At 40.8% G+C, this 58,783-nt stretch overlaps 8 protein-coding genes and 1 non-coding gene across 15 annotated transcripts in view; 5 read left to right on the forward strand and 4 right to left on the reverse strand.

Annotated features, from left to right (window-relative positions):
* LOC115749788 (exocyst complex component EXO70H1-like) overlaps positions 1-185 on the reverse strand; it is a 2,258-nt gene extending 2,073 nt beyond the window's left edge. The window contains exon 1 of the mRNA XM_030686759.2: positions 1-185. This exon is cut by the window's left edge and continues 2,073 nt beyond it. The gene's annotated coding sequence lies outside the window, so the exon portion shown is untranslated.
* Positions 186-4,233: 4,048 nt separating this feature from the next.
* On the forward strand, positions 4,234-4,336 carry LOC115749796. The gene has a single exon (XR_004016388.1). It is a non-coding gene; the product is annotated as a U6 spliceosomal RNA (small nuclear RNA).
* Positions 4,337-5,466: 1,130 nt separating this feature from the next.
* On the forward strand, positions 5,467-7,341 carry LOC115749746 (protein SODIUM POTASSIUM ROOT DEFECTIVE 3-like). The gene is made up of 3 exons (XM_030686707.2): positions 5,467-6,323; positions 6,610-6,685; positions 6,797-7,341. The coding sequence occupies exons 1-3, from the start codon at positions 5,769-5,771 to the stop codon at positions 6,958-6,960; spliced, it is 795 nt and encodes a 264-aa protein (XP_030542567.1). The 5' UTR covers positions 5,467-5,768; the 3' UTR covers positions 6,961-7,341.
* Positions 7,342-7,592: 251 nt separating this feature from the next.
* On the reverse strand, positions 7,593-13,134 carry LOC115749742. Its single transcript, XM_030686695.2, has 5 exons — positions 12,740-13,134; positions 11,772-11,860; positions 9,615-11,570; positions 8,837-9,023; positions 7,593-8,305 (listed from the first exon to the last, which is right to left on the reverse strand). Exons 1-5 carry the CDS (start codon positions 12,819-12,821, stop codon positions 7,692-7,694), a joined length of 2,928 nt encoding a protein of 975 aa, XP_030542555.1. The 5' UTR covers positions 12,822-13,134; the 3' UTR covers positions 7,593-7,691.
* Positions 13,135-27,026: 13,892 nt separating this feature from the next.
* Positions 27,027-28,083, reverse strand: LOC115749748. Its single transcript, XM_030686712.2, has 3 exons — positions 27,848-28,083; positions 27,654-27,759; positions 27,027-27,490 (listed from the first exon to the last, which is right to left on the reverse strand). The coding sequence occupies exons 1-3, from the start codon at positions 27,878-27,880 to the stop codon at positions 27,351-27,353; spliced, it is 279 nt and encodes a 92-aa protein (XP_030542572.1). The 5' UTR covers positions 27,881-28,083; the 3' UTR covers positions 27,027-27,350.
* An 8,075-nt stretch (positions 28,084-36,158) lies between these two features.
* LOC115749745 (diaminopimelate epimerase, chloroplastic-like) lies at positions 36,159-40,034 on the forward strand. The gene is made up of 9 exons (XM_030686705.2): positions 36,159-36,584; positions 36,918-37,085; positions 37,169-37,239; positions 37,551-37,608; positions 37,845-38,024; positions 38,199-38,283; positions 38,933-38,992; positions 39,134-39,207; positions 39,692-40,034. Exons 1-9 carry the CDS (start codon positions 36,285-36,287, stop codon positions 39,806-39,808), a joined length of 1,113 nt encoding a protein of 370 aa, XP_030542565.1. The 5' UTR covers positions 36,159-36,284; the 3' UTR covers positions 39,809-40,034.
* A 1,263-nt stretch (positions 40,035-41,297) lies between these two features.
* LOC115749741 (kinesin-like protein KIN-5B) lies at positions 41,298-48,738 on the forward strand. Of its 2 annotated transcripts, none has more exons than XM_030686693.2 (24): positions 41,298-41,479; positions 41,810-42,005; positions 42,408-42,537; positions 42,622-42,777; positions 42,846-43,183; positions 43,307-43,445; positions 44,056-44,153; positions 44,250-44,406; positions 44,487-44,556; positions 44,638-44,714; positions 44,823-44,876; positions 44,954-45,034; positions 45,122-45,233; positions 45,331-45,417; positions 45,704-45,879; positions 45,959-46,120; positions 46,200-46,307; positions 46,431-46,589; positions 46,668-46,751; positions 46,888-47,093; positions 47,497-47,598; positions 47,682-47,791; positions 47,875-48,026; positions 48,239-48,738. In XM_030686693.2, the coding sequence occupies exons 2-24, from the start codon at positions 41,827-41,829 to the stop codon at positions 48,446-48,448; spliced, it is 3,147 nt and encodes a 1,048-aa protein (XP_030542553.1). In that variant the 5' UTR covers positions 41,298-41,479; positions 41,810-41,826; the 3' UTR covers positions 48,449-48,738. The 2 variants fall into 2 exon arrangements, with proteins under 2 accessions (XP_030542553.1, XP_030542554.1); XM_030686694.2 differs by having other exon boundaries at positions 41,298-41,477; positions 41,807-42,005.
* Positions 48,739-49,446: 708 nt separating this feature from the next.
* LOC115749743 lies at positions 49,447-53,476 on the forward strand. 6 transcript variants are annotated; one of them, XM_030686698.2, is made up of 7 exons: positions 49,447-49,625; positions 49,958-50,162; positions 51,023-52,276; positions 52,354-52,422; positions 52,511-52,709; positions 52,849-52,945; positions 53,035-53,476. In XM_030686698.2, the coding sequence occupies exons 2-6, from the start codon at positions 50,160-50,162 to the stop codon at positions 52,899-52,901; spliced, it is 1,578 nt and encodes a 525-aa protein (XP_030542558.1). In that variant the 5' UTR covers positions 49,447-49,625; positions 49,958-50,159; the 3' UTR covers positions 52,902-52,945; positions 53,035-53,476. The 6 variants fall into 6 exon arrangements, with proteins under 6 accessions (XP_030542558.1, XP_030542556.1, XP_030542559.1 ...); XM_030686696.2 differs by having other exon boundaries at positions 52,849-52,941; XM_030686699.2 differs by having other exon boundaries at positions 52,849-52,941; positions 53,055-53,476.
* Positions 53,477-55,681: 2,205 nt separating this feature from the next.
* On the reverse strand, positions 55,682-58,416 carry LOC115749744 (WAT1-related protein At2g37460-like). Its single transcript, XM_030686704.2, has 7 exons — positions 58,171-58,416; positions 57,818-57,880; positions 57,588-57,704; positions 56,997-57,255; positions 56,625-56,786; positions 56,239-56,390; positions 55,682-56,162 (listed from the first exon to the last, which is right to left on the reverse strand). Exons 1-7 carry the CDS (start codon positions 58,377-58,379, stop codon positions 55,946-55,948), a joined length of 1,179 nt encoding a protein of 392 aa, XP_030542564.1. The 5' UTR covers positions 58,380-58,416; the 3' UTR covers positions 55,682-55,945.
* Positions 58,417-58,783: the final 367 nt, after the last annotated feature.

The following is a 58,783-nucleotide window of genomic DNA, read 5'->3' on the forward strand; positions in this document are numbered from 1 at the left end:
TCGCCCCGGAGAGAAACCACTGCCGGGCATGGTGGACTTTTCTTGGACCTGGAAAAATCATCGGATTCATATCGACGAACCAAGAAGAACGGCATTGCCCGGGAAAATTCATGTTCTTTTTGTCGTCTCGTCTGGTGGGCACGCCTTGATTTTTTTTTAAGTCTTGTGGACTTGGCGTCAACGTATGTATGAGAACGATGTCTCACGCGTTTACCCAAGAGGGCACGCCAGATTGATGTTCAAACTCCAATCGAGAAGGACGAAAACAATTTTGACCAAAACAAAACAGAAGGACGAAAGCAACACCGGGCGTCACTTTGAACACAGAATACGTTTCGAGAACCGAACTGAAAAATGAACCGAATCAAAATAACAATATTTTGTTTTTTCTGATTCGGGTTATCTGCAACTGAAATTCTCGACAAAAACCAACATCCAACTTAAAATCTTTCATCTTTTTCACGCCGCTTTTGATCTTCGTCTTGCTTCTCTGTTCCCAAAAATCGAAAAACCCGAACTTTTGATTCAGTTCGATTCAACTGTTCGCCCTATTGGTTCGGTTTGGATTTCCCGAGAACTCGAACCAAACAAAATCGTTGACATCCCTACAAAATAGTAAGAATTAGATGAGCCATCATGCCCTTCGAAAACTATTCTAGATTGCATTTTCATCCCAGTTCAACGTTGTAAAGTAAGATTGACAATCTTTTCAATTAATGAAAGAAATGAACTTTCAGTCTACAATAAACACAAATGATTCATGAACTTTAGCCCAATATACAATATGATCCATAAACTTTAAATTTATTCAATATAATCCACAAACTTTAGCCCAATGTGTAATATCACCCCTAAACTTTCAATGGATTTAATACGGTCCTTGAAAATTTGGTACATGTTCAATTTAATTCCCAAACTCTATAAAAATTTTCAATGCTGTCATCAAATTAAAAGTTTGGGGACGGCATTGCACATTGAACTAAAGTTCATGAATCGCATTGAGCAAATTTAAAGTTTAAGGGCCACATTGCTCAATGAGCCAAAGTTCATGAATCATTTGTGTTATTTACCCTTTATCTTTATATGGCTAAATTGATTTAAAAGAATAATAATAATTGAGATTTATTCGCCCTACTCCTCCCACAAACGCATAAATAATTGTAACAAAATCACCTAAACATGTTAATCGAAGTGCTTAGAGATCGTGGGGAAAAAACATCTAAAATAACAGTCGATTCAAATCAAAAGTAGTGGATAAAAGATTGCATTTCGGATCGTTTTGGTATTCGGTTCCCTCTAGAGAAATACATATTAAAGCAGCATGGGAGATGACGAACGACTTTTGAATATCCCGGAATTAGTGTTAGGAACTCTAAACATCTATCATGGACTCCATGTAATAGTAATGAAACGCAAAAAAAAAAAAGAGAGGATACTTTTAAGATATAGGGCATGTTTGGTTCAGCATTTCTAAAGGACTTTTGGGCTCTAAAGTCTCTTGACCAAATGCAAATAGCATTTGGTTCGTTTTTTGCTCAACTTTAAGAAAATGCAATTGCATTTTCAAAAGCCCCTAAAGGCCTTTTAGCCCAAAGTAGCTTTGAAGATACTTTAAAAAGTTGCATTTTTGGAATGTAATTAATTTTTTTTTCTTTTAACTTTGTCACCTCCACCCGTCGTCACCTGCCGCCACCCATGGCTGCCTGTCGACCTTTGCTCGCCGTTGCCCCTCGACTGCCACCCGCCGCTCACCACCACTGCCTATCGATTGCCGCTCACTACCATTGCTGCCCATCGGTTGCTGCTCACTACCATCGCCGCCGGTCATTCACCATCGCCAACCGTCGACCGCCGCTCGTCAACCGCCACCCGCCTCTCACACCCCCTGCCGCCGCCCGTCGTGGCTCGTCGACCGTTGATCGCCGCTCGTCGATCGCCACTTACCGCTCACCATCGCCGCCCAACACTATTGCCCACCACCCTCCAACCACCATGGCCCATCGATCTTCGCCCACCGGGAGCGGCAACATGTGGTGCTCGTCAACCGCCAACCGCGGTAGCCCACCGCCGCCCGTCGACCGTCGGCAATTGACTAGCACAAATAGTTTAATTTTTTTAAAATAATAATTTTTTTCAAAAAGTAAAAATATTTTACAATGTGTATTTTTCGTCAAACGGCATGTACGTCAAAGTTATTTTACAATGTGTTTTTAAAATACACTTTATCAAACACTACTTGCATTTTAGAAATCCCCTTTAGTCCAAAGATATTTGCATTTTTTCAAAGACATTTCCCCAAAACTAAACCAAACTGACCCATAATGCAATACATGTCTAGATTGAGGCCACTCTTATAAGGATGTACGTTTGGCCAAAAACGGTCGTCGACAAAATACCTTTTACCAAGCATTGTTTCTTCAGTTTTCTTAAGAAGAGATGAGTTCGTTAGTGATTTCGGATATGAGTCTCAATGAATCACAAGAAACAGAGTTACTTCGTGGAAATTTAATCGATGTTAAAGTGGGAGATCCAATACCGAAATTCAATCGATGACGAAGATATGAAAACTACAACTAAAGTATGGCAATTGAAAGTTGCGGAAAAGTAAAGATAAAGATGAATTTGGTAGAAAGTTGAGTTCTTCAATTGATTGAGATCAAAGCCTACAATCGATAGTTACAAACGGAGGCTACGAAATTCAAATAAATAAATAAATTCCCAATCTCCTATTTTCTAGCAACACGTGAGCTCGAAAATATTGCTAATCATTAGTTACTCGTTGATATGATGTGATGACTTCATCTTCAAATAACTCATATCTACTCTCGTCAGTTGCATGTCAATATCGATATGGATTATTTCATACCGGATAACCGATATCTAACAACACTTGAAAAATATCGCTACTCGTTAGTTGCGGGTCGATATCGATGTCGATAACTTCATCCTAGATAATTCATATCTAGGAACACTTGAGCTTGAAAATATTGCTACTCATCGACTAAATCTATTACTGATCGGTCATAACAAATAAGTTGGTCATTTTAAAGAGGCTCATTGAGCAATACACAATTCTAGGTAGCAAGTTTCGAGGCCGGACTTAGACATAGTGGTGTTGATCTACATGTCACTAATCCAAAGGTGAATGTATAACTTAATTACGGCCGCGACATTCGCAGCAGCCCGGCGCAACATTCTTCCGGCCATAACCTCCGTCATGGCTTGCATCATGCGGTAACGAACGTTTGCTGACGCCGGTCTTGACACGAGCAGATCACTCCATCTTGAGCACGATACGACAGTTCAGCTGTTGAACACAATTAATGGCTTTTCAATCAATATTGGCATGATCACGACACTAATCAGGCCCGGTTCTCGAACTATTTTGGACAAGAGAGGGGGGACAACCTCCAACAACATTCGAAAATGCTGAGTGCTAATGGTGGTATCAGCCTCCAGAATTCCATCAAGGGTTCAGTCATGATCACAGTTGGATGCTTCAGCTGGCCTTTGCTTCGTTATTCTCCAAGTAATGAATCCATTTATGACTCATCTGTTTTAGCCTTTTTTCAAATTTTTAAACCCATTATGGCCGGCCCACGAAATTTGACGCGACCCATCTAATTAATCTTAAGTCATTAAATAGGTTTTAAACCCATTTGGACACACCTAAAATTGCTTGCAATTCTCCCTCTTCCCACGTAAAAACAATCTCTGGTATGCCCAATACAAAGAGAGATCGAAAAAGGCAGATTGATCAAGTCAAAAATGCTCGAACTCGACACCAACCACGAGATCTTATGTACAAAAAACCACGACCATCTCATTCTTACAGTTGTGTCGGAGATGGAGTTCCCTGTACAATTCAGTAACAAACTCATCTTCTTGGCTTGGACAACATGGATGATAGGCTGGGTCGACCTGTAGATAAGCTACAAAAACCACGACCATCTCATTCTTACAGTTCGTCCGCATCCATATCGTCGTCATCCTTCTCTTCGAACAATGACGCCACTTCTCGTAAAAGCCGAGGAGGCTTCTCTTCCTCCCTTTTCTAGTGGATTATTTCGTTGGGCTAAGCCCAGCCCATTTGTCCCCATTAATGTGGGCCAATAGAAAAAGTTTCAGCCAAGGAAGCTTCGAGGGCGGAGTAGAAGGCTGCGACGAGTCCCAGATCGGCCGTGAACGCACACGCACCTCAGTTTATGTAGTCCAACCGAGATGAGAGGGCTTATCTCTTCGGAGACATCCGATAAAATTGGAACGATATAGAGAAGATTAGCATGGCCCCAGCGCAAGGATGACACGCACAAATCGAGAAATGGTCCAAATTTTTTTTTTGTTATTTTTTTAGTGCTTTCACCGCCCATATTTTGGGATGATTGCGAAATTTGTTACAAATTTTTCATGATCAATCCCCGGTATACTCTCTATTATAATTGTGAAAATCCTAGGAATCATGCTAGATCTTACTTTAAAAGAACAGTAATACCAATTTCCCAAAGTGTTGTACATTAGGGTGGATCCTCTGTCCCTAACAAGAAGAGTTGACCTGGACCTCAGGTAGCGTTACCCCCATGGAGCCACTGGTGCTAGTTTCTCAAGGACCATCCATCACCTCTAACAAGCACAGTATAAGAAGAAGTCAATTAACCCAAAATACCCAACCTTTTTGCCTCGCATTATTGTTCGCGCGGATCGACCCGTCCATCCACTTGCATCGAGTACAGCTCCATCGGCGGCAAATTGAGTGGTGGGATTGAACACGAGATCTAATCATGTGTATAGCGCGCGCCTAAACACGCATTAGATATTAAAAGATGATTGAGTATTCTCTTTCATTCTCAAAATATAAAGGCTTGATTCGATATCACATCAATCGATATAAGCCTGCGTCGCCGGTTTTCAACCTTGGCGGGTTATTCTTTCTGGAGCAAAAAGATTATTCAGAAGGCCTCCAAAAGAGAACCCAATTTATGTAAACAATATTTCTTCATCGTGTGGTGCAAGCAATCTCTTTGTACTGCAACCCTTTTTTAAGTGTGCAGCTAGGATGCCATAAAGATCACATTCATAAAGGAACAGGCAAAAAAAAAAAATGAAAAAGAAGAGAGAAGAAAGCCATGGAAGCATCTGATTCCATAAGCTTGTGAAGGAGATGTATTTGGAGCTTAGCTTATTGGGAGGAAAAGAAGAAGAAGAAAGAAAAAAGGAAGTGGGCTCTGTATCTTTTGCCAATCCATTGAAAAGAAAATTCTGCAGATGGCTCACTATCGGGCCGAATATGTTCCATAAGAATATATCCATGTCCTTGTCAAATCCACTTTCTTTTGCCCTTCTCAGAATTGGGTAGTTCTTCCTTTGGCCAAAAAAGAAAATTTTACAGTCCTATCTTTCCTGTGATTCTCCCATCAATGCTTTTAGACTTCTGCCCTATGATCTTCCCCTTTCTGTCTCCCTTCGGCTTCTTTAGTGTAATGAGAGAACAAGGTAGTTCCTAGACTTATAATGGATAATCGCTTGGGGGTCTAGGAGACTACGGCTAATCGCTGTTCGACCAAAAAGTAAGACTCGCACCGAATCACGCGACCTTTTTACCGCGCTAACCGTGGCTCGGGTCCTACCTAGGTAGTTTTATCAGGATGAGCAATAGGATTTTCGAAATACCCACATGAGGAAAGAGATAAATAGAAGCCTTAAGCTTTGAAGCAGAAGGCCAAATCTTCATTTTAGTTCACTAGCTATCCCTTTCCTCAATCCCTCAAGACATGAAGGAAATACACAGCCTCCATGCATCCCAAGCTTCGACTTCCACAGCCACCCTAATGGACAAATCCTCCTCTGTCGGACTCGGAGGCCGAGCCATCGACCGCCACAACCCAATCATCACTGATTCAAGGAGACTGACCACCAAACAGTCGCCCACTTCCGCACTACATGTGCCTTCGCGTGATCCACCAAGTCAACTAAAACCGCACCACCATCAACTTCAGAGCACCAGCAAGAAAGGCTCTTCCAAGCCAACTCCTCGTGATGAAAGCAAGATCTCTCCCAAATCGAGTGAAGGCCGAAAGGATTCTGTCAAGGACTCATCTTTGAAAAAGAAGGATGTTATGCAAAAGACAATTGCCCTTCCCGGTGACCTTTGCACCCCTCCTAGTTCCTCCAGATATCTGTTAAGTGACACCGTTTTAATCAACGACGACTCAGCTTTAACTTCAGTTTTGGATGAGCACAAGAAGAGCCAGTCTTCGGATCGGTTTGAGCGATTTGGCAATTCCAATCCCTCGGCCTCTTCTCGCTCAAAACCCACTTCAGACCAGGTAATCTCTCTCTCCCTCTCTCTCTCTGGACATACATTTCCTAGAGATATGAAGTATCTTAAATAGACAAAAATGCAGTGGAAACAAGCGTTAAGCATATTTGATGAGCAAGAAGATGGTTCCACCTTGTCATACTATCCTAAGACAATCTCGACCAGCCATAATCCATCGCAGTCACACATTAGATGGATTGTTAAGGTTCTCTTAAGAGCATAGCTTAGAAACTTACGAATTGGATTCCCTTTTACAAAGTACCAACGAAAGGCCTGATGATCTACCTTTGTAGGTTGTCGTATTGAGGGTCTCGCTGCACTGTCGAGGGTGCGAAGGAAAAGTTCGAAAACATCTGTCGAAGATGGCCGGTAAGAGCACACATGATTACTCCTTTTGCAATTTTTGACTCATAGTTCTATTATCAACTCATTCTAATGAAATTGATTGAAAGCTCCTCTTTGTATGATGGAATTTTGCAGGAGTGACATCCTTCAACATAGATTCTGCAGCAAAGAAAGTGACGGTGGTAGGAGATGTGACGCCTTTGAGTGTCCTGGCAAGTGTTTCCAAGGTGAAAACCGCCAGGTTCTGGCCATTTGCCCCGGCAGTTTCCTCGACCAATGGATCAGACAGCAAAATCTGAAACCCGGACGGAACAACAGTGTTCCTACGTTGTAAAGTGCACAAAGCATGATGAAACGCACACCATATATTGTGCTAAGCATAATGGCCTTGCCCCATCTTTTCTTGATGAAAGTTACTGGCGGCATCACTCGATTCCGCAGTTCTGCAAAACAATTGGGGTTTAATTCACTTGGTTTTTCACCAGGAGACTGATCCTACCTTGTTCTAATATTGATTCTCCTGGTTCAAAACCAAACCAATCCAAAGGTTTCTGCAGACAAAAAACCATGCTGAAAGAATTCATTCGCTTGTCCATTGTATGATTAAGTGATTCGGTTATGCTTTATTTCAGTCGATCATGTAATATGCACTCTATTTACGCAACTGTTCTTCTGCTGGCTTCAATAACGTCACATCTATACAGTAATTTCTGATCCCTCGAGCATTGCTTCAAACATTTGACCTCCATTATCATGGCTTTTCATCTGTAGAGCTCCTCCCAAGTTACTTCACTAACCAACAGGAAACATCTTTTTACATTCTATGCATCTGCTTACTTAAGCTTAGTCCAATTCCAACTAAAACAGGAAAAGATAATGGCGCATCTACAGCCAATATTCATATTCTGTCCAGGTTTGAAGTAAGCGGTCGTGCATGGATTAAGGACTTACAAATTTTTGTTCACTTTATTATGGCGCGGAATGATAGCTTGATCTGCATACATGGAAGTTCCTAGGCTGAAGAAGTATTCTACATAGGCAGTACTTCAGCTACTAGATCATCTATCAATAACCTCTCGACTTCCCTACCTATTACATCTACATCATCTCCTAAGTTCAACCATGGTGATTCCCTCGCTAACAACTTATCAAGCACTCCTTTGCTGCCCTTCTTCCCTTGGCCTGTCAGAATTCGGATCAGACCGTCCTGGAGTGAGTCTTTATCCCACTTAAAATCCAACTTTGATGCCACCGGATGGACCCATGGGTGCGGATCCATAGGTTGCTGGTAAATTTCCACGAGAGCTGAATTAACACGGTCAAAGAGTAGCTTCCTTGCAGGCCTTGAGGAACTTTCTTCGCAGTACCTTTTCTCTAGCTCTTCGAACACCAGTGGATTCACAGGGCACTCAGGAGAGTGCCACTTTGCAATGAACATTTCGGGATCAGAATTGTCGTAACCTGAGCTTATTAAGACACCAGTAATATAGGAAGATTCCCAGCTCTCTCCAGTTCTGTACAGTCCTCTATCTTCTGAGAAATGCATCGATCCTTCCCCAGCATCTTCATCACTTGAGATTAGCATTGATCCCTCGGTACATGCTTGAGATTCCAGTTTGAGTAGCTGCAGTTGCATGCGAAGCCCTTGAAAAGGAGTAGTCAATGGAAGGAAATAAGTAAAGATGAAGTTAAAAAGAAGCCTAGATATTTCTTAAATTATTTGATGGTTAAGGTCTATAATGTTTGTCCAGCATTTTAACATTATAGCTGATAGCTTGAGGAAAAATATTTACTTAGTTTTACAGAAGTAGCAAAACCAGGAAAAGTTCAATGCTGATCTCAAATATCAACTCTACCATTAAAAGCATTGGGCTAAAGCAATGGTGCATTTCTACCAATCCAGTGAAGCGGAAGCAGCGGAAAGATAAATAATTTGAAACTGGAAAAAGCACATAGCATCATAAACTACACAACTCTCAAATCAGTTTCACTTCTAGTGGTTGCCAACCCCAGCGATTACTGCCATGCTGTCATCACAGCCTCTAAATAGGTGGAAAATAAAAGGAGAAATGCACATATTTCTCAGCTAAAAAATTCTACTCTTATAGGTAACAATGACTTGTGAAATTTCATCAGTACCAAGAACAGGGAAAAAGCTAGTGGCTATGTGATTACCATGAAGGTCAGCACTGAGACTCTCAAAGCATTCAGAACCCGATGAGAGATCGTCCTTAAAAGGAGCTTCCAAAATAGAAACTGGGCTGGGTTGATCTGCCTCCTTCGAACTTGCAGAAGATTCAGATTCAGGTACCAAATGAGTTACGGGTTCTGGACTCCCTCTAGATGGATTGATAGATTGATCCTGGAACAATGAGAGATAACGAGTGTAATGATGATCCAAACTATTCTACCACACTTTTCACCAGCAGAAAATGCAGTCATGGACAACGTTTAGAATATCTAGGAGGTATAAGCAAAGCAATGCATTTGCAAAGCATTGATGTTCTGACTGATACGTTGGTCTTAAATGAGAATACATAAGTCAGGGTTTTACAAAGAAAACTGCTGCGTACTTCACAAAGATAAAAGTTGAAGACCAAATATCTAGCAAAATTCTCCAGCTAAATAAGCAATTTTCCTATTTATGACTATGAAGCCAACCGAAGAGATAAGCCTGGGCTTACGAACCCGAGTATTATGCAGCAGCCTTGCTAATTCTCTGCATGCAATAACACAAATAAGCACTTGTGGGTGAATGCATACAGGCGTCAAGACGATGTACAGGAAAATGCAGGAAGACGTATATTCTTTGATGGATATTATAACAGAAGAAATTTGTGAGACATGCAACAGAAAGTAGAAAAACTACATTTCACGTATCAGAAAATGCATTTCTAGGAATGTTCCCTCCAAAAAAGGCGTCCTTAATTTAGAAATGGAGCATCAATCATACCTGGACATCATCTGGATAGGAGACAGCAGAGTTAACTTTAGTTGATGGATGCTCCGGATTTGAAGGTTCGGTAAGCGAGATTGCCGTCTTTGACCCCATATTGGCAACACCACCATGAACCACACCCCCAAATGCCTCAGACACAACAAGGCTCTGTTCAGGCTGATCAATCTCCTTGATGCTACTTCTCCTTTTATGCTGAGTCAAATGATACTCTGATGAAGCATCACTGCTGTCACCACTGCTGCAGCGTAGAGGATGACATTCGACATGTCTTGATGTGAACTTTCTGTTGACAAAACTATCTCTGATGTCAAAATTTTCCTTCACAGTCTTAATCTTGTCCCGTCTCACCATCTCTCTAGCCATCCGGTGCCTAGAATCAGAAGGAGCTTGACTTTTAGGACTGCCGAAGACTGCAGATGAAGCAGGAAGAGATCTAGATCTAGATAGCTTATTCACACACACATCCTTCCACCCATCTCTGCTGCTGATGCCCAAAGGTTCGACACAGCTCGCAGATGCATCGACTCCAGCAAACTCCGTTTTGAATCCTTCTTGGACAATCTTTCGACCTGAATCTGCACTCCTCGCTCGCTCATCAGGAGTAGTGAGCATTTCAGCCAGTGTACAACCTCTGCTAATTTCTCCAATCTCTTGAGACTTGTGAGTCAATTTCCACCGCTCTGAGAGTCTCTTTTTTGCCTCCCTACTCACAGATGACTCAGCAGAAACTGATGCATGTTTATATCGGTTTTTACAGTTAACAGACTTTGTATTCGTTGATGCAGTCGCGTTCGTCAATGCAGTCGTATCTGATTCATAGGCAGAGTCGCTCAGAGACATGGTAGATGAGCTATCATCTCCAGCATAGCCTCTTGATTGGACAGGCGCTATATAGATTGAACCAGAACCATAATTGTTCCTCATTTTCCGAGTAATTCTTCTGGCAATTTCTCTTGAACCCTTGGACTTAAGCTCCATATCCGCGTGACCAAAATGGGTTTTGTTTCCTGACAGATCTTTATCTTCATTCCTATAACTTGCATGCTCTAGATGATTCCTTGTGTCAGGAGAAAACGAAAGTGAAGTCGGAGAAAGGCTAGTTTTGGTAGCACCATGTGCCTTCCCAAGGTTTGGCTTTAAAACAACAATCTGGGTAGGAAGAATATCTGAGGGCATTGGCCCCTCTAATTTAGACGATTTGAGAGTATTATGAGCTGTACTGCTGAGTGGTTTACCAATAAACTTGTCGTGATAAATCTTCGGTGATCTGCCACATTTTCTTGGGAGATTCTCTCGCCCCGGTATTGAATCTACACTCCTGGTTCTTTCTGGAACTTTTGAAGCAGTCATTGAACTAAAATGTGATTGAAACTGGGGACTTTGAAGATCATGCAGATGCTTCGTGAACAACGGATCTGGTTGCTGCAGAAATTTGAGAAGAAGATCTTTGTTTGAGTCCAGCACCTCTAGAGCATCATCAAATTCCTTTGAATCCTGAAGCTTATCATCAGTCGAAAGACGTTTTGCATCAACGAATTTCTGGCGAATAAATTCCATTTCAGCTTCAGTAGCGGTAGACTTCACAGTCCCTCTTTGTAAGTAAGTATTAGGCTGTAACTTTGACATTTCGGAAACTTCAAACACGTCTTTAAATTCTTCCTCCTCCTTTGAGCTCTTCCTAGACGATCGGCGGCTGGAAGACGCACTACTCCTTTCAGCTTTCTCTACTTTTCTCCCGGACTGGTGACCGTCCAAATATCTCTTCTGTTGTTTATGACCAGGCTGCTGAAGTGGCAAGCCTTCGAAACCCATTAATCTTGCAATGACACTCGGTGACTGTCTCTTGGATCCATTTTCTTGCAACATCTCATTGGCTAATAATTTCTTCATAGGAGTACCACAAGTGCTGGCAGCTTTTTTGCTAGATCTCAAACGTAAATTCAGCATGATCTACAAACCCAAGTAAATATAGTAAGAACAGTTATCTTACGATATGTGTTCTTACGATATACAATTCATGCTAACATGAATATGGCACTTCACCTCGACAATCACTTAAATAGAACACAAAAATGCAGCCAGAAATTTGTTGTTTCTGAGATTCCCGTCCAAAATAATTATAACAACAACAAGCAAGTGTAGCCAACTCACCAAGTCTTCGCCTGAAGTACCACTACTTTCGGAACTAGATTCAGATGCCAATATACCAAAGCTTCTCTGTCTTTGAAACTGCCTGTTTCCTGGAATGAAGCCGTATAGCATCAGAATTTACTAATTCAAGGTTGATAAATCGGTGAGTTAAGCTTGGGAGAAAGAGCCATGCCTAAAAATTCCCAATCAGAGTGCAGAACATGAGCAACAGAGAAAGTGATACCTTTACTAATCGGCCCAACATAGAAACATTAGAGGGTACAATATGGAAAGTATATGGCATATGCTGAAGGAAAGAAATAAAAAGAAAATTCGAGAAGAGTATGATAAGATGAAAGAGAAAAAGCACTCGGCAATTATTAGTCAAACAAATGCAATTATTTCTCATCAAACCCAGAGCTCTCTACAAAAGCAAAGCTAAATCATGGCGACAGCACGAGAGAAAAGCGAGATATTTACTAAACAACCAGCTCTCACAGTGATGGACAAGCGAAGCCGAAGCTCGAAAGAAGCAGCTCAATTCCGGCATTAAGCAACGCACCCAAAGAGATCACAAAAACGTGGGAGCTAAAATCACAAAATTGGGCACAAAAACAGAAGTAGAAAGCAAGAATCGCTCTGACAAGAGGCAGGTTAAAGTCCACTTTCAACTCCGTCAACGCATTTTGGGAAAGAACAGGCCATGATACGAGCATTAAATTCCCCGTTCGAGCTTCGACGCTTTCTCAGCACCCAAACAGATCGCGAAAAATTTCTTCCGTAGCTGGAGAGAATGCAACAACAATTCGTAGCAGGAAAGGGAGAAAACAGAAAGACGATCCGCATTTCAACGCCGTGCAAGCCTCGTCCCAACGTTTTCCTCAGCTAGTAGCGACTCATCGGCTTCCATTATAGTCGCTGTAGCCAAACACGACTATAGAGTCCGAACAGATGGCCAGAGAGAGAGAGAGAGAGAGAGAGACGCTCACCTCCGCGCGACGAAACTATGCGGCCGGAGTTCCGATCGGCTACGCAAACCTTCGACCTCTTATGGCGAAATGCGGCCTCCATCGACGCTCATCGGAGAGAAGACGCCAAGACACGAGCTGTTTCCCTTAGCACTCGAGCTCGCGCAGCTCGAGAATCCGAGAGCGCATTTCACGGGCTAAAAGCACTCTCCCGCTAGAGAGAGAGAGACAGAGAGAGAGGTACGACAGCGCTAACTTTGCGGGAGCCGAGCATTCAGGTTCGAAGGAAAAAGTTGTTTTTCTTTCTCTCTCTCTCTCGCGGAAGAATTTTCAAAAACCAGATCTACGAATCGAACAGAGAAAAGGCGAGCAGAAGAGAGCTTTTTGGTGCAGTGGAGGAGAGGGAAAGAAAGGTGGAGAAGAAGAACGAAAATGAAATCATTGAAATGGGAGAAGGAGGGAGGGACCGCAGCCGCAGGCAGAGAGGGGAACCGAACCGGACGAGTTGGCGCGCTGGACCGGTCCGACCGGAACCGGCTGGACCGGTTGCGCGTGTTTTGAACTTTCAAATTAACCGAAGGGACTGACGGCGACGGGCCCTGGGGGAGCCTCTCCGCGCGGGCAATGCACGTTGGGAGGGTGTGTTTACTACAGTAACGCGAATTAACCCTCAAATAAATAAATAAAAAAAAGGTACAAAAGTAACAAAGTCAAAAGCCACGGCCCCCGACCAGGTTTGTTTAGGGTAAGCATTCTTCCAGGTTTTAGCGAATGCAAGATAAGTTCCAAATTTCAAAAATTAAGAAGATCGATTCCGAACGGGTAAGTATCGGAATAAATTTTTATATTCTTTTTGTTTTATGTCTTCCCGAATCCCGCCGTATTCATAACGTCCGATTATGAGTGTATAATCTGAAATCATTAGCCCGAGCTTTCATTTCTAACAATACCTATGACTAAGACTTTTACATTGTTAATATTTCAAATTCTTTATGTATCTAAATATGATTTTTTATCTATTAGATTGTAGCAACAAATAGTGATAATCGGAGGTGATGAGTCACTGTAATCGCTTAATTAGTAATATAGATTAAACCTGAAATCGATCCCTAAAATCTATGATAGGATAGGTTTCATATTTTAAGATATACATGTTAGGTTTTAAATTTCAAATTTTGAAAAATTGATTTTAAGTTTTACGTGAAATTTGGATCAACTTTGGAATCGCCCATCCCTAACTTTGTCATATTGAAAGACAAATTATTTAGACATAATATTCAAACACGTTCATCATGCCCGGTGGACCTATACCACTAGGGACAGCATAGTATAGATGTGGCTCGACTATGATGTAGCCAGCGAGCCACCTAGTTAGACCCTACTGCCTTAGCCGGCGATAATCTCGAGAAAAAAAACTTCATAATCAGTATATCGACAAGTAATCCAACATCGGCGACGCGAATGTTCGCAGATCTCAACTTGCATCAACGCGATAAAATAAGGCGTGGGCGCTCCAATTTTGTCAACAGACCTAGTAATCATCGGCCTAAAAACACGATTGGTCTTTCGTGGACCATCGACGGGTTGCGACGCTGCGGACACGTTCGATTTTGCTGTTGTTTTCGCAATTATTGGAACTTCTGGCACGGAGGAAGCAGAATATAAAAATGGTGTTTCCTTGGGTTACGCTGGCGAGAGAACGAAGATGTTTGGTTTTTGCTTCGTTGCCTTAGAATTCGAAAGATGAGTTAAAATGGGTCGGATAAAGACAAAGGACGCAGGCCAAACACGAAGCAGCAGAATCTTTGCTAGGTGAGGCTTAAATTTGGCCTTTAGGTAGGTGTACGTTGGGAAAAAATAGCGAATCTTCTAGGACTCGGTCGCAGTCATTTGTTTTGTAGCCGGGGAAGGAACAACCGGTGTAGAACCAGGATTTTGGCTGGAAGCATGGTTGAAACAGGGTTTTCGCCTCCCCGGCGAATGAGGCTGTTGGTTTTGTTCTTCCGGGCGTGCTGCAAGTCGAGAAGATTCTCTATATGAATACGACATAACGAGTGTCTCGAAAATGACATGATCAGCTCACGGCATAATGTGAATCTATGACCTGATGGAAGATAATGTGCCGGGCCAAAGTTTATGGGCTCCTCGCCATGGGACTAAACTGATTTTCAAACGGTGGATGGAGGAATCACGCAATTTCATACGTTCTGAAAAAGAGAGAACTATTCATTTTAGTGAGGTCGCTTACTTCTAATAGTTTAAGCGTTATGAGTACGGATTCAATCAAGTTTGGTCGACAGCTTGGTTGCGTTTTTGTTTGGTCAGAGGGTTACTTGGGTTATGTAAACAAACACGGAACGATTTTGCTCAAATTCTTCTGCAACCTTCGACTCTACTCTAAAAATGATCGTTAGCAAGATAAAAGCAACTTGTGAGAAAGGAACCCGAGGCTCACTTTGCGGCTTGAGCCCTCTTCTAGATGCCCGATAATAGCAAAATAAATAAATAGAATTCCCCCAAAGTTTGCCAAAAAGAATTTCTCAAGAGAGAGTGTATCGATCGAGTTAAAAAAATATACAGTGATTCGCAAGCGCCACATCAATTGCTAATGTGACTGCGTGTTTTTTTTATTCATGTCCAATAATTGATTGACATGTGTCTGCTGAATTGAATTTAAGAAAAAAATATATACTTCTCTTTTCTTCCTCCTTCGCCAACTTTTTCATCCCGGCCTAGCCATCGTCTATGGCCATAAGACGCTGTGTTCAAGCATCTTTTTGGCCGGCTCTTGATATCTAGCCGCCCATGGCTGCTTCCGCCACCGAATAAGCCTCTTTGGTTGCAGCCGTACCGGCTTGGTTGCGATAGTACTTCTAGATCTGCAACCACAGGCCAGTGACAGCGGCGAGACAACAGATAGGGTTGGGCACCAGGCATTGATCGCCTTAGATGCAGCGCGGGCAGCTCCACCCGTGGTGATGGCGGAGGGAGGCGCGGAGTTGGGCTCAATGTGGCCATAGATGGAGGAGGAAAAGTGAGGTGGGCGGAGATTTTTTATTTTGTTTGTGTAAACTCACATCAACGTACACGTGTCAGTTTGTGATTGGTTCGGAGCGTACAAATGCATATCACGTTGCGCTCGTAAATCACCGAATATTTTCTCGAGTTCACTTGCAAAGCTTGTTATTTTCTTTTTCTTTTTTTTTTCTCTTTTCTTTTTGGGCGGAAGGGAACACGTCGCCCTCTCGTGCATATGGGCTGCGTGATTGAAGCTTTAGCTCGGACCATCATTAATGGCGTGGGGACGAGGAAGTTTGTAGAAGAAGCAAATTCCCAAACGAAGCCCCAATCATGTCCGACGGTTTGTTGCTCCGTCAATCTATCCGAAGGAGACAAATTTGCTTTGGGGGTCATGTCTTCTTTTAACCTTTTTGACATGCCAGCTTCATTATGTAAGTTTATACGACGTACGTAATATGTGTACGCATCAGTCGTGCTTGTGCCAAAGTCAATTATGGCAAATCTCGTATCGCATCCATCCTTGAAATTTTAGAAATTGGAAAGTATTAATGTATTTTTAAAAGCGCTAAATTTCATGTGAATAACTAGCCGAGCATTATTACCGATTCAAGAGATAACACCAAATTCGTTTCTTTTTTGATATATAATAAGATAAGTCGCTACACGTTCTTATTTGAAAAGATTGTCAATAAAGAACAGAAGTCCGAACCTATTAAGATTTAGCCAATTAAAGCATCTTAGCTACTCCATACCATACGAATTTTTCGATGTGGAGTTTTTTCTATCACAACTTTGGCGTGCATCTCATTAATTTTAGTTCTCTTATGTATGCTTTTCGGGCGGTCTTCTTCTTTCTTCATTTTAGTGTTTTCTCCTTATAGAGAGGTCTCCTTGCTTGGCCACTTTCTCCCAAAAGCTCACAAATGTCCCAATTCGGTGTCGTTTACTTAATCATTTCCTTTTATGGGTTGGGAATGTTATTTCGTTTTATAATCCTTCTGAATTGTCTTTTTTTTTAAAAAAATCAAATTTTGGCATTAATTAACCCTTTGAATATACGTAAGGTGTGACCACTTTTTGTCACTTTACCTTTATGTTGTCGAGGCCCTTTCCCTTTTTCACTTAATTAGTGTTTATCCTTTTTCTTAAAGTATCTTGTTCAGTTATATTAAAGTGGCTGAAATCATCAATTAATATGTTTTTTTTTCAATTACTAGTGTTTTTAGTTAATTTACTTTTCTAACGATTTTCTACACTTTCTCGTTTTTATTAGCAAATAAATATCTCTACAAAAATTAAATGAAAACACGCTTTTCCCCTTCAAAAGCCATGTGCATTGCATGCATCGGCCAAAGAAATAACAAGAGTTAATAGCGGTAGCGAAAAGAAAGTTTGGAAGAGTATCGCGTAACAGTTGAAAAAGCGAGGGGCCAAACTATCTTGCCAACAGGCGTGCGGTCCTGCTGATAAGGGATTGAGGGTGTGAGAATGCTAGTATCATAGGTGAGGGGTTCAACTCTCGCGTTGTGCAAAGAAGTAGAGGAAAAGTCAAAGCGACGAGAGTTAGAGATAAGATCAAAAAAAAAAAAAAGGTGTACTACCTCCAATTGTAACGGGTGTCATGGGTGATGCTAGCCTACACTCCATTGCCATCTCAAAAGTTTCCTAGGTAATAGAATGGATATCGAATCGGGTCGGTACTCACGGTATCAATGAACGGACCCAAGCGTTACGCACATTAATAAGAGTTAGACCTGTGTTAACAAAAAAAAAAGATTAAGTAGCGTACCTATTAGTGTACAAAATACATAATTTTTCGACGGGCTTATTAACTGTGGAATTTTGCTACAATCATGTCGCATGCATGCCAATTGCGAGAAGCTTTATTGGTGGACAATCCATCATAAGGTGAGCTCGCACTCGATTCGTTTGGTGGGGGGAGCACCTTTGTTTCAGCAAAACAATGGGGCCGAGGGAAAAGGCCTTTGGAACACATCGGACATGAATGTCCCCGTCCCTCCAGGTCCCTATAACATAAAGTTGACGCAGGGCTCATGCAATTCCATCGCGCCTCTATCTAATGATGTCGCCATGTTCTATGTCCCATGACTTAATTTGTCTTATCGTTTTCCTCTTCTTTTGTTTTGTGTTTTTTTTTTCCCTCGAAGAGAAAATTGCGTGATTAGTCTTAAATCTTATTGAACGAAAGCTAATGTACTCATAAGCTTTTTAATTTTATCAATTTAGCCTTAAACATTTTTACGTGAAAGCCCAGCATAGTCCTTCCGGATAATTTTCACCGAAAAACGCTGATGTGCCGGTTTGAAACGTAGGATAGTCGGTAATGACTTGTCGTCACGTTAGAGATTTTTTGGGAAATTTGGCTAGAATGATTGCAATAGAGTTTCGCATAAAAAAATTATGACTAAAATGATAAAATTTGAAAATTTTATGAGTGATTTGATGGTAATTTTCCACTAGGATTGTTGTATTCAATGTCACCAACCAACCTTGTATGTGGATGATTGGATCCAGAGGGCAAACACATTTTGTTGGCATTTATGAATGTCCATGCAGCCGACAGGTCACTGTAGCTTTATGTGAATGTGGGGGGAGCATCAATTTGTTCGTTGATTTGTCGGTTCAATCCTAGTTTAACGTGCCTGGCCATCCACCACAGGACAAAACACCCAAAAGGGCTTCTTTTAGATTTTGTGGCCAAGAGGAATAAACAGAAGTCATGGCCTTTTGTAAACAGTTTTTTAGGATGAATTTCATGTACTTGGATATGCAAATGTGAAGAAATAAGACTTGGAATGTATGAAGCTCGGATATCAGACCCAAACCCTAGATGGGAACTAGTCTTCCCTGCTCATTATATATCTTACTTCGCGCGCGATCTCTCGGATGGGATCCCATTGAGATTAGATTCGGGATGGTTGAACAAAATTATTGTCGCGAAACATTTAAAGATTTTGCCAAGGCGTGCGTGTTATGAAAAACTAGCTAAAGCTTGGATGAAATTGGAAATCAATTGGCGATACCGTTCAATAAAGTAGCGTACTTAATGAGGTTTTGGATATGGTAAAATTTGTGTCGGTTCTAGATGCTTTTACCACCTACGCGAAATCGTCAAAGCACCTTCTAGAGATAGGTGTCCCGAGGTTTTTATGCATGTCATGTTTGTTGAGACTTAAACAAAATTGAAAGGTACTTTTTTGTTTTCCTTTCCGTTATAAATCACAAAACATAGATAATTATAAATAAAATTATACGCGAAATTTACGTGTTATTATTTACTTTTTGGGAAAGTTTCCTATTAAAAGGAAAAAAAAAAAAGAGTGTGAATGAAAAAATTTGAATGCAATAGAAAGTGAAAAAAATAAGTGTCAATCCACACGTGACTATAGGCCTAATTAGTTCCCCAAGAGGTGCGTCAAAATCAAACTTAAAAGTCCGAGTCCTTCCCTAACATTTTTGACAAGTAAATTGACTAGCTTAGCTAGGTGTTCACTTGTATAAATAAATAAAGGATGAGTGTACTGGAAATTTTAAAACTTATCACGAAAATACAATTGAGTTCTAAAATTTACATAAATTGAAATCAAGTTCTAGAACATGTCAAATTGATGCAACCGAGTATCTCCGTTAATTTCATCCAACTTGATTAGCGAAAAATGTTATCGTGATTTTTTTCCTTTTTCATATGTGGTGATGACGTGACTGAAACATGAAATATAGTATTAAAATGACTTCATTTTGATCCAAATCGATTCTTTTTTTACTAAATTGAAAGATAAGCTAAATTTGAAAAAAAAAAAAAAAAGGTATGAGGAACCAGGCGGAGGGACTGACAAGAGTCGTTGGCTATACCTCACCATCGTCGGCCCTTCACGACAATGGTGGGGCCTAGTTCCTCACATTTTTTTTTTAAATTAGCTTATTTTTTAATATAATTTAAATAAAACTTGTATTAAAAATTGGATTTGGACCAAAACGACGTCGTTTTAATCATATCATCACGAAATCTACATTTTTCGTTAGTCAACCTAGACGGAATTAACGCAATGACTCGATCGCATCGATTTGATAAGTTTCAGGATTTGATTACACTTTTTATAAGTTTTAAGACTCAATTTCACTTTCGTGACGAGTTTTAAGACTTACGATGTACTCATCTCGTAAATAAATAAGTCGAAATTGCGTCTAGCTCGAGCATTTTGGCCAACTTTAAATATTATCTTGTCTTACCTTTTACTCGTGTCCGCGGTTGGCGAGAATACACCTTCACACGGAACTGTTGAGACGTCACCACGTAACATGCTTTTACTCCAAACTCACAGACCACCCCCCCAAACATCTCGTGACACAGCCTTTGAACAGCCTTTTGAAACGTGCATCGATGCTAATTGAAACAGCTGCAATCGACTGAAGGCTAAAGAAGGTCGTGACGTAGGAGAAGCAAAAAAAAAAAGAGAGTTTGGTCTACCAAAGGTGGGGGATGACATTGCTTATTCCAATGGTTTTAGGTACAAATCCATAATTAAAGAGAAAGTCGCAAAGCAAAGTCACTTTGTTTTTGACTAAAGCCTGTGGAGGAGGCCTAGACCCATCACGACTTTTGAACATGGCTTCTTCACTGGCTTCACTCGGCAAAAATGATGTCGCACCTGTAGCTAAAGAGTTTGCAATAGAATAGCTTGGATTGGAAGTGTTGGGTGGCTACTCTAGATTTATTGGGAGAATGGAGGGATTACATCATATCCATCGGATAAAATGTTCACTCTCTCTCGAAAACACACTCGCCAAATTAATCTCTTTTGAACCTTTTTTTAGGGATAATCACACAAACGGTCCATGAACTTTGATTTAATGTGCGATATCGTCTTCGAGCTTTTAATTTATACGATGTGGTCTCCGAGCTATTAATCTCTATTGAATTTTCTAATGATGACATTGCATATTAAGCCAAAGTTTATGGACCGTTTGTATCATTTTTCTAGCTTTGTGCCCACTATTTCTTGGCTTCATTTCTTCGATGTGGTCCCTAAACTTTTACTATCTATTGAATTTTTTAGGTACGACATTAGGCTAAAGTTCATAGATCACATTGAACAAATTAGAAGTTCGGGAATGACATTCCACATCGAGCCAAAGTTCATAGGCCATGTTTGTCATTTACCCAATTTTTACCATCTATTTTCTTAGCTTCATTCACCGTGTAGAGAAGATTGTGCTGGTCGAGAAAAATGAGTTGGTCCACCTGCATATCCCGCTGAATGGCTATACAAACCTTAAAAACCACTAAGCTTAGGGGATAATCTATAACTTTTCAGAACTTAGGAATTATTACGCAATTGCGCCGAGGTTCAAGAGGGTATTCCGAAACCGCGACTCTGCCGAAATTCAGGAGCAATTACAAATTAGAATTGCTTTTCAAGTCTTTTTATTTTGGAATTCACCCTTATATTTTGTCCAAAAGTGGCAGTCAAGTCACGAGGCTCTATTCATTCCTTCCAAAACGGAGAGAGCCCATCCAGTTCATGACATGCCAACATGTGTGAATGGCGACAAGCCCATCACGTTTGCTTCGCGAATTCCCAAAATTCCAAAGGGCCATATATCATCTTTTGATTATTAGGCAAGATTGAGGTAGGTCCCCAATTAGGCCTACCTTCAAGTCATTCCGAAAAGAAGTTGCACAATAATTTTGAGCTGGGCTGTGTCTGATTGAGACTAAACAAGCCCAGTTTCCTTACACACACACACACATACACACACACACACACACACACACACACACATATATATATATATATATATATATCCCCCGATCAGTCCTAAACCTATTAGATGAATACAAATTTGGTCCTAAACTTTTGAATTCTATCAATGCGATCCTTCCGGCCAATTTTGTCTGGAGATCATTGATGTGGCGGTGTGCCACGTAGGATAGTCATCAATAACTGGACCGGAACATCGGTAATCTCTAGTAAAAATTGGCCAGAATGATTATATTGGGATTTTGAAAAAAAATTTAGGACTAAATTGGCAAAATTGAAAATTTTAGGATTTAATTTACATTCGTCCACTAGGTTTATGACTCATTGGGTAATTTCCCCATTGAAAAAGCTAGTAACATGACAAGCGCCCTTATGCCCCTATCACTTGACGCCCGACTCTTTTGTTACTATACTAATGTGATTCTATGTCTTCGATGATTCGGTGCAGCGAGAAGAGATGGCCAATAAGGGTGTGTTTTGTTACACAAAAATTTTCTTGATAAATTCAAATGTTTTTCATGAAAATCATTTTCGGAATGAATACTAGTTTTCATTTGTCTTGAGGTTTTGGGAAAGTGGTTTCCTTCCCGATAGAAGGAGAAGTCGTTTTTCCCCAAATCTAATCTTGTTGTTTTTCCAATCCATGGGGAAAATTGTCAAAAAAAGTCATAATTTATTGCATTTTTATCAATTCAGTCCTGACTTTTTGAATTATGCCAATTCAGTTCTAAACCTTTTGTACTTGTGTCATTTCGGTCCATTCAACAAACTTTGGCCACCAAAGATCGATGTGGATAAAATTTAATGATATTTTAATATTCTTTGGAATTATTTTTTTCTTTTTTTTTTTCTTTTCTTTTTTTTTTTGCCTTTCTTCTTCCTCAAACCGACCACCGTGGCGACCGACCAAAGGTTAGGGTCGATGAGGTCGGCCTTGCCCAGCCATGGCGAGGCGTGACCTCGCCCATATTTGGCCCGGGCGAGGTGACCCCCTGCCCGTGGCGGATGGGGGTGAGCTTCGCCCGAGGCCGGGAGGTTGATCTCACTAGTGGCAACCGGCGGGAGAAAGAAGGAAGGGAAATAAAGGAAAGAGAAAAAAAAATAATTCAAAATGTATAAAAATATTATTAAAAATTATCCATGTTTACATCACCCGATAAAGTTGGTAGGACGGACTAAATTGACATACATGCAAAAGGTTTATAACTGAATTGGAAAAAAAAAGGTTTAGGATTAAATGGGCACAAATGTAAAAGATTTAGGACTGAATTAGCCAAATTATAAAGTTTAAGACTGAATTTATAAAAATATACTAGATTTAAGATTTTTTAGATAATTTTCTTTAATCCATGGAAAATATTTTCATTAGATGTTTTCACGTCATCCAAATATCGAAAAATCAAAAAAATAATTTCTCGAAAACAGTTTTCCAGCTAACGAGAGGACCCTACTTTTGAAATCGAGCAAACTTTGTGGGCTAATCAAGACGAAGGGCATGAAATGCCTGCTACTTTTGTTCAGTCATTCGGACGGACAGCCATTGGACCCCGAATGAGATTCCTCAAAGAGGCAAAAGGCCATTTCAGGTTTCGTACTTTCCGGAGGGACCATATAAAAAATAAAAAACCAACGAACCCTTCAACATCGAAACCTCGAATAATTCAAGAAAAAATTTCAAATAAGGATCCAAAGTATCTTCGTTTTTTCAAATAAGAACCTGAATTAAATATTATTTCAAATAAGGCCCTAAAGTGCTCAAATTATTTTAAAAAAGGACATATCCAAAGGGTATTTTTGTCTTTTAAATTTTTAAATATTTTTCATTTTTTCTTATTCTCTTTTCCTTTTTTTTTTTTTCCTTTTACCTCCCTTTCCCTCCCCAAGCCATCGCCGACCTCCAAACAAGGCCCGGCCGCCAGCCGAGGCGAGGGCAAGGGCTGCCTTCGCCTCCGTCAAGCGAGGCTAGTGGGCGGGCGAGGTCGGCTCATGCGCATCGTCGCCCATCGCCGCCGCCACCACTGCGTCGCTCACCGAGACATTAAGCCCGACAACATACTCTTCGACTCCCGGGGGTGGCCGAGGCTCGTGGACTTTGGCTTCGCAGAGGTGATCGGTGAAGAAGCGACAGTGGCGCCGAGGGGCACGCCGTACCCGCGACATCGAAGGTGGTGGCGGGGAGGGCATATAGGGATAAGGTGGATGTGCGTAGCGTGGGGGTGGTGCCTAATCTTGGCTCCGATACTCTCACACCCTCAATGCCGTAGATTTTCACTCTCAAAGAATTTGAAAACTCGTTTATGTGAATCTTGAACCAAACACACAAAACTCTTGAGGGTTTTTTTTCAAAATATATATTTTTTTAAAAATATTTACAAAAATATTTTTTAAAAATAAATATTTACAAATTTTGGCCTCGCTCGGCAATCCAATCGCCGAGCGAGGCCCGCTCAGCAGTTGGGTTGCCAAGCAAGAGCCGCTCGGCGGTTTGGGTCTTGAGCAAGGCGACCACCAGGCCCACGCGACATTTTTTTTTTTTTGTTGTAAATTTTGAATTTTTTTTAATTATTGATACTTAGAATGTTTATTTTATTTATAATTTTTTTTTTCTTGTGAAGCTTATATTTATAACATTATTAGCAATAATTAATGTAAATATTTATAGGTGGGAAACCGCAGACAAAGAGTTAAAAACCGCATGGAAAGATTAAAAACCGCTGCAAAAGAATAGAAACGAGTAAAGAAATGGTAAAACTTTGGAAGAGCATATCTCATCACCCGGGCGTCCGTTTGAGACGATTTTTTTTTTATTTCACATAATTTTCGAGACGAATCCATTGGCAAACAGCCGTAGGCGGTTTGGCCAGCCTTTTTCCTTAAAAAATGCCGTTTTCCTTCTCAATTTTGTATTTTCTCCCTTCGGTGCTACTTTTCGATATCGAACGAACCCTCCTTTCCCTTCTGTTTGGCCCGGCTGAAAAATGCCGTTTTCGTTTGGGGAAAGAGGGAAATGAGGGTTCGTTCGATATCAAGAAGTAGGACCGAAGGGAGAAAATGCAAAATTGAGAAGGAAAACGGCATTTTTTGGGGAAAAAGGCCGGCCAAACCACCTACAGTTGTTTGCCAATGGATTCGTCTCGAAAATTATGTGAAATAAAAAAAAAATCGTCTCAAACGGACGCCCGGGCGATGAGATATGCTCTTCCAAAGTTTTACCATTTCTTTACTCGTTTCTATTCTTTTTGTGCGGTTTTTAATCTTTCCATGCGGTTTTTAACTCTTTTGCTGCGGTTTCCCACCTATAAATATTTACATTAATTATTGCTAATAATGTTATAAATATAAGCTTCACAAGAAAAAAAAAATTATAAATAAAATAAACATTCTAAGTATCAATAATTAAAAAAAATTCAAAATTTACAAAAAAAAAAATGCCGCCCGAGCCCGTGGGCTGCCGAGCGGGCCTCGCTCGGCAACCCAACCGCCGAGCAAGGCCCAAATCCATAAATATTTATTTTAAAAAAAAAAAATCTAAATATTTAAAAAAAATTATTTTGGGAAAAAAACCCAACTCTGGACATGGAACACAGAGGGAAGGAGGGAGGGAGAGAGAAAGAGAGAGACCGTACCAACTTTCGATCCAGAAACGGTGGAGAGAGTGAGAAGAACACCGTGAACAGCAACAAAAACCAGAGCAAGAGCGAAGAAGACCAAGCCGATGCGATTGAGAGGAGACCCATCTTCCTGTTCTTGATGCTCTGCTCCTGTCACGCTCACCAGAAACAAAAGTATGGTCAAGGAGATCAGAAAGTTTTGTTTCAAATTTGCGACCCATTAGGGCCATTCCGATGCATCTAATCCTAGGGCCCATCATAAAATCGTCAACTTGAAAAGATGCTTGATGCAGGGCATCCATGGGTGACCGGCTGGTCCTTCGGCGATGGCCTTGGAAGGGGAGGAAAAAGAAAAAAAGAAAAAGAGGAAAGAAGAAAGAAAACAGAAAAATAAAAAAAATCAAAAAGTTAAAGGACGAAAATGCCCTTTGATCAGACCCTTTTTTTGAAATAATTTGAAGACTTCAGGTTCTTATTTCAAACAATATTCACTTCGAGTCCTTATTTGGGAAAAACGAAGATATTTTAGGTCTTTATTTGAAAATTTTCGAATAATTCGGAACACCAACCCTAAAAAGAGCGAACACGCGTACGCAGACAAGGCGAAGATGGAGACAATTCTGCCCAAATAGTGTCCACTGTCCGCTTCGCTCGCGCGCTTCGTCTCCTAGGCTCCGTCCCGTCGCGCGTAGAAATACCGGAAATGGTAAGAGGAAAGGGAAAGCCGGAAAGCAAAGCGGGGTCGCCGCCCCATTCCGGAGTGAACCTTTGTTGCTCGTATGCATCGATGTATGAAGTCGACATGATGTGATGTGACGGATCATCGTTGCAAACTTCCGTTAATAATTGTCTTCGAGATACTTGCTAAACGATAGGACAACATGGTATTGTCATTCTCAGTGTAAGCTTTGTTTTAGCCTTCGAAATTTCAGGGTCCGAACGATTTGGTCTCTTCTGACTTTTGTTAAATTAAGTTCTCTAATTTCTTTTTGTTTGTGCGATTCGGTTGTCTGGGCTACGTTTCGTCCAATTAGGTGCTCTAATTTTTTCAATTTGTGCAATCAAATCTCTTGTTTAATTGTTTCGTACTAAACTGTTAAATTAATCAATGACATGTGGGAAAATGGTATACGATGCCAATGCAGCACCAAATTAACGTTAAATCGGAAAAAGAAAAGCTCGGAAATAAAAAAAAATGAAACTCTAATTTGACGATATTAGTTTCGATGAGTGAATGAAACACTCATTGGTGGCATGTCATTATTAAGTAAGGCTTTTTAAATAAATTTTGCGTGCGTGTATCATTGGAGTTTGTAAGTATTATCATATATAATTTGATAGAGCCGCAGTGTTCGAACGAGGTTGCACATTCTGACACGGGAACAACACTGGAACGCCGCATGCCGCGCCACGTGCGCGCCACCTCCGCACCGCCCACTCCACGGTCCCACAGTCCCCACACAAACGAACACACACACACACGCCTGCGAACGACTAACGAAAGACGCCACCGCAAACGACAACGTTTTTCCGAGGGCGCTCCTTTGTAGTTTTGTCGGACCCTTCTTTCAACCTTTTCCCAAGACGCAAGCTTCGCAACTTGCCCGACATTGAACAATACAATTCGAACTTTTCTAAAGGATTAATGCTAGCTAGGGTTTCGCTGAGATTAGCAACACAAGCCACAAATTTTTTGAAAAAAAAAATGAATCAATAATATTTTTTATGATGCAAAATATATTAATATCGTTAACTTTACAGTGAATTAAAAACGGTCACATAATCATTTCTTGCTAGCACGAAAGTCAATGTTGTAAGTTATTTTTAATCACGCGAGAGACGATCTCTCGCGCTAATGGTATGTTAGATCTATAATTGAAATGGCATCGTCACAATAAGTATTTTCCAAATCTCAAATAATACGCTCGTGTTATAAGAGCCAATTACATAGACCCGTGTATTGACCATTAACGAAAGGATCTACCCTAGCACACCTAAATATTGTCGAATATCATTCCATTATTGTCCACAATCGAACTTTGGGGGACTAATATTTACATACATGGAACCAAAAGTCGCGATTATTATTATTTTTTTTTGTGAAGTTGTAAGAAGACTAAGAGTAACAACAACGCATAACGACGGCGATGACAAATCGTTGTCCGGAGCGAGGGAGGGAGGGAGAAAGTGAAAAGCGAAGCTTAGCGACGCTGGGCGTCATGCAGTTTTGGAGGCATCGGCGAGCATCTTCTGGATCCTCTGTCTTGTCTCCACTCGCGAGCCTCTCCCCTCGCCTCTCGCGCTCCTCCCGTAGGCCTCGAAGAACGCCTCGTTCTCTTTCTCCAGCTCCTTCCACACTGCAAAAAACCCAATGAACTCTCTGATCTGCCGGCTGGTTTCATCGTCATGGTCTCGAAGCGGTTCGAGGACCATGTCTCCAGCCTTTCGTACACATTCCAGCTGGCCAAGCACGATACAGAACAAAAGGTGATAAAAGGGAAAGAAGGAGGGAAAAACAACCTGTGGAAGTGACGACGGGCTGGATGTTTGCATGCTGGGAGAGAGCCTCCATGCACTCTTCTTTGCTCATGTTGAAGAGTATGCACTCCTCTATCAGGTGGTGCACCTGCACGCACCCACACCCCATCTATACATATTACATCCGATCAGATCACCTACTTTGGATCGACAACTTGGACTGACGACAGACATACCATTCGGACATACGAAGAAGAGGCGTCCCCCATGACGATCGGCCGAGAATCTTTAAAGGGGAGAAAGAGCTCGATCAGATTTTTCCGGGAAAATTATCAGCAGACAGGAAAATGAAAGGGAGACGGAGGACTGGAACGGGGGAAAAAGGAGAGAAAAGAGGAAGGGGCTAGATCAAGGAAGCCGAATGATGGTCCAAAATATTATAAACATGTGACGACAGTCTGTGGTGCAATGGCATGTTTGTAACGTTTTGGCAACATGGGTAGGTCGAAAGGCCCCCCCAAAAAAAAATAAAAGAAGGAAATTTGGGAAAAATAAATAAATTTTTTGGAAGGAGGGGGGAAAAAGGTAATGACGTCAGCGCGTCCAGGGGGGTGGGGCCCAGGCTCCCACGTGGGACGAGGGACATGATTGGTGGAGAGGGGATTAGAGGAGATTCTGCAAGCAACCCACGAAGAACTGTTTTTGTGCCTCGGTCACTGCGGGGGGGCTGTGCCACGGTGGCAAGGCCCACGTGACGACCGCCTGTGGAGGTCCTCTAATGACTCGTCACGTGGCGGACCCGCAGTCCCCCAAATGGCATGGCGGGCCCCCACAACAGGACCCTCGCCGAAAATCGCTTGCGGCTCGCGCGTACTTGGAGGCGCCCCCCATGTTGTCTTGCCCACTCCGCTTAGGGCAAGATTTTTTTTTTGCCTTTTTTTATATGCTTGGGGCAAGAATTACGCGTCGGAAGATTTCACTGAGTGATTTCTATCCTTGAAACTTCATTTTCTTTTATATTTCAAATAATTTTTTAGAGCACGCTCCTGAATGATATGGAACACCTTGATATTAAAGGGTTTCGATATTCACGAACACTTATTCAATAACCTCGTACTTTTATGTAGAACGTACGGCACTTCAAAGTTCATTATAATCATGCGAAATATGGTTCTCGTTATTTTCTGACCGGGCACCGGTGTAGCGCTGGCCATAAGTCCAACATTTTGAATTCCGCAAACGGGAACGACTTTTCTGTGCGTCAAGAATTTACCCCGAAGGAAGGACAGAAACCTCGTCCTTTTATCCCGGCGCAAAGTACGGACGTAAAGTCCCGCAAATGTTGTCGACGACGACATTGTTCTTTTGACACGCACAATGGGACTTCTTCATGATGGTTCGGGAGTCCAGCTCGGGATTGAGTAGGCGACGACATTGGTGTAGACCCTCCATAACACGAGTTCTTTCTGGTTAATTAGTGGAAAATTCTCGATCCCTGAGAAATTCGGCCTGCAGATCTTTGCATCCCGATCAATCTAGTGTCATATATGTCACGATTTTCTATAGAAAACAACTATTGTGTGTGTCTATTATATATAATGTGAATATCATAGAGGACGAGGTTAATTTATTGAGATAAGTGTTTTAGAAGTGCTAAAGCTTATCCACGAACGTGCATTTAAGTCTTGAAAATCTAGGAAAAGGCAACCAAGTTACAAAACTTGTGAAATTAGTACAATTAAGTACTTATATTAACTCCGTTCAATTAGATCGACGTATTGTCTTTCTCATACGCATCTTTTCGAAAATATTTTTTCTCTGCCACACGGCGTTACCATACTAAAATGTGAAATATAAGACTAAAAGATGTGATTTTAGCCTAAATCGGGGTGGTTTTCTTTCTTTTTTGTGTTTTTCTAAAATGATTTTTTTATTTTTACATATAATTTAATTAAGGTTCCGAGTAAAAAATTATAAATTAGGTCAAAGCGATGTTGTTTGAGCTTTGTATTTCATGTTTTCGTAATGTAATGCCGCGTAGGAGAGAAGAGATACTAAAAAAAACCACTTCAAAATTTTTTATTAATCTAATTCGACGGAGTTAATTGAAGGATTTGATTGCACGAATTTATTTGATTGCAGTTTTTGTAAGTTTTAGGACCTAATTACACTTTTATAACAAATTTTAAGACTTTCAATACACATACCCCTAATTTGTTTTGATCACTACTGATAGATATAAGGAGTTAGAACACCCAACGCGAGTGTTGATTGATCTCATGACTGCATTGGATTATGTATTACACCACTTTAAATAGCAAAGGAGCTCATTGCCATTTCGGTATTCCAGAGCCACGAAATTGACTACCGACAAGAAATATAAGGTGGCTATGGCGGCATCTATATGAGTCGTAGAATGCTGAAAATAGTAAGAGAGAGAAAATATGAATGCAATATGGATACACGTAAGCCAATTAATGTCGTGTAATATCGAAAGAATCAAATCAATGAACGATGAGAAACAACACAATCATTGACTTTCACTTATCCGAAAAGTGTAGTATTTCGATTCTCTTCGTTTAGGCATAAAACAAAGAGTTACGAACAAGGAGGACAAGGAGACGGTAGGTTTTTCGTAAAATAACTTTATATTTCAAATATGATAAATCCCATCTATTGCTATCCCGCCTTCCACATGTGATACTTTTATCGGGGTCATATTTTTAACTTGGTTTTATCCTATCTCGGACAGCAACCGGACATTAGACATACAAATTCTATCGCGATTTATATCCTGGCCACCAAAGATAGCCTAAGAAACGGTGAAATTCCGACGTGGGACGAGAATCCCACCTTTGGAGGGAAATTAAGTTGAACAATGAACTTTCTTTCTTTCTTTTTCTTTTTTTTTTTACAGCGATTGAGCTTATATCCACGTTAACAATTATAATCTCGGGGACTTTAGGCCCGCGCCCATAGTGCGAATATAATGTCGATTCGAGCCGAGACGGCACGGCGACATTATTGTCTGGCGACAATGCGAATCATTTGCGCGACTCGATAATACTTTTAAATTACCGCACTAAGCTTGGATTAACAATAATATTAGGAGGTGATGATGCAATTACAGCTATAAATGACAATGACGTGGTCGTCTGTTGGCTCACGATCTTCTAAGAAGGACGTGACGTGTAATAATTGCCAACATCAGATTGCATCAGCTTTTATTGGCAAATGTACTTTTGAGTAATGAAATCCACCGTATCATCTCCTAGATGGGCTCCTTTTGAAATTAACTCCAAAGAGAGCTTATCCCAAAACTTACGTACGCTATATTGCTAATAGCCTTAAGTGACTAGTGCTGTTCCTTTCACAAGATAGATCGTATTATCATGATGTAACCACTGCTCTTACATTTGTACACTTGACTACTTGCTATTATAGTGCCTAATCAATACATAGAGAAATTTAGAATTTCCAATTAACTTAGATTGTACTTGCAGTATTCAAGGGGTCCAACCCTCTTCTTAGCTTCGCTGCTCCTTATATACAGAAGTTTTCAAACTATCTGTTGGAGACCTTCAAGGACAACCAACCAGCCGTTTAATAGTCGTTTGGGACCTTAGACAGAGTTAGGATTGCTCCAGCAATCGCTTCCTTTGACAAGTTTCCTAAATGGAGCATGTTGCAATTATCTTAAAGTAGAAAGTTGCTAGCTGCTTTTCTGATTGCTACTAACTTCGGTCCTATAGCGGCTATTTTCTCTACCATCAACAGTCATCTTCCAACGTATATCCTCACCATCATGAGAGCCAATGCATCGCGATCTGGTAAACACTATTGCCGGTGCAAATTGTGAGTGATCTGGTTGACGATCTCTAATGACGATACCGACCAAATGACACGTGACGACATGACCGATGATCTTTCCACCTTTATTAGTACCCAAAGACTTTCAAGAACACAAGCTCCACTCCGGTCCTCCCAAGCTACCATGAGATACCACTCACATCGATAGTTTCTTTCCTAATCGTCAAAGCGTAGTTTTTCGTCTTTGCCAATACAAGGAATCATTGATAATACGTTAACCGATTTCACCATTTGCACTTGTCATTGCAAACATCAGTACTCAAGATAGTTTTGGAATCATTCAATTTTGGTACGCATGTTTTCACTGTTATTTTCAATCAATGGTGTGCACTTGTATCAGATTTTGTGCTTTTATAAGATATTTATGCATGTTGCATATTTTAAGTTGTATTCATATATGAGTTTCATGATTTAGAACTTCATATTTTAGGAATCATGAAGTAACTAGAAAATTACGTAATTTAGATTAGGACTAAATATAAATTATTTTCATGTTTAATTAGGTCTTATATATATTTAGGCATATTTCTTAATTTAACTAACAAAGAAAATCCAAAAGTACCTCATGCATATTTCATATGAAATGATTATATGTCATGTATTGCATGTCATTTGGTGATAACATGTGTAGGGTCATGCAGATGAAATTATCCATATTAACAATTTCATCTCATGCATTTCATATAGTTTAATTTTTATAAAAAGAAAATATAAAAAAAAGTCAATGTTGCATCGATATGTCATCAAGGTGAGTATGATCAGGTTCTAGCTTCGGCCCAAATCTTTTTGCCTATTCCTACATGCAAGCTCTCTTAATTAAAATTATATTCTACTGTTTTGTAACGCAATTCTACTGTGGTGTCTCAATCACTGTGCGGTGTCTCACAATCCCTTCTCTCTCGCAGAACTCGGAGAATGAATATACTCAATTGGTTGCACGATCGAATGAATAGCTGTAGTAAACTTAATCCGGCGTTGCTTCTCGTAGGTACAATGCTCACATAAGTCCAGCTTCCTTGTCTTCCGAGCCTTTAATAACCCCCTCTCACTCAGCATTGTCGCAACTTCTTCACTCATGTACCCCAATCGCATATGCCATAACCGAGAGTCAAAATATGACTCACCCGATGAAACTACAGCAGCTCTTGTCACGGTATCTCCCAATAGACGATAGAGAGTATTCAATTTATTTCCTTTTATCATTGTTATGGCACCTTGAGAGATCTTTAATACTCCATTTTCAGCAGTATACTTGCACCCGATATCATTAAGTGTCCCTTTCTTAAGGTTCTTCTCGAGTTCTGACACATACCTCACGTCCATCAATGTACCAACCACCACATCGTTTATTCGAATCCAAATTGTCCCTATTCCCACAACCTTGCAAGCCGCATTATTTCATATCAGAACTCTCCCACCATCTGTGGTTTGGAAAGTAGTAAACCAATTTTTATGAGGTGTCATATGATAAGGGAACCCCGAATCTAGCACCCATTTGTCTCCTGACGAAACCGTAGTCACATACAAAACAGCCTCTGCATCGCTGGTGCTTTCATTGATAACATTCACGACACTACTTGTGCTTGTCACCTCTGTTTCTCAGCTTAGGACAATCTATCACAATGTGCCCCTCCTCGTGACATTCAAAGCACTTCGCGTGTTTTTTAGACTATATATGGCGTGTTTTGACTTGCTTTTACCTTTGTTGCTACTGGATCCCGATGTTGATCTCTACCTCGAATCACTAGTCCTCGTGCTACACCCTATGCTAGATTGTTATCTTGCAACTTTCTCTATCACTTTTTAGAGAACAAAGCGGACTTATAACTTTTCCGAGGTAATCGTAGTATGCTCCTGGAGCGGTGAACCGATAAAGTGCTCCCATAACTTTGATAAATAAGCTATCAATATCATGCCCTATTCTTCATCATCAAATGTCTTGCTGACGTTTTTCATACCTATCACGAGTTTATTAAATCCATCTAGGTAGGTTCCGATAGACGTACTTTCAGTATATCCGAACCGAGCATCCTCTTCAAGATATATAAACGATTGTTCAAAACCTTCATTACATAAAGCGTTTGAATTTTTGCCTACAATATTGCGCTATTCTTCTCCTCGGCTATCTCTATTAATACCCCATCCGATAACAAACATGATTATACGCCTAGCTTTCCTCATTAGTACATCCTTTTCGGTATCTTTTATCGTTTTGAGCAACTTATCTTTGCCTTCCAATGCTTCACCCGGACATTGAGTTGTTAATACTGCCTTTATCTTAAGGTTCTATAATCCAAAGTTCTTCCTCCCGCTAAAATTCTCAATTTTCACTTTCACTCCAGACATAATTGCAATAGCAAAATTCTCATATAATAATCAGACAAGCAAAAGCCCAAATCATAGTCTAGAAAAAACATAATCGCACGTCCTAATACCAATTGTTTGCAAATATGTCAATGCAAAAATTCAAGGAAATAAATGAGGAATAATAAGAACACTAGATATTTAGGTGGTTCGGTCTGAATGTCGGTACCTATATTCAAGAGGAGAGCTAGCAACAAATAATTCACTATAATTAGATAATCAGAGTTATAATCGCTCACAACACTCGAGTGTTTCCCACATCTAGATTACACCAAATCCCAAAGTATTTATAACTAAAACAACTCAATTGGATGTAAAACTCACGACACAAATCGCCACTGTTCGAGCCCAAGCAAAAGTTTCAAATAGCTGTAACCAAGAGCATGATTGCGTTCTTTTCTTATTTACCGGGCGTCTACTTCTACTCTTTCTGTTTGACAATTTAGAAAGGAGAGGGTTTAAGGAAACCCTTCTTTCCTTTTTCTTCATCTAACAAGGACCGTTTTGCCCTGACACGTATATTGAAGAAAAACGTCCACTTCTTGGTCAACAGATTAGGGATTTGATATTATCTCCAAAAGGATATTAAAAACATAAAATATCCTCTGGCAAAAAAGAAAAAATCCAAGACCACAAAATTTCAAAATGGTAATTGCTTCAATTTCCACAGTTCCTCTTGTTTACTACCCCTATCTTGCGGCATTCCGAGCACGCCACGACATGAGAGAGATACGAGGAGATGCGGAGTAGCAGCTGCAGGTGCTGCCGTGGAGCCCCTTCCAGCTATCAAAGAGAACGTCCAGAGGGTTATGTTTTACGTTTGAATGTTCACTTTCAAATATCAAATTTCGAAATTCTTTTCTTTGTTACAAGACCTTTGAACCTCACTTAAATTCTTGCTGAATATGTGATTTCAGATGCATTAGAGTCATTGGACAATGTAAAAACCAAGTCATCTGTTCATTCTTCATATGCTAATCTTGTGGTCCGGATGCATCCGGTGTTCAAGACATAATTTAATAAAAACGACCTTGTGTTCTTTGAGGAAGTTTAAGAAACTTGGGGTTCCCGTTTGAGAACAGGTGGTATTTTTGAAGTTATGCAAGTATGCTTGCTTAGATTGCTTCAGCAGAACAGGTGGTATTTTTGAAGTTATGCAAGTATGCTTGCTTAGATTGCTTAGACTGCTGAAGTGAAATATGAAAGGTGTATTCTATATAATTTTTCGTCTTGAGATCGAGACCGTGTGTCAACTATCGCAGAGAGAGATATTTAGATAGAAAAGTTTTGGAAGAGAATAGATTGTATTGCTTTAAGTGTTAGATGGATATAAATGAGAGGAGGGCACCCCTATTTATACTAGAGTCCCTCTCGTAACAACCGTTGATTCCATCCAAATCTAATGGTGGAGATTGTATCTCCTCATCTACCAACTATCGATATTTACGACAAGAATGCTCTAGAACATGATATGTTTATCGTATCATCCGTTTCTTTAAATGTTCCAGAGGGCTCAAGAAAACCCTAAAGACTAAGACACTTCAGGCCTTATTGTTCATCCAGGGTAGGTTTTCGATCGATCGATTCATGAAACCTCCGGTTCGTGACGCCTGCATGGGAGGCTTCATTGGCTCAGTGTTCCTCCCCCAAGCAAAAAGTTTGGTGACACTCATAAGCATTGACGAATTAGTGGACGACTATAGTTTTAATAGTTTGTGTGATACTTATTTTGTTGACGCTAGAACTGCCTTCACAAAATCTCTTACATTTTTATCCCATAAAATTTCTAGCTTTTTCTCTTTTGATTAGTATCACGTGATACAAATCTAAAGTATCGATTTCATTTCATCTCCATCTATGGGTGTTTTCTAGTGCTCTACCGCATCGAAGAATTGATGTTATCTTAGTTGAGCATGTATCTCATATGCTTAAGATTTTGAACGAATATGGATCTAATTGAATATGTTCACGTATTATGAGTTGAGCATAGATAAAGTAGCAAGTTTGAATGATATGGCAAACATTGCTGCTCATGCAATTTCTTTACTAGTATGCAGTGCTAATGAGTTTGAAAAATATCATGAATTTTCTTTTTTCAAATCAATATTGACCGTGTCACGTAGGATGGTCGGTATCCACGTGAGTGATTTTCAGCTAAAATTAGTCTAATGAAATTCGTATGAATACAAAAGGTTTGGTCGAATCATAGGCGAGGCAAGCATTTTGTAGCAGTTTCTACGTAAGAGATATCAACGAACCATTGAAATCTAATTTCTAGTGATGATTAATCCCCGAGAATCGGACCGTAGAAATTCCCAAGTGAAGTCCACCGTGGAGTGTGGAGTAGAGCACGACCAAATCAGTCAACAGAACGACCGCCCCGGGAGCGAGGAGGAGCCGCCACAGCAGACAACCACCCAAGCGATCGCGAGCGAAGACATGGCCATGGCCGCCACCTCCACCACGACTCTCCCTTCGAGCCCCGCTTCCCGCATTCCCTCAGCCTCCGTAAAACCCTTCTCGTTCTTCTCGCCCTCTCCCGATTCGTCCCCTCCTCAGTTCGGTCTCCTCCGTGCCAGAATCCCCCTCTGGAACCCTCGGCTCTCGATCTCCGCCGCCGCCTCCATGAGCGTGCGGGCTCCGGAGAGGAGCTCGCCTCCGTCGTCCTTCCTCGACCGCCGGGAGAGCGGTTTCCTCCATTTCGTAAAGTACCACGGCCTCGGCAACGACTTCATCTTGGTTAGGTTTTTCATTCGGTCTCTCCGGTGTTTCTCTTCTTAATTGTGGAAAATGCCGGAATGTCGGAGTCTCTTTGATTGCCTGGTCGAGCCGGCGTCGTTTGTACTTTAGCTGGTTCCTTTAGAGGTTGGGAAATGATATCCAGAGGAATGCCTGATCGGTACCAATCAAATTCAACACACAATGCACGGGCTTTCGTGTTTCTGGGCTGTAGTAATAGTTGGACTTATCATATATTGAGTTTGGATCGATCAAAATGTTTTCTTAGGAGGGTATTCCTATCATATTTCACATGTACTCTTGTGTGGTATTGAATAGTGATCCGTCTTTTAGGTTGATAATAGGAACTCTTCGGAGCCTCGAGTTACTCCGGAGCAAGCAGTGAAGCTGTGCGATCGTAACTTTGGGATAGGTGCTGATGGAGTGATTTTCGCCATGCCCGGGATTAATGGTACCGACTACACTATGAGGATTTTTAATTCCGATGGTAGTGAGCCTGAGGTGATACTGAACTCTTTTGTGCTTTAATCCATCAATATCAGGATGTTTATTGGTTCTACATTCCCTTTCTTGAGTTCTTCCAGATGTGTGGTAATGGAGTGCGATGCTTCGCTCGATTCATAGCTGAGCTTGAAGATCTAAGTGGAAGACAACGGTAATTGAAATTGCTTGTTGGGCTGTGGATACTTTTCCTGTGTATTTCTCCCTGCCATATGGAATTTTCATCTATCCACTTATTTTTCACACTTCTTGATATTACTCTGCGGCAAGTGCTATCACTAATTTACTGAAATAAACTTTTAATGAGTCATTGAGATGTTTTAATTGTAAGTGAGAATCAGTTCTTGCCAAGGAATTAGCAGAAAGGGTGAGCTTTATTGGCTATGTTATTTTGGATGAACCTGATTGAACTCTCTCTGGTATTCTGATTTTTAACTCTTTTCGCTGTTTCATCGCATTTGGCAGTTTTACCGTGCACACTGGTGCTGGTCTAATTGTTCCAGAGATTCAAGATGATGGGAAGGTAATTTATATGATCAATTTTTCTTTATGCTGCATCTTAGTACTTCATTGGTATTTCTCAACTGCTGTTGTAAATGTTATTGCTTCAAAAGGATCTGGGTATGGAATGGGGAAATACATTATGTAGTTAGACTCGGATCAACGAAGTTCCTGTTGCAACTGTCTGCTCTTTGTAAATTGTACCATGTGATCAGCGACACTTTCGTATTTGGTTTTAATATGACCTTTTATGTCCAGGTTACGGTTGATATGGGGGAACCGATACTCAAAGCTTCTGATGTGCCCACAAAATTATTGCCAAACAAAGACCACTCTGTGGTCAAATCCGAACTAAAAGTGGATGGACTAACCTGGAATGTGACATGTGTTAGCATGGGAAATCCCCACTGTGTCACCTTTGGTGCGAAAGGAGAACAGGTGATTTTTGGGACAAGATATTATGTTTCTCATTGTATTGGTAATATTCTCTGGTGTCATATCTTAATTTGCAGTATAATAATTACTGTGTGACACTTTTTACTTGCAAGAACTATATGCTCAACATCATTCCTATGTCATCTATAGCTCATCTTGGAGTATGTTGTTTGGCAGAATTTGCAGGTTGACAAACTAAACTTGGCTGAAATAGGTCCAAAATTTGAGCATCATGAGATGTTTCCTGCAAGAACGAACACAGGTTAGTCCTTTATGGAACTGACTACTACATTTGCAGCTGCATGGAATTGCCCTTCTCCAATCCAGTTATACTCTGGTTTCCAGACAGATCTAACTAATGTCGTTGCTATAATCTTTTTGTACCATCAGAATTAATGCTGCCAATCCCCATTGCAGTTGGATACTTACCCTCATACTTTCACATTTGATAAGGACTAGAAGATTCTCAAGTGTTGTCATACTGTGACATATATGTTATCTGCACTTGCCACATTGCCCTTTGTTTATATGCTAGATTTCACAGGACACTGGAAAGCTGGTTCTGCGAATATTTTCATACTTTAAATACTGCAAGCAGCTTATCATTTATGGGACTTCCAGTGTCATTTCTGGTTGGATTCTCAAGCTTTAGTCAACATGGGTTTCATTTAGTTTTATCCCTGTGATGTTTGAGTCTCCATCTTTCTGCGTGGGCATTTCAACATCAGATTGGATTGCACATGATTGCGACAGGAACTCTGGTTTACATGATGGCGATGAAAGAGGATGGCCTTTTGGTTTTCCCCTTCCAAGCCCCTGCTTTCTCTATTCAGGATTGGCTGTTTCTGTGCATACTATGTTCTTTTCCATTTGGAGATCTCATTAATGACTGCAAATGTATTTCATTGCAGAATTTGTGCAAGTTCTCTCTCCTTCACACCTGAAAATGCGTGTTTGGGAACGTGGGGCTGGTTAGTGCCTATGGCAATCATTTTTATGATCCACTCCATACTATGTGTCAAGAGAATCATATGTGAATATGGTTAAGATGATTATGCCCTCTTTCTTTCATTTTCCTGAGCAAAAACTTATGTAAGCATGCTTGGATGCAGGAGCAACCCTAGCTTGTGGTACAGGGGCATGTGCTGTGGTTGTTGCAGCAGTTCTTGAGGGACAAGCTGGGAGGGTGAGCTCCATTATTGAACTCTGTAGTAGGATAATGCAGACAAGGGCATTCATCTGATTCCATATGTTTTGAATTATGATATATTTGTCGATCATGGATAAATCCAGTATAAAAAAATGTGACCATTTAAAAGTACTGAAATTCGTTCAATCCTAGTTCCTGAATCGAAAAATTTTCTTGTAAATCAGGACCTGGTCTTTCTCATGGCTTCCTAGTAAAGTAGGCGTTATTACATGTGTAGAGATTACCTCAGTATCCCGACATTTAGACACACTTATCTCTGCGTTTCAAACTTAAATGAAGATGGTGCATGGTGCTGTGACGTCGGAGCTAAGTACCTGTCGCACATAGATGTGTCTCGTGTGTATACTTCCTCTTAATTCTCAGGAACAAAGATATTCTAGCGAACAAAGAGTATCTTTCTGTCTTGTCTGGTGCCTCGTAGTAAAATCACTCTGTTTTGTGCTGGCTTGTTATGTTACAGTGTTGCACAGTGGATTTACCTGGAGGTCCACTGGAGATTGAATGGAGAGAGAAAGACAATCATGTATACATGACTGGCCCAGCTGAGGTGGTCTTCTATGGATCCGTACCCATATAGCACGAACTGAACTTTTGTACTGTCCGGCTGTACCTAACAAACTAGAATTTTTGTAACATGCAATTGTGATAGAAAAGACTGGGAAAGAGTGTTAGGAGCGTCTGGATAACTGTAGCCATGTCTTATTCAAGTTGAGTTGTCTAATGTAACAACGGAATGGTCTTTATGATCAATTTGTTTACAGCTGGTTTGATGATGAAGTCATCTCGTGCAATAAATTTAGTGACAAAGTCTGATCCTCGATGTAGCGGGTTCTGTGTATCGAAACTGGCGTTACCATTGCCGGCTTCCCCATCTAGACATAGATGCTGAACTCGGTTACGTTCTTCTTTCTTCTTTCCCTTTTTTCTGGCGAAAGAACTTCAGTGCTCTGTGCTAAACCCGATTGTGGAGTATATCTGTGAAAGAGGGAGAGAAGGGGAGAGATTATGGCGAAAGAACTTTAGTGCATCTGCTCCGGACGGTGGTATTCGTGAAGGAGCTAAAAGTACTGTGGAAGGCGACTCGCCAGCGGCCATTTCTCTTATTTGGAAATCAACTCCGTGTGTCAATTTTAGTGACATTTTGCTTTATCAGATTGGAAAATGTTAAAGAGTACTTCCACCAAGTCGAATTAGTACATACTTTAAGGGCAATGGAAGGAAATTTGTATGTTAGATTGATTAGCAAATTGGATACTTCAAGCATGTGATGTAAATAACACTTTAGCATTAGATATTTATAATCTTTTTGTTGATAGAAGATCAGATAAAATCAAATTTTATTATAAGAGTAATGGTGTCAGTTTTATTAGGAGAGTAATCATGTAACTCTTTGTTATCATTTCTTACCAAAAAAAAAATGGTGTTAGTCCAGTAAGTTTGCAGGACCAAACGAGTTGGCAGTAAGCAAATAAAAGAGAGATTCAGACATTTTTTTTGCATAGTCAACTGACCCTCACGATATCACTCACGACCACTTTGGCAAGGGCAGGCATGTTCATGCTTATCACCACTGAGCAAGGGTCAAGTGACCCTCGGGCCGGTTCGAGCCTTCCTTCAGATCTAAACGAGGGCGAGCAAGCCATTACCTATTGACGAAAACAGTTGTCTCCTCGCGCACCCCCCCTCTCTCTCTCTCCATGTTTTTGTTTAAATTTTGGCGACATGTCTATACACAACATCAAACGTATGCCCTGCGGATGATTTTTTTCTTTTTTTTTTAATGAAAAAAAGAAGAACATAAATTTAAGGACCAGATTGATTAAAATTGAATCCAGTGTGCCCCATTGAACATTTACATTACACCTGGAGGACCAGTTTTAACATTTTCCCCAACGGACAATGACATGACAGACCTCGAAAATAAAACTTAAAAAAAAAAAAAAAAAAGAAAAGAAAGGAAAGTAGAAGCAACGCGCTCAATTTGAAATTTTTAACGTGGGACCCACCCAAATACCAAGGAGCCGAATCATGACCACGACGACCGTCGACTAGCCGTTTGGCAAAAACTCAAACCCACTCTTGACTTCTCCGTCTTCCCCAACCCCTACGCTTCAAAAAAAATTTCTACAACTACAATACTTGCAGAGCTCAATCAATATCTCCTCTCTCTCTCTCTCTCTCTCTCGATTCCAATTCCGATCTCCGAGTTCCTAACGCGATTCCATTGTCTAGGCCCCTGAAGATCGGTAAGTGCAATCGCTCCCGCGTTCCGTTCTTCAATGGAATCTTGGATTTGCTAGCTGGGAGAATTTGATGGAAACTGAACTGTAGAACAACGCAGAATGGGGAAAAAAACTTTTTTTTTGCGGTGCATTGTTTCCTTTATTTTTTCCGTTTATTGAAAGAGATTTTCATTCTTTGGAGGACCCGCCCAACCCAAGTGAACGTCAACTGCTTTACATTGGGAATATACGTGAATTCCGTCTGTTTGTGTCCATCTCCTCCCTGTTTATGATTTGTGGGCGTGGTTGATGGTGTATTGTTCTTTTCCCTTTTTTCTTTTTGCGCTGTGTAGGTGGGGGAGATAGTGGCGAAATGATGTCGCTTACCCCGGATCAGTTGAGAAAAGTTGGGTTGGGTGTGGTTCCGTCTCCATCTCCCTTCCTCACGCCTCGGCCGGAGAAGCGGCGGGCGGACTGTAGAGGCGGCGAATGGAACTCGAACCGGCATGAGAAAGATAAAGAGGTCAATGTGCAGGTTCTGCTGCGGTGCAGGTGGGCATTAGCACTTTGTACTTACTCAAAGTTGTCTCCTTTCACCCATTTGGTTTGGTGAATCCTTGTCGTCGTGGGTTCATTAGGATTTGCATTCGCATTGTGCTATGTCACTGGACTCTGCTCATCTGTAACATAAGGTAGATAGTCAACGGTATTGATGAGAATATTCTTGGACAGAGATATGATTATTGAAATGGAAGGAGTTCTTCACAATTGGTTTTGAATGAACTGGAAATATTTTAGGTGATAACTCTGCAGCTACCCAAAACCCAAGAAACAACAAAGTGGGATTGTACCATTTGAATTCTTAAATTTGTTTCCAATTACATAATTCCTTATTGCCTCTTTTGGGATGGACATTCTAAGTATAGAGCTTGTTTTTCTAATTTTATCTGTCAGGCCATTAAACGAAGATGAGCAAAGGTTGAATGTGCCAAAGGTCATCTCATGCAATGAACATAGAAAAGAGGTCACTGTCATGCAGAATTTAGCCAACAAGCAAATAGATAGGATTTTCACTTTCGACAAGGTATGCTGACATGACTCCAGCTGTGAAGAAAGATTTCTCTCATAATTACCAGCTGAACTAGATTTTATCTGGCAAATTTGCAAGGTTTTTGGGCCCAAAGCACAGCAAAGATCAATATATGATCAAGCCGTTGCTCCCATTGTTAATGAAGTTCTCGACGGTTTTAACTGCACCATCTTCGCCTATGGGCAAACAGGCACCGGTAAAACCTACACAATGGAGGGCGGGATGAGGAAAAAGGTAAAATAGCAAATTGCATAGTTCCATAAATATTTTACATTGGTTGATGCCGTTTTTATGAAACATAGGTTGGTGAACTGCCTGCTGAGGCTGGTGTCATTCCACGAGCAGTTCGTCAAATTTTTGATACACTAGAAGCACAAAATGCTGACTATAGTATGAAGGTGACTTTCTTAGAACTCTACAATGAAGAGATAACTGATTTACTAGCCTCCGAGGACCACTCGCGCTATATGGAAGATAGACAGAAGAAGCCCATATCACTGATGGAGGATGGAAAGGGTTGTGTGGTTGTAAGGGGCCTCGAGGAAGTAGCAGTATATAGCGCAAATGAAATCTACACTCTGTTAGAACAAGGAGCATCGAAAAGGCGAACGGCTGATACCTTGTTGAACAAGCGTAGCAGGTAATTATTCTCCTTTGCTGAACTTTTAAGGGTGTCTAACTTAATGGAAACTACAAAGCTAGTCCTTTTCTAACCTTAAGCATTTAGTGGTTACACTTTTCAATGATATTATCCTTGCTGCAGTCGGTCTCATTCCATCTTTTCCATTACGACCTACATAAAGGAAGCGACCATTGGAGAGGAAGAGATCATAAAATGTGGAAAGCTTAACCTTGTAGATTTGGCAGGATCAGAAAACATTTCTCGATCAGGAGCAAGGGAGGTAAGATATCTCTGATCTATGCTATCAAAAGCAATTTTTCCCAATCTCTCTCTGTCTATCCCTGTCTCTGTCTCTCTCTCAAACACACGTACAAACGTGCTGAGCGAGAGCCAAAAACTATGGTTATAAAATCTTAAGTCCTTGCAAAACCTAGTAATGAGGCAAGCCAGAATTGTTAACATATGTATACCAGCAAATAGTTATATAATGATTTCTGCTGACCTAGAGTGTACTTTGAAGCTGCAATTATCTGCAGTCAATTTTTTCATACTGACAGATAGAAATAAAAGCCTAAAACTTTTATGTTATCTATCTTTTCACCTTTAGCATTTAGATTTTTGGAGAAGAATTGATGTGCCAACTGTGTAGATGAATTTAGTTACGTGTATGTGATCTTATGCACATTTGGTTCATTTATAGGCTTTATGATCAGAATAAGTTTTTTTTGGACATATTAGATGCAAGACCTTTTGCACTAACATGCTTGCTAACTATGTGAGTTGATGCGAGTAAATAGGGAATTGCACAATTGGTGTTGGAGAAGACTCTATATTTCTCTAATTTCGCATGAAATTTGCAATATCAGTTATTGAGGGCATATAAATTCCAGGGTCGTGCAAAAGAAGCGGGGGAAATAAACAAGAGCTTACTAACCTTGGGCCGTGTGATAAATGCACTTGTGGAGCATTCGCCTCATATACCTTACAGGTTATTTCTCAGACGTTATTCACTGAAGTATGCTTTGCATTGACCTCTTCATAATTTCTTATAATACATTTTCCTGGTCTGACAATTTATGAGCAGGGACAGTAAGCTGACAAGACTTCTAAGAGATTCTTTGGGAGGAAAGACCAAAACATGCATTATTGCTACTATTTCTCCTTCTGCTCATTCCTTGGAAGAAACATTAAGCACGCTAGATTATGCTTATCGGGCTAAAAACATTAAAAATAAACCAGAGGTTTGATCAATCGCTGTTTTAGTGTCTTTGAGTTTCCTCATGCGCTTTCCTAGTGATATTTACATGGAGTAGCTTTGCAGGCGAACCAGAAACTGTCAAAAGCTGTGTTGCTTAAGGATTTGTACGCAGAAATTGATAGGATGAGAGAAGGTTTGACAACGATGAGCCCACACTGTCTCGGCTGTTATGTGAACAAATCACATAGTATTTAACATATACATCTCCATACAGATGTCCGAGCTGCAAGGGAAAAGAATGGTGTTTATATTTCCCATGAAAGGTTTGCCCAAGAAGAGGCTGAGAAGAAGGTAAGTCCAAACAGTTTTCATGGAGTGCTCTGATCTTTTTATAAAACCCATGGCTCCCAGATCAAATTGTTTTCTCCTTGGAAATCATTGGATTACATTCATCTGCAGGCAAGGAATGAAAGGATAGAGGAATTGGAAAATGATCTTATCACTTCTGAGAGGGTACGAGCTAGCTTTTGGGACTTTTCTCTTACTGATGCGATATTTGATCAACTAATTATTTTTTTCCCTTTGGCCAGAAAAGTGAAAAATTTCGCAAGCTCTACCTTACAGAGCAGGAACAGAAATTGGACCTAGAAAGTAGTCTTAAGAACTGCAAGGTACAGGTTATGGATTTCATATCATTAATGATTTGTATAAGGGTGCCAATATTGCATCTTGCACTAACAAATACTCGATGTGTACAGATTGACCTGGAGAATGGTAATAAGGCATTGCTTGATCTACAAGAGCAACACCGGTTGGCTATCTCCACATTGAAAAATAAGGAATTTGTAATCTCAAAGCTGCTAGAATCAGGTAATTCTGTCATGAGAAGTTGACTTAAGCTAGTTATCCCAATTTTGTCTATTTGTTTTACTCATACAGGCTTACAATCTTTCTGATGTGCATCCAGAAAGTTCCATAATTGATCGTGCAAAGGAGTTAAGATCAGATTTGCAAGATGCATCTCAGGATTTAAGTTTGTTGTTCGGGAAATTAGGTACTGCTTCTTTTTGTGGTTGTAAAGTTGCATACTCTACATTATTAGCTGAAGCAGCGAGGAGAGGTGGGTCTATATTTTAGAGTTTGAGGTGGCTCTGTCCGAAGAAAATCTATTTTATCAAAAAACAGAGTAATATTTCAAGTTCTGCTTGGTTCACTATTTCTTTGCTCCACCAAAATACCTATTTCCTGGTTGCTGACTTGAGAATATTCCCTAAAGTAAATTTATGAGTGACACAACAAAGATTACCCTTGAGTATCTAATATTATCATCCACTATGCAGACTACAAAAGCAGGATGGAAGCAGAGAACCATAATATTGTCTTGACGTTTGGCTCTCAACTTGATCAACGCTTGAAAAACTTGCATAGGACTATCCTGGGCTCAGTTTCTCAACAACAGCAAGAAATAAGATGCATGGAAGAACATGTCTCCTTGTTTCTTGCAAGTAAAAATGATGTGAGACAACTGTTTACTTTAAATAATTACATGCTTGTCTCACACTAGTTCTAATGAATAGTTCTATTAAACATGCCAGGCAACGGAAAGTCTGCGTTCGAAGGTTGAAAGGATGATGACGACACATAGTTTAGGACTGTCTGCATTGACTGATTATGCCAATAAAGTACAGATGAAAGCCACCTCTGACCTCGATCAAATAAATTGCAAAATATCATCGGAGACGAAGGGCATTCAGGAAGTATGAACTTAAAGTTCGTTCTGTTTTTGAACTTTTGTTTGCTGCTCTCATTAAACCAGATTCTGTGCTGATTTTGCAGTATATTGTCAAGTTAGTGTTGGAGGCCAAGGAGATCGTTAGAGACATTCATCACGCTCTGACTGAACAGAAAGACATACTGGCATTCTCTGCACAGCAACAGGAAGAGGTAACCTATCTTCTTCTTCTCAAGTCCAGGTCTGGTTTTATCTGCTCATTGATTGGTCTATGTGACCCTGTACCTATACTCAAAATGTGCTGGATCTTTACTTCTTCGTGATTGAATTAATAGGCATTACAAAGAAGTTTGGTTTCTGCGCACGTTGTGTCCAATGCAACCATGGACTTTTTCAATGATGTTCACAATCATGCTTCTGAAATCAAGTCAATCATTGAAGAATGTCATGCTGAAAGGATCTGCCAACTGAATGACTTTGAGAAGAAATTTAAGGTCAGATAAGATAATTCCGAGATATCTGGCATTTTATAATTTGATCCTCGTGGAAGCTTATGGATTGTCTTCAAACAGGAAGAGGCGGCAAGAGAGGAAAGACTGGCTTTGGAGCAAGTTACCGCAATTTTGGCAAATTTAACATCGAAGAAAAATAAAATGGTGGGGCAATTTCTGAGAATGTTGTGCTTCTGCTTTTAAAGCCACACACTCACAAGTCACATTATGGATAAGAAGGGTCTCAGTAAATTTTGTGGCAATATTTTGACGTGCTTTTGACATCTTTCCTGATCATTAGGTCTCAGAGGCATCTAATGGTATACTCGACTTAAATACAAGGGAAGAGCAGATATTGCAACATCAAACTACCAACATGCAGCATATTGCAGCTGATGCTAGGAAAGAATTGACTGAGTACATGGTTGAGGCAAAAAACAATTTCTTGCAAGACACATTTTCTACACACGAATCCAGGGCCATATTGGACAGCTGCTTTGACAAGTGGTATGGTTTCTTTTTTTTTTTTTTGTCAGACAAGTCGTATGGTTTCATTATACAAGAAATAGAGCTCACCATAAGAGCTGGTATCTGTTGAAGCACACTACAATTTATCCGGTTTCTCTTAGCATTGAACTTATTAAATTAGAAAGAATCTGTTTGCTTTAAAAAACACTTCTTAATTAGCCTAGATGCATGTAGTCTTGCCAATACACAAATTGAGATGATGAATAAAGTCTTGCATTGTGGATTACAGATAGTGTGGAGCTAACACATATTTGAAAACTTAATTGTCGGAACAATGGGCTTCTTATGATATACGAAAATGAATGAGCGGGAAATAGTTGTAAGTTAATTTCCAACCTAATACACATCACCCATCATCCTTTCCTCTTTTTGTGTAATGCAGTTCAATGGTTGTGGATGATTCGAAGAGACAATGGGAGAATGCTGCATCTGCCATTAATGAGTTCAAGAATGTTAGTATAGACAAGATAGCATCCCTAGTGAGGTAAAATCCTCTCTATCATCAACTATTTCTTCACATTTCCTTGTTTTTTCTCTCATAATGCGACTCCCTGATGGCTCAAGCAGGGAAAATAAAGGCGAACACCAGGATTTATGTGAACAATTTAGATCTGCATCGTCCTCCACGGATAGAGATTTTGCTGCTAGTGTTGATGGCATGGTCACTGCTATTTGTGGTAACAATCTTCATTTAGCCATTGATGTTGATGTCCTCTGTATGTACTACTATTCTCATGCCTAGGTCGGTTGGATGTGGCAGACTCACTACAATTGGATCGTGACTATAAGGAGAAATTAGACTCCATGGCAGCCTTATGCACGGGTCAGCTAAAGTCGATTACAGAGAAGCATGGAGTTGGTGTTTCAGAAATCCGAAGCAAAGCAGAACAGTGCCTCAGAAAAGATTATCTGGTAAACTGTCTATTGCAATTAATGGAAGAGTTTCAGATTACCAGTGAACTCATTCTCTTTCTATTTCGTTCTTCTGGGGCCACAGTGATGCCTCCATACAAAATTCATGTTGGCCACACACTTATAACTGCCTGGATGATTCTTCGAGTTGCCCTCTCGAAATAGACATGTGTATATCATGACATGACTAATTTGCGGCACACTGCGCATAGGTTGACGAGCACACGTCCACAACTCCTAGGAAACGGGTCATAACGGTTCCAAGTTTGGCATCCATCGAGGAGTTGCAGACGCATTTGAGCGAAGGAAATTCGGAGAACGAAATCAGAGGCGACCGGACAGAAGGCAAGCTTCACCAGCCGTTAGATTTGCAGACACCCGATAGAACTCCTTTCGCAGATATGAATGGTGAATTGTATTGAGGAAGGCGGTTTTAGCAGACTGTGATCCGGCATGCTTGTCAATTGTCAAAGAGGCAAAACTTGCTGATTGACTGATGAGCAGGAAGACTGGATTGAGTCCTAACAGCAAGTACTAGTCTAGTAGCTATGGAAGGTTTCTCCTCCTTTCTTTTCGGACGAGTCATTTGTATGTGTTGTAACAACTTGTTCGATGTTGCCGGGGAATGGTTATGGTAACCCATTGTGATCAGCAATGCACTTTAGCGGCTTTAAACTCCATGACCGCCTTCGAATCAAAGTACATATTCATTGAAAATTCGTATCGGCCACCGTGCATTTAATGTGCAGATAATTATTGATGTATGCCTTATTTCGAATTTTCCTCTCACTAGTTCAACAAGTCGAGTGCCATATTCCCGATTAAAGATTATCTGAATTCATTGAGAAAGATCAAATCGGGTGAAAAAAGAGACCGATACTATCATTCAAATTTTCCTCTCACTAGTTCAACAAGTCGAGTGCCATATTCCCGATTAAAGATTATCCGAATTCATTGAGAAAGATCAAATCGGGTGAAAAAAGAGACCGATACTATCATTCAAATTTTTGCCCGTCCATGCCTCCTTCTAAGATTTGTCAAGGAGGACCACAGCAACTCCATGGGACCATGGCAAGGACCACTCAAGTCCATGGTCTTCCACATATCTCGGGGGTAGGGGTCAAATTAGATAATGAGTTAACCAGGCCCCACTTAAAATTAGATTTTTTTTTTTTTTTTTGGGTCGGACTTAAAATTAGATTTTTTTTTTTTTTTTTTTTGGTCAAAGACTTAAAATTAGATTGAAAAATTCATAAATAAATAGAAGATGACGGGCCCTACGTGGGCCCAATTTTCAGGGCCCATCACTGCCCACCAAGTGACCGAGAGCTTGCTTTCGAGCGAGCGTACGTTTACCCACGTGTACGGTGGTGATGATGCCTCCACGAACCCTGATCGTGCAGGGCACCATCTGGCATCATTTTCCTCTCTGACGATAGAAAAAAAGAAAACCTGAAAAATCCATCTCTCTATCCCTCTCTCTCTCTCTCTCTCTCCCCAGTTTCGTAAGAATCTTCAGATCTCGCCGCGATCCGCGTCCGTACGGTCGCCGGCGCGTTCTTCGATCGTACTTCCGTTTCATGCCTCTACTCCGTCATGGTAGGTGCGGTGGGAGATGCAAACTGTTATATTCGACCTTTTTTTTTGTGTGAAGTTGTTTGCAAGTTTACCTATTCTATGGCGTTCGTGACATCTCTCGCTTGGCGGTGGATTGGTCTCTTTCTTTCTTCCTTCGTTCTGTGAGAGAATGAGTACGATGAATAGAGCTACGCGAACTAGAGTTTCGTGAATGGGTATTTGTCGGATTAGAAATCCGACTATTCTCTTGCATGCAGTGATTTTGCTGTTGCATAGCAAAATCGTGGACAAATTAGGAAATTTTGAGATTGTTCCCGCAGAACCTGAGTGGATTGTCTCTTTCTTCGTGGCAGGCATGTGTATGGACTGTCTTCGACTTAGAAACGCTTGTTGAGGGCGTGTTTGGAGTTGAATCGAACAGCTTATAACCAGGGCAAGTGCGTCGCTGATGAGAATTTGTGCATTTCAAGTGCTTTGCCTGTTGGTTTGACCCTTTCAGCTTATGAGAAGTGCAAAGAGCGGAACTTTAGGCTATCCTGTGTTGTACTGAGAGAGATGGTACGCTCTATTTCATTATATGTGAATGTGGTTTTCTCAGGTTGAGATTTTATTGAGGGCACATGCTGTTTTGTGATCTTTGTGCATTTGCAACTGAGCTTGGAGCTTAGATACATTCCACTGGCTGTCATGTTCCTTTTGTGCGAGCTATTAGTATTGCACTATTTTATGGGAAGGACCTAAGGTTATACCAATCGATTTCTTCGAGTGTTTGTTCTTGTATGAGCTCTTGAGAGCTGCAACATTGTTTTTGGATCTGGAGAACTCGCTTATCCTTCTGATTCTCAGTTTTTGTACATTTACCTATGTACACCGTGAGTTGCTTGTGGACACTGTAAGGAGTTAACCCGTATTGCTACTAAGAATTTTGAAGTGCTCGCACAAAAAATATTTGCCCCATGGACATGTTATTTTGAAGCAATTTTAAATTTTCTGTTGTCCAATTACTTTATGCATTTTGCATCGTCTAAGGATTCTGTTCTTTCTTTTTTCCACTAATACTATGTAGTTGGCTTTCTAATAATTTCTCAATGGTTTAAGGATTGTTTGATTGATTCAAAGAGTCAAAACTGAACAATTTGTCTCCAGGAATAATTAAGATGAAGCAATTTCTAAATTTCAAATTGCGATTAAGCAGAAACTCACCATGGAAGCTTTACATTTTGCATTGTAAGCATGTGATTTTGATGGTTGTGTCTCGCTTGACGTTAATATGAGAAATGCTTTGTTCACTTTCAAAAGAATGTAATGTGTACTGGTGGTGTCTTGGTGGTAAAACTTCTCTTACATTTTGTGAAGGATGACAAGTATGTCTTCTGTCTATACTGAAATACAAGATTCTAAGCCATTTATTTGGGTAGTCTTTCCAGAATCAGGGCTTTTGGGCAGGAAAAGATACTGGAGGCTTAACTAACAATGAGATGGCTTACGATAATACTTCTAGAATAGAAGCCAAGTGGTCCCAACAGTGGTTCATGGATGGCCCTGAGGCAGAGCATCCCAGCAAGAAACAGGCCGTAGAAGTTCCAAGCAACACTTCCTTTTTAGGACTTTTGAGCATGAACTCATCCCCATGGGGCTTTTCTTCTGGTTTTCACACAGTTTCTGCCCCTGCCCATTTTTCTGAACAACTACTTGATACTGAAACGGCTGGAGCTGTCAAGTATAACGAAAGATGTGCTTCATCTAGTGGCGCGGAAAAACTGAATATAGGGAAAAAAATAAATGAAGACCTTTTTCCTAGTAATTCTTCATTTGGCTTGTCGACGTCTCATGTGCCTGAAGTTCCAGGATCAGGGCTTAATTATGGCGGTCTGAGGAAAGTTAAAGTGAACCATGTTAAGGACTCTGACAATGTGACTCCTTTATCAATGGGACATGGCTATGATAGGGTGGCTTCCAGTGGCATGTTCACAGCTCAATCTTTCTGTAAGGAAGAAGAAAATCCTGTATCAACTGCTCTTGCTTCTGGTATGGGAGATGGCAACATCATATCCTCAGCGACTGGTGTTCTGACTGAAAGCAACAGTGTCATGTCAATCGGGAAACTGTATGAAACTGAAGGTGAGAGTGCTGGGCAGACGTACAAAGGGCATGGTGATGCCATGTCTATTCACGTGGATAACAATGTTTTGTCTATGGGTCAAAGTTACAAGGAAGATGATTGTTCCATGTCAACGGGCCATATTTATGGCAAAGGGCATCACATCTCTGTTCCAGCAGGTAACATCTACAATAATGAAGATAGCAATGGTCTATCCATGTGTAACTCCTATGGTTTAGGGCAAAGCACAATCATATCCTTTGGCAGTCATGACAATGATGATGCAAATTCCTCAAGGAGACTGATATACAGTAACAACTTGTTCTGTGGTCTGCCTTCTGCTCAAACATCAGATGCAGTCAATAGCAATCAGTTAATTAAGTCAAATAGCGATATTTTTCCTAGCTCTACTTCAGTTGTTGCCTCTGGAATTGAAAATATCTCGCGGAAGAAAGAGGAGCAAAATACTTCTAAGAAAGGTTCAAATAACTTCCCCTCAAATGTCAGAAGCTTGCTATCAACTGGCATTTTAGATGGGATATCTGTGAAGTATGCTGCATGGTCACGAGAGGTAATGTCACTTTAGGTGTGTTCACAAATTTTTGACAGTTTCATCTTACAGTGATATGGAGCTGTTTCTTTGTTTAGAAGGAGCTCCGTGGTGTGATTAGTGGTTCTGGATATTTATGCGGCTGTCAGTCATGCAATTTCACAAAGGTAAGTGCATTTCTCGACTTGTATCTGGTTGAGCTGCTTCTAGGTAATTTAATCTACTGATTGAACCGAGGATGAAATGGACTGTTAGGTAATCAATGCGTATGAATTTGAACGACATGCTAGCTGCAAGACCAAACACCCAAATAACCACATATACTTCGACAATGGAAAGACCATCTATGGGATTGTTCAGGAACTCAGGAGCACACCCCAAAATATGTTGTTTGAAGTCATGCAAACTATTACCGGTTCGCCAATCAATCAAAAATCCTTCCGTCTCTGGAAAGGTAATGCTGACTTCCTTCTCTCATCATTGGCTTTGCTTTAGCATGATGAACTTCGAAGAATCATATGAATTGTTGTTATCGTCCGATTTTACTATCATCTTTTATAGTCTTCTCAAAAAGCTCAATTTACCCTTTTCAGAGTCATATCTAGCTGCATCCCGAGAACTTCAGCGTATATATGGGGAGGATTGAGCGAAGCAATTGTCGTAATCTGCCTTGTCTAAACTATTATGTAGGTATCCTCGTGATGCTGTTTTCTATATTTAATTCTACTCGTTATGAATTATGTCAGTTAATCTGATGGAGATGTTTTTCCTGGATTGAGGAACCCTTTTCCTTCTGCGGGGAAGTATGCTTGAGGCGGTACTGACCAGGGTGTGGTTCTCGAAGCCCCTTTTTGTAACAACTTTTTGTCCACTAAACAAGAGTTGTCATTTGCTCACTGAGTCCTTCGGTTTGCAAGGGCAGTTTTACCTGGATAAGTGTCTGCTAAACTTATCCAACCATGACAGCCACATCTGGAAGTTCCACCTATTGTCATGATTTGGTTTTATTCAGCTTTCTTGGGTTTAACTTATGGCCGACCCTAGGCAATGGAAAGGAAAATTTTGCACATGCGGTTCTCATGGATGATGTTCAGTGCGGTAAAGCCAGCATGGCATTGGAATGTAGAAAACATTCTGTGATCAAATGTATTCTTCTCTAGTTTCGCTTCGGTTGTTTAGGTTAACAGGTGAGACTTATTGGTATGAAAACCATTTTGATTACATTGCCTCTGCGTCCACAGCGACAGGAGCAGTGCTTTAATACAGCACTTAAGAGTGGTTGCACTGGGAGTCGTAGTTATACTTCTCCATGCACAAGTAGATAGTGAATTTCGAGAATGAGGGTAAGTTGCTGATAATTCCCGCAAAAACTATCTACGTCTTCTTTCAATGTGATGATCTGTTTTTGCTTTGTCACTGGAGGATTACTCTCTGCTCTTCGTTCATCACTCTTGATGGAAGTACCAAGTATGATACATCCGACAAGACTCTCAGATGCTTTTTAGTTTGTTTTGCAAGCAACTTCGTTGTTTTCTTTGAAAATCGTTATCTGGAAAGATGGTCTCTTGCCCCTTGTATGGTAACTTTAAACGCAAAGGGAATAGCTAAGTTCTCTTGTATTTGATTTTTAGTTTTGATGGCGAATTCTTCTAGGATCTCTCTCTCTCTCTCTCTCTCTCGAGAGAGAGAGAGAGAGAGAGAAAGGGAGAGAGGTTTAACATTAAAAAATTTCAGCTTTAGACGAACAGCGGTAGACCTCACTCGGTTACGTTCTGATTGCACCCTGTTTGGAAAGACTGGTCGAACCACCTAGTTTTGAAAAGCGCTGTTCAAGGAAGATCGAAAATGGTAATTCATTCATTCAAAAGAATTCTCTCGCGTCTTGGTAGAGCCTACCTCTTGCTATGGGCTGCCTTTTCTTTTAAATCTTAATCCTAGCTTCTATCATAGCCGCCTCCTGTCGCTGCTTTCGTCCTTCTTGCCCGTGTTTTGTTGATCATGCTCTCTGTGCCGGAGGAAGGACTTGCTGCTGATGCCGGAGTTGAGGCTTATGCTGCAAGCTGTAATGCGAATGGCGTCATTACAGCTGACAAACAGAGGGAATGTAGCCTCACCTTATTGGGGAAATTTACGCTGAATCTTCTTATTGAGGGGAGGCGGTTCGACGAGTAGCTGATAAAATGGGGCCAGTCTTGGATGCGGCTTTGGAGTCGAAAGGAGTTAACACCAATAAAGTACGGTAGAGCTAGAATAAATCTCTCGCTCTTTTCACCTTCAAAACGGGGAGTTTTATCGACTTATGATGGAGATGCTTCGTGGTTCAATACCTATGATGAAGGGCTGCCGCATTTTTTGTTTCCTGTGGGAGAATGGAATATTATGCAAGGTAAGATGAGGAAGTTCCTTTTAGAGGGGAATAGATGCAAACGATTGCACAAAGGGTCCTTGGCTTGGGGCTGAAGTTGAGGACTTAAGCTCTTGTTGGCATATTTTCTATGTTAAGGACAAACCAATATGTGACGAAACTGAGGTAGTGCCACAAACACCATGACACCAGATGCAGAATGTCCCTTATAAAGAAGCACTTGCAGAAAATGCACACTGCACAGATTCATCCACAACCAGAAAAAGCTCAAGCTGTTTTGGCAGAGTGAGAAAAGTGAGGGCGGCACTGATCCACTCATTGCTGGAGGAACTGGAGCGTCTTCTAAAAGAGGGAAATTTAGTATGTACAGTGTCTTCTAAAAGACAGAGGAGGTGGAGACAGGCGGCGATTGGGTGGCCGGTGGCGATGGTGGCAATTGGCAGTGGTGGAGACTAGTGGGGGCGATGGGCGGTGGTGGAGACCGGCGGTGGCGGTGGCGACCAAAGGCGGTGGCGACCAAAGGCGGGGACGAATGGTGGACTCATGGTTGTAAAGACGAGTATTGAGTAACACTGAATTCATTTTTAAAAATGACATTGTTTCCCTTTGATTGATTATTTTCTTTGAGTGAGCTTATTTCTTAAAATTGTTTTCGGGAACAAAGAAACAATTTTTTTTGGCTTCTTGTTTTTGTTCCAAATCTGTTCCTATTTGTTCTCGGGAGCAGAAAAATTATCAAACAGAATCTGTTCTGAGGAATAAAAGAATAAGAATCAGAGAATCTGGAGTGTTACCAAACCGATTCTAGATAACTCTCAAGCTTATATTTAAATGGGATTTATTATTTCTTGTTCAACATATTTGGGTCCACAAGGACCAGGCCGAGAAAGACTAATTTTTGTACATGATGGATCAACTCAACCTCGTCCTTTACAGTGTCCGGCCCAATGCGAGTTAATACATTGTCTTGATACAAAAGTTGGGCCCAAACAAAAGAAAAAAATAGACAGTGTTGGGCAGATTTTCATCTACTTGTGATTTCTATTTTTCATTCTCCCTAAAAAAAAAAATCTGCCATTTTAAAAATGAAAGTGCAAGCATCATAAAATCTTGTAAAAGAAGAATCAAAAGTGAAGAGTCGAAGTCACCGATTCACGTTGCTTTCTGTGAAAACATCGAGGTACCATGGTATGTACATAATTCGAAGGTTCGAATAACGTTGACAATTGCAAAGATTGTTTATCGAAAACACGACTAATCAGGTCGAATATTCTTAATTAGTATACTTTATGTCGCTACAAAATGTCATACCTACGAATGACCGATCATTTTCCGTTAGTTTCCGGAGTTCCTTTGTCGTTACACGTACTAATCTTGATTATCTCATGACTAGAGTTCTCCTTCCCGTTGCCTCCGGGGTCATCCAAGTTTGTCGGCAACGCTTTCTGCTTGTCTAACAGCGAAGAGGAAGATGCGTAGTCCTTGCTTTTGCCCCACACAACAAGGTATAAACCGGCCACGATGACGACGGCGCCGATAACCCTAATTTAACAAGATCGATTGGCATAGTATACTTTTGGAAATTAGGGGAGAATTTTGATGAGGAAGAAGAAAGTACCTTCCCAAGAAAAGCCGCTCAGCTAAGATGAAGGTACTCAAAACAGCGACGATCACCATGCCTAGAGGACTAAAGGCTGTGACAAAAACCGGCCCTCTGTCTTTCATGACCACACCTTGAATGTAGTAAGCCACTCCCGAGCACATTATTCCCTGCATTTACCGATCATGGTATAACTCACATGCATGTGCTAAAACTAACAAAGGAATAAATAAGGAAGACATTATATAGCCTGGGTTCAATCGATGTCCTAAGGAATTTCATAATGAAGGATCACCAACAACAAGAAGTGATAATAGTGGAAGAGATCACAACTCATCACTTAATTTTCGTAAGTTAGTTTGGAGAGGAAAACGGCTGACAATGGTGAAGTTGCGAGTGCTTACGCTGTAGACAGCGGCGAGTAAATTGGTGTCCCACCGGATGGACCAAACGGCGACGTTTCCTCTTTCCATGACTAGAGCCACGACGGCGCCCTCTGCTGTCCCCAAAAAGCATACCCAAGCCGTGAGAGAGAGCTCGGAGGGATATGTTTCTAGTGTTATCGCCTGTTAGAAATTACGAAGAAACCAGAACAGTGCAAATTAGTGTGCTACTGTTGTTTATGATTAGGCTTTTGACCCCCAAAAAAAAAAAAAAATGACACTGTGCCGTTCTCTGAGAGCTTCTCTTTTGAGAGCGTGAGACACTAATTTGGATAAACTTAAATTTACCTACTGATCCGATACGAGAAGACCGACTAGATTAAGATCAATTACTTGGAGAACCATGAAGCAAGCCCAGCTGAAGCATCCAACAGTGATCATGAGAGAACCCTTGATGGAGTTCTTGAGGCTAATCCCACCATGAGAACTCCCATTCGGGATGTTGCTGGAGGCCGTCCCTCCTCCTCCTGTCCAAAATAGTTCGAGAGCGGGGCCTTTGATTAGCGTCATTGTCATGGCTCCGGCGACCGTTGCTAGTGTACCAAGGACCTTGGCTTGGCTCCGAACGCTCTTCACTTTAATCTTCTCAAGCCTATGCCAACAGTGATTGAAAAGCCATTAATTGTCTTCAAAAGCTAAACCATAGCCATTATCAAAAGGAAGGTCAGACCTTACGGTGAAACAACTATCATATTGTGTTCTTGATGGATAGAGTTCATTACAGTTCTCCAAAAGTAGAAAAATTGGTTGTTGTTCTGTTGGGTATGTACGTTGGACCAAGATTGGATCCAATTTTAGCAAAAAATTTAGCATATATTGATATTTTTTTGTGGTGAAAAGTCGATATTATTGTGAAAAGAGTCATAAGATCCAATGGGAATGATGTAGTGATCCGCTTGTATCGAGAGCAGACACGTTCATTACCGCATGATCCAAGCCATGACGAAGGTGATGGCCGGAAGAATGTTGCACATGGCTGCTGCAAATGTCGCCGTCGTGTGCTTCAACCCCAAAAAGTACAAGTTCTGGTCGATGACTGGCCTGAGGGAGAGAAGAATGAAACCACATGCCAAAGGTGGTCACGAACAATTTCTGATGAAACCTTACGATTGTGTAATTTGTGGCGATAATAGTAAGTTAATTAAGTTACTTACTCCAGTAAGCTAAGCACCATCAGTTTGACGAAGATGGGGAGTGTCATTTTCGGCCTCGTTTTCCTGAGGAAGAAACGTTAACATGATCAATTAATCCAAAGTCAAGACTTCACGTTTAACCAACACTAGACGAAGCAAGGAGAACGTGGAAGCGTTGGCCCAATAAAAGTCGCTCGATGAAACAACAAGGACGTATGGAAAGACGCCGCCCATAAAGTTATCAAAGCTTGTCATCGATACGGGGAACATCGTCGAGCGGGAACGAATTCGTAAAAAGCACTCAAATGTTTCTCACATGTACTAGTTTTGATTATATGGTATAGAGAGAGAGAGAGAGAGAGAGAGAGAGGGACTTGTCTAGGACGATGGCGAAAGGGACAATGACGATGGTGGCGACGGCGTGGCGGTAGACGATGAACACGTAGCTACTCATGCCCTTGTTTAGGGCAACCTTGCAAAGGATGTCCATCCCCGCCAGCCCGAACTGCAAGAACAGCACAGCGAGGAAGGGCTTCAACGTGTGAAACAAACCCTTCATGTCCATTGCTTTGCTCATGATCATATATCTTCTCTCTCGCGCTGTCTTGGCAATGAAAACTTTCAACCCTTTTAAATACAACGCCCTTGTCCCTAAAGTCAAGAGAATATTCTGCAACAGAAATATTCATGTTCACACACTTTTTGATAAGCCCAGGGGCTCCACTGGGAATCGAGGAAAACACAATTGTCACTCTAATTTGCCAACCGAGACGTGGGCTTTGGCCAAGAACAAGAGAGTGATCCCTTCGCGCAATTTTAGCTTAATGGTTGTGGTTTTGTGGGGGTTTGAGGGTCAGTGGGAGGGGAATTAGTGCTCAATTCTAGAACTTAATGGTAATGGATGTTGCGTCACTCATTAGGCTGATTTTGATATAATAATTCGAATCCCTCATACTTTTTCCATGACCGATATTGCTTCTATAAATC

Source organism: Rhodamnia argentea, chromosome 7, assembly GCF_020921035.1.
Source record: "Rhodamnia argentea isolate NSW1041297 chromosome 7, ASM2092103v1, whole genome shotgun sequence".
Taxonomy (NCBI): domain Eukaryota; kingdom Viridiplantae; phylum Streptophyta; class Magnoliopsida; order Myrtales; family Myrtaceae; genus Rhodamnia; species Rhodamnia argentea.

Excerpts from the sequence above, each read along its gene's own strand:
- LOC115749746 (XM_030686707.2), top strand. The coding sequence starts at position 5,769 with ATGAAGGAAATACACAGCCTCCATGCATCCCAAGCTTCGACTTCCACA. Across the intron at positions 6,324-6,609 it reads CAAAACCCACTTCAGACCAG|GTTGTCGTATTGAGGGTCTC; the intron begins GTAATCTCTCTC and ends CTACCTTTGTAG. Across the intron at positions 6,686-6,796 it reads ACATCTGTCGAAGATGGCCG|GAGTGACATCCTTCAACATA; the intron begins GTAAGAGCACAC and ends GGAATTTTGCAG.
- LOC115749741 (XM_030686693.2), top strand. The coding sequence starts at position 41,827 with ATGATGTCGCTTACCCCGGATCAGTTGAGAAAAGTTGGGTTGGGTGTG. Across the intron at positions 43,184-43,306 it reads TTGTTGAACAAGCGTAGCAG|TCGGTCTCATTCCATCTTTT; the intron begins GTAATTATTCTC and ends TCCTTGCTGCAG. Across the intron at positions 45,234-45,330 it reads CTCAAAGCTGCTAGAATCAG|AAAGTTCCATAATTGATCGT; the intron begins GTAATTCTGTCA and ends ATGTGCATCCAG.
- LOC115749745 (XM_030686705.2), top strand. The coding sequence starts at position 36,285 with ATGGCCATGGCCGCCACCTCCACCACGACTCTCCCTTCGAGCCCCGCT. Across the intron at positions 38,284-38,932 it reads TCCTGCAAGAACGAACACAG|AATTTGTGCAAGTTCTCTCT; the intron begins GTTAGTCCTTTA and ends ATTTCATTGCAG. Across the intron at positions 39,208-39,691 it reads TTGAGGGACAAGCTGGGAGG|TGTTGCACAGTGGATTTACC; the intron begins GTGAGCTCCATT and ends GTTATGTTACAG.
- LOC115749743 (XM_030686698.2), top strand. Across the intron at positions 52,277-52,353 it reads ATGCTGCATGGTCACGAGAG|AAGGAGCTCCGTGGTGTGAT; the intron begins GTAATGTCACTT and ends TTCTTTGTTTAG. Across the intron at positions 52,710-52,848 it reads ATCCTTCCGTCTCTGGAAAG|AGTCATATCTAGCTGCATCC; the intron begins GTAATGCTGACT and ends TACCCTTTTCAG.
- LOC115749744 (XM_030686704.2), bottom strand. The coding sequence starts at position 58,379 with ATGATCATGAGCAAAGCAATGGACATGAAGGGTTTGTTTCACACGTTG. Across the intron at positions 57,705-57,817 it reads ATGGTGCTTAGCTTACTGGA|GCCAGTCATCGACCAGAACT; the intron begins GTAAGTAACTTA and ends TCTCTCCCTCAG. Across the intron at positions 56,391-56,624 it reads TACTCGCCGCTGTCTACAGC|GGAATAATGTGCTCGGGAGT; the intron begins GTAAGCACTCGC and ends CGGTAAATGCAG.
- LOC115749742 (XM_030686695.2), bottom strand. The coding sequence starts at position 12,821 with ATGGAGGCCGCATTTCGCCATAAGAGGTCGAAGGTTTGCGTAGCCGAT. Across the intron at positions 11,861-12,739 it reads CATAGTTTCGTCGCGCGGAG|GAAACAGGCAGTTTCAAAGA; the intron begins GTGAGCGTCTCT and ends GCTTCATTCCAG. Across the intron at positions 8,306-8,836 it reads TCTCAGTGCTGACCTTCATG|GGCTTCGCATGCAACTGCAG; the intron begins GTAATCACATAG and ends CTCCTTTTCAAG.
- LOC115749748 (XM_030686712.2), bottom strand. The coding sequence starts at position 27,880 with ATGGGGGACGCCTCTTCTTCGTATGTCCGAATG. Across the intron at positions 27,760-27,847 it reads CTTCTTCGTATGTCCGAATG|GTGCACCACCTGATAGAGGA; the intron begins GTATGTCTGTCG and ends GGGTGCGTGCAG. Across the intron at positions 27,491-27,653 it reads GCCCGTCGTCACTTCCACAG|TGTGGAAGGAGCTGGAGAAA; the intron begins GTTGTTTTTCCC and ends GGTTTTTTGCAG.